This window comes from Urtica dioica, chromosome 11 (assembly GCF_054948205.1).
Source record: "Urtica dioica subsp. dioica isolate 48M chromosome 11, U.dioica_male_clone48M_v1_H2, whole genome shotgun sequence".
Classification (NCBI taxonomy): Eukaryota; Viridiplantae; Streptophyta; class Magnoliopsida; order Rosales; family Urticaceae; genus Urtica; species Urtica dioica.
In genome coordinates, this window is record NC_142766.1 from 7829638 (window position 1) to 7887873 (window position 58236).

At 37.9% G+C, this 58236-nt stretch overlaps 4 protein-coding genes across 8 annotated transcripts; 3 read left to right on the forward strand and 1 right to left on the reverse strand.

Moving 5' to 3' along the window:
- The first annotated feature begins 16706 nt into the window (after positions 1-16706).
- LOC149380976 (putative serine/threonine-protein kinase PBL3) lies at positions 16707-19963 on the forward strand. Its single transcript, XM_089630060.1, has 6 exons — positions 16707-16988; positions 17708-18006; positions 18079-18214; positions 18307-18443; positions 18557-18680; positions 19310-19963. Exons 1-6 carry the CDS (start codon positions 16928-16930, stop codon positions 19630-19632), a joined length of 1080 nt encoding a protein of 359 aa, XP_089486186.1. The 5' UTR covers positions 16707-16927; the 3' UTR covers positions 19633-19963.
- Positions 19964-22709: 2746 nt separating this feature from the next.
- Positions 22710-27983, forward strand: LOC149380977 (beta-glucosidase 11-like). 3 transcript variants are annotated; one of them, XM_089630058.1, is made up of 13 exons: positions 22710-22987; positions 23166-23229; positions 24892-24947; positions 25060-25135; positions 25243-25314; positions 25439-25496; positions 25606-25864; positions 25945-26060; positions 26163-26383; positions 26542-26570; positions 26661-26748; positions 27022-27112; positions 27272-27983. In XM_089630058.1, the coding sequence occupies exons 1-13, from the start codon at positions 22838-22840 to the stop codon at positions 27504-27506; spliced, it is 1515 nt and encodes a 504-aa protein (XP_089486184.1). In that variant the 5' UTR covers positions 22710-22837; the 3' UTR covers positions 27507-27983. The 3 variants fall into 3 exon arrangements, with proteins under 3 accessions (XP_089486184.1, XP_089486183.1, XP_089486185.1); XM_089630057.1 differs by having other exon boundaries at positions 22711-22987; positions 25439-25526; positions 27272-27982; XM_089630059.1 differs by lacking the exons at positions 22710-22987; positions 23166-23229 and having other exon boundaries at positions 24898-24940; positions 25439-25526; positions 27272-27982.
- A 676-nt stretch (positions 27984-28659) lies between these two features.
- Positions 28660-31653, reverse strand: LOC149380978 (ABSCISIC ACID-INSENSITIVE 5-like protein 2). 2 transcript variants are annotated; one of them, XM_089630061.1, is made up of 4 exons: positions 31338-31653; positions 30069-30742; positions 29888-29959; positions 28660-29162 (listed from the first exon to the last, which is right to left on the reverse strand). In XM_089630061.1, exons 2-4 carry the CDS (start codon positions 30726-30728, stop codon positions 29082-29084), a joined length of 813 nt encoding a protein of 270 aa, XP_089486187.1. In that variant the 5' UTR covers positions 30729-30742; positions 31338-31653; the 3' UTR covers positions 28660-29081. The 2 variants fall into 2 exon arrangements, with proteins under 2 accessions (XP_089486187.1, XP_089486188.1); XM_089630062.1 differs by lacking the exon at positions 31338-31653 and having other exon boundaries at positions 30069-31327.
- Positions 31654-42299: 10646 nt separating this feature from the next.
- Positions 42300-44754, forward strand: UBA2A (UBP1-associated protein 2A). 2 transcript variants are annotated; one of them, XM_089630096.1, is made up of 2 exons: positions 42300-43994; positions 44300-44754. In XM_089630096.1, exon 1 carries the CDS (start codon positions 42390-42392, stop codon positions 43992-43994), a length of 1605 nt encoding a protein of 534 aa, XP_089486222.1. In that variant the 5' UTR covers positions 42300-42389; the 3' UTR covers positions 44300-44754. The 2 variants fall into 2 exon arrangements, with proteins under 2 accessions (XP_089486222.1, XP_089486220.1); XM_089630094.1 differs by having other exon boundaries at positions 44417-44754.
- Positions 44755-58236: the final 13482 nt, after the last annotated feature.

Sequence of the window (58236 nt, forward strand, 5' to 3'; positions counted from 1 at the left end):
TTGGTGAAGTACTAAGTTATGAAGATGTCATGAGTAACTTTGTGAAGTTCTCATAGATATGGAATTCATGTACAAGATTGATGAAATGCAATGTGTATCACCTCATGCTTTGTTCCTTAGAATGTGAATAAATGAACTGGCCAGTGTCCAAATTGAGTCTTGACTCTTTTGGATGAAACAATGTGACTTGTGGCTCCTCGTCAATACATTGTTTCTAACTTATTCACAAGCGACAAAGGAGTTGAGGAAATAACAGCTAGAAGGGTAAAATGGTAATTTTGTAAATCCCGACTAGCTGATGATATTCATGAAGGGTAAACATAGATAATATTTAGTGGATCCACTCATCATAATTAGGTTGAATTCTTTAGTAGAAAATAAATTCATTTGAACCGAGAGATTTTCAGTGTCAACTCTTTAGTGGAGTCAGTTGACATTAAGCTAAACTTGGAAAAAGTTTGTGAAATTTTGAGTCCAAGTATTTAGCTCAAGCTTTGTTCATTTGGATCCATGAGGTCACTGTCACAAATCATATCGAGTAGGAATAGTTAAATTAGAAGCCAAGTCAAAACAAGAACGAGACAAGGTTTACGAAAATTGTCTAAAGGGTATTTTTTTCTTTTCGGACATAGGACGAAATGAATGTCAATAAATTTTTTGACATTGTCATATGATGACAAATGAAATAAATTTTACTCGGCCATATTAGTGTAATTGGGCATTGAGGATTAATTTCATTTCATAGAATTTTACTTGAAAATTCTTAATGGGCTTTTTTTATATTGTCATGAATAAATAAAGAAACATCTAGAAGAATGTTCTAGAAGGCCAATTTCGTGCATACCATAGAGAGAAAGATGGATTTATTTTGTGCATTGATGTATTAAGATACTTGCCAAAAGAAAAAGAGGAAACAAATTTCCTCCATGAGGAAAGGGAATTTCGGCCACCAAGCAAGAGAGAACAAATGAGGAAACAAATCCATGTGGCAAGAGGAATATGTTACACGCCCAAAATGAAAAAGGGAAACAAGGGATTTGCTCATGAATATGTGATATTCAATAGAGAAGAGGAAACTACCTTTTGAAGGTAAAACATCTCCTATAAATAGAGCCTTCACTCCTTTCATTTTATTCATTCCACATAAGTTAGAGATTGAGAGCTTCTCTCTCTAGAACTTGTGGTTGCCGCCCCCTTCCTCTCTCTCTAGTTTTCTTTTCATTTTTGCTTTGGCACCTAGGTCCACACTTGACCTAGCGTTTTAGCTCTTCAACTTTGAGACTTGTTCTCGAGTCGTCGTGTTTAAAAGTGCCCACTCACTAATTCATTTTCTCTCGAGTGATTCTTGTGATAGAAACTATCGTGGTTGCTCGTGTTGCCGAGGAAAGAAGAGAGACGTGCTGTGAGGGGACACGAACGTTGCAACTTTCCAAAAGCTTCTCAACGTTCAAGCTTCTAAAAAGGTTAGTAAATTTATTATGCTCATAATAGTTTTTTATTTACGTGTACTTGCTCTTTGTCTAGGTTAGTAAAATTGTTTTACTTGTCAAAAGAAAATTTTTGAAATTCCGCCGCTTACCCGAAGCGTTAAACTTTTTCTTAAACCCTAGATCAATTCCAACAAATGGTATCAGAGCTATGGTCAAAGATATGCATGTACATGTAATTGAATTTATGAGCTTGAAAATCGTTTTCGAAAGTTTACTAATTTTGTGACAAGTTAGAATTGTTTTCTTAGATTTTTTTTTTAATTTATTGCTCTTGCCTTTAAATTAAAAATCATGTTGTTTTTCTATGAATTTGGGATGTTATTAAAACACATTAGAATCAGTTCTAAAAGTTTTTAATTTTTTATATTAAAAAACGTGTTTTTAAGTTTGAGAAATTTCAAGTAAATTTTATGACTAGTTATATTGTCTTGCTAATTTCTTTTATTTACTTGTATCGTTTTATACGTGTTGTTATTTTTTTTATACCATGTTAATAAAACACAAATAAAAGCTTTAACAACTTCCTACAACGTTCCGTTACACTCGATTCTTTTTACGCACTCAAAGACCGAACTATAATTATTTATGTTTTCTTCGAGCTCGAGTAAAACCCACACTCAGAATTCACAATTTAATGATTCTTGAATCAAATTAAAGGTCTATCTGTCCTCTTTACAATGCCACCGGTTTTGGGTCAAAAGGACATCGGAGCCGCCAGTTATGGCGATTTTACTCCGAGGTGCACGGCTGTTCCGAAAGTCCAGTTTTTTAAATCCGGATTTTCAGCCCCACTACCATGAGTTATAGAACTCTAATGAGAAAATTTTCTTGAGAAAAAATGTTTTTTTATAAGATTATAAACATAATGTGAAAGATTAAAATGTTTTGATTTTTGAAAGTTTAATTGAAATTGAATTTTTACAAAACTAGTTTGAATTTTGAAAAACCGTTTTCGTTTTCAAACTTGAAAATATTTTGTCATCCAAATCAAATAAGTTTTCGAAATGTTTTCAAAACTATATCCATATCACATATGTTCAAAATCTATATGCTCTTGAAAATTTGAGTGAGAGGTCTCCTTGTAGACAAGCCGAAAAATAAAAAGATGTGTAATCTCAAACTTTCAAGTGTTCGAGTGAGTTGAAGTTCACACTTCCCTCATGCACTTTCCCCGAATAGAAAATAGAAAAAGATCCGGATATGTACCTTGTGCCTTTATGCACTAACACTGCTCTGAACATGAACCTCTAGGATTCTTTTCTAGTTGTCCGCTCTATCGCTCTATAACTAGGAAATCCGTTTCCGAACTTATAAGAGTCGATGTACCAACTCCAAAAACTAAGTGGGAGGGTTATATTCGTTGTTTCTAACCCACGATCCCCAACACTAATGAAAGAAGTAATTAACGTGAGGCTAAGAGTCACTCTTGTGGCCCTCTCTTAAATGGGAGTACTCTAAGACGTTTTTGCTTCGATCATTGCTCAATGAGCTACGTCCGAGAGTGAGACGATGAAGGCAAGGCCTCCCCTTGGGGGATTGTTTTTCAAAGTTGACCTTTTGGACTAAGTGGTTGGTTGCACATTTAGGCTCAATCCCTAGTAATCCTCCCTCGAGGCTCTGCGAAAGGATGTGAGTGATCAAACCAATTTAAAAGGTGGCTAGTCAAAATTGGTGTATTGACATCTTGGCTACGCATTAATGATGTGTCATTTACTTATAAATGGAGATTATTTGCGGCCTTCTCTTGAGGGAGTAAATTATCGTTTGGTTTATAACACCTTTGGATTTTATCAAGTCTTAAAGAAACTTAAACCCTAAACCAAAGACTAAATCATAAACTTGTTTCAACTTAATTAAGCAACATGTCTCTCAACCATCTTTCAATCATCCTTTCCTCGAACAAACTCGAAAACGAAAACTACGTAGATTCGAAACGTAACCTCAATATCATCCTTACCATTAACAAGCACAAATGGGTACTCACCACCCCATGTCCTCCTGACACGAATGATGATTCGACTCAAGAGGACAAAGACGCCATGGAGGCCTGGCTCCGATCCGATGAGATTGTGAGGTGCCATATCTTAGCATCAATGAACAATGTGTTGCAACAACAACATCGTGACATCGAGACTGCCGCCAACATGCTCTACAATCTCCTTGAGATGTTTGGAGGGCAAAGACGTCAAGCAAGGCAAAAAGCAGTCCGACACTTTATGAACTATCGCATGAAGGCTGAGACTCTTGTCAGGGACCATATGATGCTGATCATTAGTTACCTGAATAAGATGGAAATCCTAGGATCTAAGATTAACGAGGAGACCAAAATAGATATGATCTTGGAAACTCTCCCCGAATCTTTTGATACCTTCGAGTGGAACTACTCCATGAACAAGCTAGAGTACATTGTTACCGAGCTTATGAAGGAGCTTCACACTGCTGAAGGTCTCACTAAGAGAAAGAGGAATAAAAAAGAGGCTCATGCTACTGAGCATAAAGCCCCGCCTCTAGATCTAAGAAGAGACCTCACACGGCCGATAAGAAGAACTGTCCTGCCTATCTCAAAGCAGATGAACATAGTATTGTACTAATTACTGAAGCATGCTTAGTAGCTGATAATGTATCAACGTGGATTCTTGACTTCGCTGCTACTAACCATATTTGTTGTTCCTTGATTGGTTTCAAGAAAACCAAAAGCTTAAAGGAAGGCGAGTTCTGTTTCAAATGGAGTGATGGGAGCCTAGTGTCTGCGAAGGCTGTGGGATCCGTGACGCAGTCTTTTGAAGACCGCACTTTAAACTTGAATAATTTTTATTTTGTTCCTACCTTTGGGAAGAACTTAATATCCGTTGCTCGACTTCTTGAGCAAGATTATTGTTTAAAGTTCATTAAGAATTGAATTCGTATTTCGTTTCCTGATAATTCTTTTGTCATTGATGCATGTATGAAGAATGCTCTTTTCTACATTTATCTCACTCAACCTTCCCTTTAAGACACTGAAATAGATAATGATCTAGTTAGGAAGCCAAAGAGGATCAAATTATATGAATCCTCCGATCTAATCAAATCAACATATCTCTGGCACTTAAGACTTGGTCATATCAGTCTAGACATGATTAAGAGACTTGTGAGGGACGGTCCACTCCAAGCCTCTGCAATAGGTTCAGTACCTATTTGTGAATCCTGCATAGAAGGAAAAATGACAAAGCGACCTTTCTCCGATAAGGGTCGAAGAGCCACTGAGTTGCTGGAACTAGTACATTCTGATGTATGTGGTCCGCTCAGCCAACATGCACGTGGAGGATACGAATACTTCGTTACCTTCACCGATGATTACTCGCGATATGGTTTTGTCTTTTTGCTCAAACACAAATCCGAGACCTTTAACGTATTTAAGGTCTTTAGGGCTTTAGTGGAAAAGCAAACTGGCAAAGTGATCAAAACCCTTCGATCTGATCGAGGTGGTGAGTATATGTTTGGAGAGTTCGATGACTTTCTTAAAGAAGAAGGCATCGCTTCTCAGCTTACCGTACCTGGCACACCTCAAACAAAACGGAGTGTCAGAGAGAAGAAACCGAACTCTTATGGAGATGGTTAGATCAATGATGAGTTACTCATCACTCCCTCTTTCCTTTTGGGGACATGCCCTCGAAACAGCCGCTTACATTCTGAACCAAATTCCATCCAAAACGGTTCCTAGTACTCCTTATGAACGATGGACTGGCCGTAAAGTAAATCTTGGCCGCATCAAAATTTGGTGTTGCCCTGCACATGTGCTGAGGCAAAAGACCAGTAAGTTGGCTAGTAGGTCAGAATTGTGTCTGTTTTTTGGATATCCAAAGAAACCAAAGGTTTCACATTCTATAGTCCCGAGGATGATAAGACTTTCGTTAGCACGAATGCTCGTTTCCTTGAGGAGGACTTTATGAAGGATGCAAAACCTAGAAGCAAAATTGTGCTTGAAGAAAAGTTGGGTGAGGAAGCTTCTACCTCATCTGTAAGAATTGTTCTTACCCCAACTGAAACACAACCTAACTCTTCAGAATCTCGTCAAGCAGTACTTCGACGCAGTGGGAGGGCTACTCAAAAGCCTGACAGGTACATGTCCTATTTAGACTATCTCGTAGCCGTCTCCGACATGGATGACCCTGTTTCCTATAGCCAAGAGATGGCTTGTTCTGAATCAAACCTTTGGCTTGACACCATGAAATTTGAAATGCACTCGATGTATGTCAATAAAGTCTAGAAACTTGTAGACCTACCTGAAGGGATTAAACCCGTGGGGTGTAAGTGGATATACAAGAAGAAAAGGGGTCCGGATGGGAACGTCGAGACGTTCAAAGCATGGCTTGTGGCTAAGGGTTATACCCAACAAGAAGGGATTGACTATGAAGAAACCTTCTCGCCAATCACAATGCTTAAATCCATCCGCATACTTCTATCCATAGCTGCAGCTCTCGACTATGAGATCTGGCAAATAGATGTCAAGACTGCCTTCCTGAATGGCAATCTTGACGAGCGCATTTATATGGCTTAACCAGACGGTTTCGTGGATAAAGGTCAAGAGACCAAGGTTTGTGAGTTACTCCACTTATGGACTAAAGCAAGCATCTAGGTCATGGAATATTAGATTCGATGAAACTGTGAAAAGCTTCGGCTTTGAACAGTCAATAGATGAGCCTTGTATTTACAAGTTAATACACGAAGGCAAAGTTGTGTTTCTGGTATTATATGTCGATGATATATTACTAACAGGTAATGATGTGGGTAGATTATCTGAGGTTAAGGTATGGTTGGCAAAGCAATTCGATATGAAGGATCTAGGAGAAGCCGCGTACATTCTGGGGATCCAAATCTTTCGAGATAGGAAGAACCGGACTCTGTCGCTCTCTCAAGCATCTTATATTGATAAGGTGTTAGATCGATTCTCGATACAAGACTCCAAGAAGGGCCAAACACCCTTTAGGCATGGAGTCTCACTCTCTAAGGACCAGTCTCCCAAGACTGCACAAGAGATTGAGGACATGAGAAAAATTCCTTACGCCTCAGCCGTAGGAAGTCTCATGTATGCTATGCTTTGCACTAAACCTGACATCTGTTTCGCAGTTGGCGTAGTTAGCCGTTTCCAATCCAACCCTGGACCCGAGCACTTGATTGCTGTTAAGCATGTTCTCAAGTATCTTCGAAGAACTAGTAACTTGATGCTTACATACTCAGGTACTGACCTGACTATGACGGGATATACCGACTCCGATTTTCAAGCGGATAAGGATTCCAGGAAATCCACGTCGGGATCTGTGTTCATCCTTAATGGTGGAGCTGTTGTGTGGATGAGTATTAAGCTATCTTGCATTGCTGACTCCACAATGGAAGCAGAATATGTGGTTGCTTGTGAAGCATCCAAAGAGGCTGTATGGCTTAGAAAATTCCTTAAGTATTTGGAAGTTGTTCCAAACGTCGACGAGCCCATGACCCTTTATTGTGAATATACCCCCGCTGTCGCTAACTCAAAGGAACCTCGAAGCCATAAGCGCTCTAAACATATTGAGAGGAAATACCATTTGATTCGAGAGATCGTGCAGCGCGGAGACGTGGAAGTGAAGAAGATCTCTAACGGTGGACAACCAAGCAGATCCATTCACGAAGGCCCTAGCGAACAAGGTCTTCGACCAACATCGAGAGGGATTAGGCATGAAGGACTACACACATGTTCTCTCTATGGTATGGACGAAATTCAGCCTTTTAGAACAAGCTTCTAAATATTTCTTTATTTGTTCATGGCAACATAAGAAAGGCCCATTAAGATTCAAGTAAAATTCCATGAAATGAAATTAATCCACAAGGCCCAATAAATTTGTTATGACCGAGTGATTATATGTCATCATATGACAATGTCAAAAAATTTATTGACATTCATTTCATCCTTTGTCCAAAAGGACAAAAATAACATTTTGACAATTTTCGTAAAACGGTGCAGCGGTATTTCCTTTGAGTCATATTGAGAGGAAATACCATTTGATTCGAGAGATCGTGCAGCGCGGAGACGTGGAAGTGAAGAAGATCTCTAACGGTGGACAACCAAGCAGATCCATTCACGAAGGCCCTAGCGAACAAGGTCTTCGACCAACATCGAGAGGGATTAGGCATGAAGGACTACACACCGCTGAGATCTTCTTCACCACTACGTCTCCGCGCTGTACGATCTCTCGAATCAAATGGTATTTCCTCTCAATATGTTTAGAGCGCTTATGGCTTCGAGGTTCCTTTGAGTTAGCGACAGCGGGGGTATATTCACAATAAAGGGTCATGGGCTCATCGACGTTTGAAACGATTTCCAAATACTTAAGGAATTTTCTAAGCAATACAGCCTCTTTTGATGCTTCACAAGCAGCCACATATTTTGCTTCCATTGTGGAGTCAGCAATGCAAGATTTCTTAATACTCCTCCACACAACAGCTCCACCATTAAGGATGAACACAGATCCCGAAGTGGATTTCCTGGAATCCTTATCCGCTTGAAAATCGGAGTCGGTATATCCTGTCATAGTCAGGTCAGTACTTGAATATGTAAGCATCAAGTTCCTAGCTCTTCGAAGATACTTAAGAACATGCTTGACAGAAATCCAGTGCTCGGGTCCAGGGTTGGATTGAAAACGGCTAACTACGCCAACTATGAAGCAGATATTAGGTCTAGTGCAAAGCATAGCATACGTGAGGTTTCCTATGGCTGAGGCGTAAGGAATTTTTCTCATATCCTCAATCTCTTATGCAGTCTTGGGAGATTAGTCCTTAGAGGGTGAGACTTCATGCCTAAAGGGTGTTTGGCCCTTCTTTGAGTCTTGCATCGAGAAACGATCAATCACCTTATCAATATAAAATCCTTGAGAGAGTGACAAAGTCCGGTTTTTCCGATCTCAAAAGATTTGAATCCCCAGAATGTACGCGGCTTCTATTAGATCCTTCATATTGAATTGCTTTGCTAGCCAGACCTTAACCTCAGATAACTTACCCACATCATTACCTATGAGTAATATATCATCGACATATAGCACCAGAAACATAACTTTACCTTCGTGTATTAACTTGTAAACACACGGCTCATCTATTGACTGCTCTAAGCCGAAGCTCTTCACAGTTTCATCGAATCTGATATTCCATGACCTAGATGCTTGCTATATAAATGCGCTCGTCAAGATTACCATTCAGGAAGGCATTCTTGACATCAATTTGCCAAATCTCATAGTCGAGAGCTGCAGCTATGGATAGAAGTATGCATATGGATTTAAGCATCGTGACTGGCAAGAAGGTTTCTTCATAGTCAATCCCTTCTTGTAGGGTATAACCCTTAGTCACAAGTCGTGCTTTGAACGTCTCGACGTTCCCATCCGGACCCATTTTCTTCTTGTATATCCACTTACACCCCACAGGTTTAATCCCTTCAGGAAGGTCTACAAGTTTCCAGACTTTGTTGACATACATCGAGTGCATTTCAACTTTCATGGCGTCAAGCCAAAGGTTTGATTCAGAACAAGTCATCGCTTGGCTATAGGAAACAGGGTCATTCATGTCAGAGACGGCTACGAGAGTGTCTCCATAAGACATGTACCTGTCAGGCTTTTGAGTAGCCCTCCCACTACGTCGAAGTACTAATTGACGAGATTCTGATGAGTTGGTTTCAATTGGGGTAAGAACAGTTCTTACAGATGAGGTAGAAGCTTCCTCACCCAACTTTTCTTCAAGCACAATTTTGCTTCTAGGTTTTACATCTTTCATAAAGTCCTCCTCAAGGAAACGAGCATTCGTGCTAACGAAAGTCTTATCATCCTTGGGACTATAGAATGTGAAACCTTTGGTTTCCTTTGGATATCCAACGAACATACATAATTCTGACCTACTAGCCAACTTGCGAGTCTTTTGCCTCAGCACGTGTGCAGGGCAACCCCAAATCTTGATGTGGCCTAGATTTACTTTACGACCAGTCAATCGTTCATAAAGAGTACCAAGAACCGTTTTGGACGGAACTTGGTTCAGAATGTAAGCGGCTGTTTCGAGGGCATATCCCCAAAAGGAAAGAGAGAGTGATGAGTAACTCATCATTGATCTAACCATCTCCATAAGAGTTCGGTTTCTTCTCTCTGACACTCCATTTTGTTGAGGTGTGCCAGGTGCGGTAAGCTGAGAAGCGATACCTTCTTCTTTAAGAAAGTTATCGAACTCTCCAAACATATACTCACCTCCTCGATCAGATCGAAGGGTTTTGATCACTTTGCCAGTTTGCTTTTCCACTAAAGCCCTAAAGACCTTAAATACGTTAAAGGTCTTGGATTTGTGTTTGAGCAAGTAGACAAAACCGTATCTTGAGTAATTATCAGTGAAGGTAACGAAGTAATTGTATCCTCCACATGCCTGTTAACTGAGCGGACCACATACATCAGAATGTACTAGTTCTAACAACTCAGTAGCTCTTCGACCCTTATCGGAGAAAGGCCGCTTAGTCATTTTTCCTTCTATGCAAGATTCACAAGTAGGTAGTGAACCTATTGCAGAGGCTTGGAGTGGACCGTCCCTCACAAGTCTCTTAATCATGTCTAGACTGATATGACCAAGTCTTAAGTGCCAGAGATATGTTGAGTTTGTTAGATCGGAGGAATCAGAAAGTTTGATCCTCTTTGGCTCCCTAACTAGATCTATATATAATTCAGTGTCTAAAAGAGAAGGTTGAGTGGGATAAATGTAGAAAAGAGCATTCTTCATACATGCATCAGTGACAAAAGAATTATCAGGAAACGAAATACGAATTTCATTCTTAATAAACTTTAAACAATAATCTTGCTCACGAAGACGAGCAATATATATTAAGTTCTTCCCAAGGGAAGGAACAAAATAAACATTATTCAAGATAAAAGTGCGGTCTTCGAAAGACAGCGTCACGGATCCCATAGCCTTCACAGACACCAGGCTCCCATCACCCCATTTGAAACAGAAGTCGTCTTCTTCTAAACTTTTGGTTTTCTTGAACACTACTACAAATTCGGTTTTCTGATGCGCATGACTATCAGGTGCGACTAGTCGCACCTAAAAGTCGCATCTAAATGACTTTCGGGTGCGACTAGTCGCACCAGATTGTCAACCCGAAGTATAAAAAATTTCGCTAATTTTTTTTTTGCTTTTGAGTATCAGGTGCGACTAGTCGCACCTGATAGTTTAAAATTTGTCGCCTGATTGTTTAATCGGGCCAATTCTCCCCCTCATTTTTTTCATTCAGTTTTAAAAACAACAACGAGAGAACCGAGAGGGAGGGAAAGAGAGATCGAGCGAGAGAGAGATGATAAGAGAGCGAGAGAGTGAGACTGAGAAGGGGAGAGAGAGAGAGAGAGAGAACTCGGGGGAGAGAGAGAGAGAGAGAGAGAGAGAGCGAGAGAGTGAGAGACGAAGATCGCGTGAGGACGGGAGTGACGCGTGGCCGAGAGAAGAAGAAGAGGAAGGAGTGGCGGCGAGGAATTTTGGCGGCGGCGGAGTTGAGATCTCGTGGAGGCGCAAGGCAACCGTGGGGAAGAAGAGGGCGACAAGTATCTCCGACCGAGACTCAAAATGAACAAAGGTACAACCACGAACCCAATTTCTAGGGTTTCAGATTTAAAGATTTGGGGCTTTTGTGAAATCCGGTTTAAATCTCTCGTTTATGTCTGAATTTTGCTCGTTGGGTTGTTTGAGTTTTGGATTTGATGATGATTCTTAGTTATGGATTAAATTGGTTGTTGGAATTTTCTCTCATTGCCTCTGTGTTGACCGATTAGGTGACTTGGTTGAGCTTGTTTGGCAGAAAGTTGGATATGGAATCGGAATTGTTGTAAATGTTGAGCTTGCTGAGTCTATGTTGATGGTGTTGGGTCACGTTGCTGGTTTTGTGTTTTTGGTCTCTGTTGGTTTGGTTTTGGCCGAGAGTGCGGGTTGTGTATTTTGGCTGAAAATGATTAAGCATTTTGTTGTGTGTTTTGGGCTGAAATGATATGAGTTTATTGTTTTGGCCGTGAATTGAAACCTAGAATCTGAGAAGTCATGTGATGAGTTAGGAAATTGACATTTTTTTTAATATGAGAGGTTATATATTCTTTTACTTTTTTTAATCTGTTTTCTTCTTTTTCTCAAGCTCTCTTAGATCACAATACGATAAATAAACTGTAGTTCATAGTAGTTTCAGTGTGTGATGTTGAAAAAAGTCATTTGGCTCATCGTTTGTTGGAAAGAAAATCGTCTCAACACATAAATGCCTGATCATGAGAGAGTTAGTTCATGGTTTGTTCTTGACTAACACTATTTATAAGCTCTATCTGTGCACATAATGTTTTATCAGCAAATAAAGTTCTTACTGTGTCCGATCAGTAAAACTGGTTTGAATTTGGCCGAATTTTTGAAAAAGAAAAACTGTTTGAACAGCCTTTGTAAATCGACGTGGACAGACCTGTATGACCTGAGTTCTTATTTTTGGATATTTTTCATGGATAGTAGACTGTATGAGCTTTCTAAAATGACCAAGAACATGTAAATCCATTGAGTATTGAATGAGTTATGAATTTCCAAAGTTTGTGTTTCGCAGCAGTAAAACGGGATTTCCAGAATTGTAACAGCGAATTACGGGCTGTTTTTGAGATAGCTATTCTTGTCGTATATATGCTTGTAATATCTCGTTAGAAAGCTACATGAGTCTACTTTCATTTGCCGCTAGAATCAATCAATTTCAAGTTATGATGGCTTAAGCGCTAGTGGGTCAGGCTGTCGGGAATTCTTTTGACTTGGCTGAAATGAGTTTGTGATTTTGCTGTGATTCATTGGCCGTGACACTTGTTTTGGCTATGTTATTCATTTTGACTGTTTGTGATGTTGAAATTATAGGAGTGGCCTTGTTCGATTTGAATCGGTTTTGGGACGTGAATATGAGAAGGTTTTGGCCTCGATTCGGACCTCGCCGTGCGCTCAGCCCCGGCCCCGCTGCCTCCGAGTCCCAGCCACCGAGCCGCTGTCCCCGAGTCCCCGGCCGGCCGTCCTAGGTTAGTGTATATATTAGTTTTTTTTTATATAATCATATATTAGTTAGTTAGCTAGGTTAGTTAGGTTGATAAATATATATTAGTGTATTAATGTGAAATATGTAAGTTAATAATTGTAAATGTTAATTAGATAGTTAGTAATTTAATTTTGATTAGTTTTTTTAATTTAATTTTGATTAGTTTATGTTAATTGTAATTGTAATTAATTTGATAACATGTTAAAGTTTTGTAATATGTTTAGGTTAGTGTTTCTATTAAATTATTTATATAATTATTAGTTTAGGTTAAAATTAAGTTTAGGTTAAAATTAGTTTAGGTTAAAATTAGTTTAGGTTAAAATTAAGTTTAGGTTATAATAATGTGATTAGTTTAGGTTAAAATTAAGTTTAGGTTATTTGTATGATTAGTTTAAGTTTAAATTTCCCTGAAAAATGAATGAATATTTTTTTTCCTTTTTTTTCGTAAGTAATTTATTGGATAATTTAATAGTTAAAATTTTTAAATCTAATAAATATGAACATTTGTATTATTCATATTTATGTTAATAGACTTGGATATAACTTTTAAATTTTAGTTTTTAAATCATAGAATAACTCCCTATATGGAACCCGATATGGTTCTTCAAATTTTAGTTTTAATATGCTGATTATATATTGTAATATATAATCAGCATATTAATTTTTTTTTTTAAAGATAAAGAGCATCAGGTGCGACTAGTCGCACCTGATAGTCAAGACTTTCAGGTGCGACTAGTCGCACCTGATAGTATAAGACTTTCAGGTGCGACTTGTCGCACCTGATAATCAAGAGGATTATCAGGTGCGGACTTTCGGGTGCGACTTTGTCGCATCTAAAGTCGCACCTGAAAGTACTTTCAGGTGCGACTTTTGCACTTTCAGGTGCGAAAAAAGTCGCACCTGATGCTATATTTTGTACTAGTGGAAACCAGTCAAGGAACAACAAATATGGTTAGTAGCAGCGGAGTCAAGAATCCACGTTGATACATTATCAGCTACTAAGCATGCTTCGGTAATTAGTATAATACTATGTTCTTTTGCTTTGAGATAGGTAGGACAGTTCTTCTTCTCGGCCTTGTGAGGTCTCTTCTTAGATCCAGAGGAGGAGGCTTTGTGCTTAGTAGCATGTGCCTCTCCTTGATTCCTCTTTTTCTTAGTAAGACCCTCAGCAGTGTGAAGCTCCTTTATTAGCTCGATAACAGTGTACTCTAGCTTATTCATGGAGTAGTTCAGCTTGAAGGTATTAAATGATTCGGGGAGATTTTCCAAGATCATATCTATTTTGGTCTCTCCATCAATTTCGGATCCTAGGATTTCCATCTCATTGACAACATATATAGCCAATGTTCGATAATAACGACAAGCATGATGTGCCATTCCCGATTTGCCCTTTCATTAAAATAAAAAAAACTGAGTATTTACGTCAATTAAAACGTGTAAATACGTGAATGTGAGTATTTACTAAATATTTACCAAACGCTGACCAAATAGCAATTCAAAGTGTAAACATGTCTATATACCTAATGGACCCTAAAAAATAAAAGTAAAAAGAAGTTTTCTCTCTCCACCATAACTAGATACTTGGGAGCAAGAAAGTATTTATTTGTCTCTATCTTTCTCTAACGAATTCTTTGCTCGATCAGATTAAAACAATTAATAATAAGAATTAAAAATAATTGATGATAAAGAAGAATCCATTGGATCGGTGATGGTCATCGGACTCGGTCTCAGTCGACATGAGCGGAGGACTGTCATCCGGAGCTAACTCGTCATCGGTGGAGGAAGAGCTCGTTGAAGTCACTTTCGATTTCCAAGACAACGACACAGTCATCCTCCGTAGCGTCGGTCCAGCGGTGAGTACAACAATTTCGCCGTGACGGCATCGTCGATGACAGATCTTCTGTTTCCTCTTTGACGGTGATCAAAACTCCCTTTGCGTCAAATTACATATCGCCGTCTTTGATCCGACGGAGCTCTTAGAATCGCCTCCGCCAATTCAGCTCTTCAACTGCCTACACCAATTCCATAGTCTCCGTCTATATTGTTGCTCACCAAACCCTTCCCCTCTGTTTTCAATTTTACTTTTCTTTTGTCTATTTTAATTATTAAACATTTCATTTAAAACATGTGGACTTCCGTCAAATATAACGGTCAAAATAGTAACGGTGATACCAAAAACATAATATTAGGTATTTTAGTCGCCGAAAAAAAAAGAATGAGTAATTAAGCGTATCCAACTTAAAATTTTAGATATTTTTTCCGTCACTTTCTCTTACAATAATATCCTACTCTCCAAGGATTAAAATGCCGAGAAATTGCAGCGAAATTACGCCGAAATTCTCAATTTAGGAGCTTTCCGACACAAAAATGACATGTTGTTCGTTTCGCCTTTTTTTTGTCGAAATGTCATCATTTTCTTGGCATAATTTCCATGACGTTTTGCCAAAGTGTGTCATTTGTTCCATGTATAAAAACAGCAAGAAATCATGTCATTTCGCCACGCCCTCCAGAAGTCGATCAATTCTTTGAAGAATCAACATTATTTGGGAAAATATCTAGAGTACCCCTCGTGTTCAATCGAAATACGAGATTTATCCCCTCTATTTCTAGAAATATCAGACATATCCCTTCAGTTTAATATAAATGCCATATATATCCCCTGAAAAAATGTTATATTACAAATATCACCATTTTCGTTTATTTTTTACAAAAAAAAAAAAAAAAATTGAACTCCTCAAAATACCCTTAATAGAATAAATATTTATTTACTATTTTATTAAAAAAAATCAAAATCTCTCTTTATAAAAAAAAACCTTAACTTTTTATAAAGAAATTTTTTAATTTAATTTTTTGTATATAGAATAGAAGATAAAAAATTATTTCATTAAGGGTATTTAGGGGATTTCAAATTATTTTTTTGTAAAAAATAAACGAAAAAGGGTGTTATTTGTAATATAACATTTTTTTAGGGGATGTATTTGTCATTTATATTAAACTGGAGGGATATGTCTGATATTTCTAGAAATAGAGGGGATAAATCTCGCATTTCGATTAAACACAGGGGATACTCTTGATATTTTCCCACATTATTTCTGCCTCTCGGCGCAACTTTGGCATAGTTCTCGTGTTTTTTCCACGTTTTTGTTTCGACCAGTGTTTCTAAACCCTAGAAATCTTTGGGTGAAATCGAAGAAGAGAAGAAGAAGGAAAAAGATAGAGACGGTGAACCTACCTTACATGCGAGCCTCCTCCTTCATCTTCGCCGGCGTTCTCTCTCTCTCTCTCTCTCTCTCTCTCTCTCTCTCTCTCTCTCTCTCTCTCTCTCTCTCTCTCTCTCGTCTGCATTTTCTTTTTCTTCGACCCTCTGTGTTTTGAGCACTTCTAATTTTTTTCTTCTCAAGTTCTATAATATGACTGAATTGAGGAGAATGACTTTAAGCGGTTGTGAGGAATGATAAGCCCAAGAATTTTTTTAGAGTCTTTGTACTTTTTTATTTATTTTTAAATTGAAGTCTTCATGTTGTAGCAAATTTAGTCCTTCTTTATTAAACTTGACATTTCTTTTTTCCAAATAAATGGAACAGTCTTAAAAATATATTGTATATAAATACTATTTTGCAGCATTATTTTCGTCGACATTTTCATATTTTATCGCAATTTTCGTCGGCAACCACAATTTTCATGAAATTTTTTTCCCAAATTTCCACATTATTTTCGTCGCAATTCTCGTCGATCACCACAATTTTTTATTTTGGAGACCATCGCCGCATTATCGACAACATTTTAAACCTTGCTTCTCTCAAACAATCTCACCGATTGTCGAGCAAACTCATTATAATTGAGTATTTAGTCTATGCTTTTAGCTCATTCTAACTGTTCGGAAACCCCACTCTACCCTTCAGAGCACAGTCGTTTACTCCCTATTTAGTATAGGACCCTAGTAATTGCACAACAGCTTGCACTATAATGTGAACAAGCAACGTAATAAGATTGGCATGCAATTGGAGCGTTGAATGCATATCGTTGTCTGGGCCAAAAGTATTTTTTTCAAACCCTTATTCAACGCTGAGTATTTGACTGAATTATGCGAGAGCACAAACAAAACTCATCATGTATTTATTTCCCTCTTCGTTTCTCAAAGCCCTGTCCTTTCCTCCTTCCTTGTGTCCCATCACGAAGACCATTTCAAGCTTGACGTTTCTTTCTTTCATAAATTTTGTATTTCAACGAAATGGGTTACGCTCTTATTCTCAAACTTACAACCTTTTCTCGAAATTATTGTCCTTCACTCTCTTCACAAGATCTCACCCAACACAAACTTCATTTCTAGATTTTCAAGTCTTTTTTTTTTCTTTTTTTTTTCCCTGTAACGATGGGAAATTTGTGTGGAAAACCCGCTAAGTGTGCTCATGCTTCTTCTGTCAACCTTTCCGGTAATAATAGCGAATTTCTTTCCAATATTTTTTTTTTTTTGGTATCTCTGATTATCATCCTGTTGCTTGATCGAGTGTATGTGATCTATATGAAAAAACACATGCTTCTGTATCCATTCGTAGCTTGTGTTTGCTCTGCTAGTTTCGGTAGAATCACGACTTTAAGTGGCGCAAATGGTGGAGAGATCTTGTGCATGACGTAGCTAATTTGAAGTAACAAAATGAAAAACAAAATACCAAACAAGAAAGTTTATAGGGCATCACTATTAATGCGATCTTCTTGGTGAGAAGTTCTCCACCGCTGGAAAAAAAAAATGTGTAGTATCCAACGACAACATGATTGAATTTGAATCTATCGAAAACTCGTTTTCGCTCTGACTATTGGTGGAACAATTTTACTTGAATGACTCGCAGTCGCAACGGACTTCATTTTGCTGACAGATTATTATGTAGAAAAATAAGTCTTTGTTACCCTGAAAATAGCACAGAAAACCGTATGGTATCGTAAGTGAGAAGTCAATCCGAATAATAGCAAGTTTTTCTTTAAATTAAGCTCAGAGATCACGGAAGTTGTAAAAAAGTTTTTTTTTTTTTTTTTTTTTGTGATTATGAATTCATGGCAGCAATGACAAGCTTTGCCTCTCTTTTTTGAACATGAATGATCAGCTTGTTTTAGATGAGTAAACCTTTGATGATTGAATGCAATGACAACCACGCAGATTGTTCGAAAAGCAAAAGCAACACGATGCCCGATCCGAGTGTATCAAGTGCTTTTGCGGAGAAAGGGAGCGACGTGATAACGAGTCAGAACACCCTGCACTCGTTTTTGTTTGCGGATCTGAAGAACGCGACGAGGAACTTCAAGTCGGACAGCCTGGTGGGAGAGGGCGGGTTCGGGATGGTCTTCAAAGGTTGGCTCAGCGAGACCACCTTGGCTCCGTGTAAGCCCGGGACCGGCAAAGTCATGGCCATCAAGATGCTCAAACGAGAGAGCTTTCAGGGTCACAAGGAATGGCTTGTATGTCTCTGACCCCTAATACCATTGTTTTTGTTTGCCTCTAGCTCTTACTTTTCGACATCGAATTTGCAGGCGGAAGTGAATTATTTAGGGCAGCTTCACCACCAGAACCTTGTTAAACTCATCGGTTACTGCTCAGAATCCGATAATAGACTTCTCGTTTATGAATTTTTGCCCAGAGGAAGTTTGGAGAACCATTTGTTTAGACGTGAGTACAAAGAGAAAAAAATGTCCCTTTTGATTCCGAGTCAAAAGTATAAATAGTAATTGTGGATGTTTTTTTTTTCTTTTCTCTTGCAGAAGGTGTTCAACCGATGTCTTGGTCTCTGCGTATGAGCATTGCGGTTGGGGTCGCGCGTGGATTGACATTCCTGCACAGTTTGGACGCTAATGTCATCTATCGGGACCTAAAAGCTTCTAACATCCTGCTCGATTCGGTACACACGTAACGCAAAACAAAAACATTTTGTGTAACTGATTTAATTCCTTCCTTCCTTTGCGTATCACAGTCGATTTAATATGTAGTTTTGTTTAACCGGATGAATTGTAGGATTTCTGTGCAAAGCTCTCTGATTTTGGCTTGGCGAGAGATGGTCCCACGGGCGACAATACTCATGTTTCAACCAGAGTTGTCGGAACTCGAGGATATGCTGCTCCAGAGTATGTTGCCACCGGTATGTTCTGCATTTCGAATCCTTGAAATCTTAATAAGTAAGAAAGTTCAAAGTCCGAACCAGGAGTACAAAAGAGAAACCACTTAAAAAGCTATACAGAAGAACAATCACCTTCCAAGCCAATGTGGCACTTTCTTTCAGGTAATTTTTCAGAGCTGAAAGATGCAAGGAAAATTTGAGGGAAAAATAGTATGGGAAATAAAAAAACCAAGCGAAACCACATGAATGCAAGATATGAAAAACGTCTAAAATGGATTCTTGATTTTGACTCGACTTTTCCTGACCATTTTCGAAACGAAATCCAAGCGAATTCACGTGTGCAAGATATCTTATCCCATAGATAGCACACATTTTTAGTTTGTTTCTGTTAGGAATCCCACATCGAAAGTGAATGGGAACTAACACAAACATAGGTCATGAGTTACTCCTCTCATTGCCAATTGATTTTGAGATGAAACCTCATGATACTTCACAATTTCCATCAAATTTTCTAAGCGCGCGCGCACACACACAAAAAAAAAAGGGAAAAATAATAAGGAATCCAAATATTCCTCAAAAACAAGTAAAATGGATTTATGATTTTTCACACAAATAGGTAAACTATATTTAAAAATGTTGATTTTGTGCAGGGCATTTGAGTCCGAAGAGTGACGTGTACAGCTTCGGGGTGGTGCTGTTGGAGCTGCTGACGGGGAGGCCAGCGATGGACGAAGAGAAAGCGGGATGCGTTGAGGAGACTCTGGTGGATTGGGCAAAGCCGTTCCTGAAGGACCCGAGACGAGTCCTTAGGATCATGGACACCCGCCTCGCCGGCCAGTACTCCAGAAAAGGTGCCAACGTCGCCGCCTCGCTGGCCCTCCAATGCCTTCACACCGACCCCAAACACAGGCCTCCCATGCTCCACATTTTCGACACCTTACAACACATTTCCCCTTCCACAAACGCTATCTAATCTCTCCGTGTACACGCACACACACACACACGAATATAGACGGTTTCTCGGATGGGGAACTCTATGTGGATTGATACACAGAATCTCTCATTTAGCTCTCGCTTATGAATCATGGAGACTTCAAAAGATTACGGTTTTTGATTGGCTATGATATGTTACAAATTGTAATCTATTTTTTTTTTTTTTTGTTTATAATCTTTTGGCCTGTTTCTTAACAAGTTTTTTTTTTTTTTTTTTTTTTTTTTGGCACCAACTTTATGTCTTTTGATAATTTCCACTTTGAAATCAGTTGGGTTACGTCAAGGGAATCGATGCTATCACCGTTCTGCAAGACTTGTTCTGGGTTGACCAGATGGCTCTTGGACTTGTGTTTTCTGTTTTTTTTTTCCACATGGCATTTTGACCGTTTCTTTATGATCCTGGTCAAGTCTACATTTTCTTTATGAGATTAAATTCAATAACACGAGAAAAGAAAAATTAATGACTATTAACCTGTGTGTCTACTAAAAGAAGTGTATGTTTTCAATGGGGAAAGACTTCTTACCTATACTGTACTTATATTGGCATAATCACCATATCATGGACTCATGATCTCAATTTTAGCTATCTTACTAACCATTTCATATGAGTTGTTCCATATTAAATTGGCCGTTAAGACTGACCATTCGAACTTTTGTTAGAAAAGCAACGTAAAATAGATGAATCAGTGTTGGATAACCGTCATCTAAACTGCAACTAATATGTAAGATATTGTACCTAGTCTTTTTAAAATATTGAAATTATATTTCAGTCAACGTTTAACTAATAATTAATGTCGAGACATTTTAGCCACTGTATATAGAACTGTATTTCTAGCAAGTTTTCTATTTCGCCATGATTTGCGGAAGACTTTCTACATATATCTCCGCATGAATGGATAAGGAAACCCTAATTAGACTTTCAGAGTGTTGACTATAATAACATAAAGGGGTTCTACCCTTAGTAGTTTTGACGCATTTATTCACACTTTTAGGGTTCTTAGACGTGCACGATCGGTGGACTGAGAAACTAGGCTGCTTTGGGCAATTCTCGTGCTCTCAATGCCCTCTACAATGGTGTTGACAATAACATCTCTAGGCTCATCAATACTTGTAAGAGCGCCCCGGAAGCATGGAAGATTCTTGATGTTGCTCATGAAGGCACATCCAAAGTGCGTAGCCAGAGACTCCAGCTCCTCACTCCTAAATTTGAAGCCATAAACATGCTTGAAGAAGAGACCTTCTCTGAATTCAATGTCCGCATCCGAGATGTCGCTAATGATCTTTTGCCCTTAGAGTCACTATGAATGATGAGAAACTTATTCGGAAGATTCTAAGATCTCTCCGTGAAAGATTTGCAATAAAGATTACTGCCATTGAAGAAGTTCATGACCTCTCCCAAATGAAATCCAATCCGACGGTGATAGTTGAGATAAGGAAATCGAATCCAAAGAACGAGAATCATATGTCCAGTTCATATTTATCAGTCTTTGATTCGTACTGTAGCCGTCAGAAAATAAGTCATGGATAGGATACGGAAATCCAATATGATGGTAATAGTTTAGATAAGAAAATCGAATCCAAAGAACGAGAATCATTTGTCCAATTCATATTTATCATATTTTGGTTCGTATTGTAGCCCGCCAGAAAATAATTCATAGATAAGATAAGGAAATCCAATATGACAGTGATAGTTGAGATAAGGAAATCCAATATGTCATGATATTTTTATTTTTGTTGTTTATATAATACTCTGACTTAAGTTTTTTAATTATGTAATTTTTAAGTTTATTGATGTTTTTTCTTTTAATTGTCTATGTAAAATATTGTGATTTCTATTGTAGTAGTTTTAATTAAAAAAAATTCAAGTATGAGTTGTATTTGAATTATTTTTTTTTATAATGCACTAATTTATAAATAAATACATAATACATATAAAATATCAAATTATTGATATAAATTAAATTTTGGGCTAATTTTATCATTTTTAAAAACTTTGGGTATTAAAAAGAAGTTATAGAGATTAAATAGTGCATCTTCAAATATAAAGATACATTATTCAAATCTGATTTAAATATAGAGAATAAAAATTATTTTAAAGAGAGACTACACCTCCATCTCCATCTCGATTTTGGAGATAGTACTTGCTTAAGATAAATTTGTAAGTAGGGGTGTAATCGGGTTGGGTTAGTCGGTTTTTTCATGTTCTACCAACCCGAACCGCTACAACTAATTTTTTAATTTTAAAACCCAAACCAACCCGATTGAAAGGTAAAACCAAACCAAACCTACCCGAAAATAATCGGGTTGGTTTGGGTTGATTTTTTCGGATTATAATCTCGACAAATGATTTTATAACTCGAATGAAAATCATATAAATATATTATATCTAGAACGTTTTGTCAAATAAAATTAAAATATTACTTATCTTTAAAAAAATTACGTATTAAAATAAAAATCACGCAAATTTTTAATTACCAAGTTTTCATGTAGTCGTAAATAATAAAGTATAATACTATGTATTTTTTATTTTATTATAATATTATTAAAAAATATATTTTTTTAACAATAGTACACATAAAATATTTGCAATCTTACAAAAATTAAATAATTAACATTATCGGGTTGGTTTGGTTCAACCCAATCTCACGACGGTTTGGGTTGGTTACAACCCAAACTTCATCGGGTTTTAATGGGGCGGTTTAAAAAAAAGTGCGGTTTGGTTTGGATGATCGGGTTGTTCGGTTTGGCGGTTTTGATTAACACCCCTATTTGTAAGTATGTTTCTTTAAAAAAAAAAGAGTTTGCACTATTATTTCTATCGTAATTTTCGCGGATAATTTTTTCAAATTTCTACATTATTTTCATCGCAAATTTCATTGTCCACCGTAATTTTCGATTTTTAGAGCCACCAACACAAAACTACCACAAACATTCCAATCCTGGGGAAAAACTCACTTTGTTATTGCGTTCCTATCCTATTTTTTGTTTTTTAATGCATAATAGGAATATCTCAGCCTTTCAAAACCTCATGTTTCATTGCTCAAAAAAAAAAAAAAAAAAAAAAAAAAACACCTCATCTTTCCATTGCTTTTTTTGCTTTTAGTTTTTTTTAAAGAACTCACATTAATATCCATTTAACCCATTTTATTATTGGACATTGTTGAGCGTTGAAAGAGTAATTGATTATGTTGAGGAGCAACTCTTTCTTGTTATTTCTTATTCTCGCGAGCTTAGGATTTGACGTGACCTCAGCTTTTGGAGCAAATGGAAATGTAATAAGCAGATATGATTTCCCACCGGAGTTTGTTTTTGGAGCCGCTTCTTCTGCTTACCAGGTATATATACATATATATATATATATATATGTATATATATATATACAAAAGGAAGGTTTACATGGGTTACCTGAATTCTTGAAAGACCTTGTCAGCAAAAAAAAAAAAAATTAAGAATGTTGATATAGGTTTATAATTGTGAAACTGGGGTCATTGTTGTGACGACATTGATGTGCAGAGTGAAGGAGCAGCAGACCAAGATGGAAGGACTCCAAGCATATGGGATACTTTTGCTCATTCTGGTTACTTAATTACTCCTTAAACTTATTTATTTTAAGACTAATTACAAAAAGCCTTGTCCAAAATTACATTTCTTTCATACTAATTTGATTAGAGAAAATATCTTGTTGACATTTGTCCAAAAATTGAGTATATAAGTGTATAAACGTAGAAACATTAAATATTTATGCAGCCGTATTTCCTGATTCTTCTTTTCATTTTGAAGTGTTTATACAACCAGAGCTAGGGATGGCAATTTGACCCGTTACCCGCGTTCCGGCCCGTTACCCGCGTTCCGGCCCGTTACCCGATTTATTAGGGTCGGGTAATACCCGTTCTTTTTGGGTAAACGGGTAATACCCGTTACGGTTTTAACGGGTCCGGGTACGGGTAACGGAATAGTCATCCCGTACCCGCTTACCCGGGACCCGACCCGTTAACTTTTAAATATTTAAGAAGATAATAAATTTTTATATGTTGCAATGAAGGTGACCAAATTTACAATGAAGATGATCAATTTGCAATGAAGACTTCTTTTTTATTTATTTATTTTGAATTTTAATGTTTTTTATATTGTAGTAGCACTTTGATATTTTTCACCTAAATTTTATTATTTTTAAACTTTATATTGTTGATGGATTTTTATTTTATAAACGGGTAAGCGGGTCTACCCGACCCGCTACCCTTTTTTTAAACCGGGTAAATGGGTAACGGGTCTAATATTTTTAACCCGCTTACCCGGCGGGTATCCCCGTTACCCGATCCGTCTCAAAATCCGGGTAAACGGATCCGGGTAACGGGTAAAAAATTATAGCGGGTACGGGTAACGGAATAAGTGTACCCGGCTTTATCCGTACCCGTTGCCATCCCTAACCAGAGCCAATAACATATATTTTCTTTCACCCATTGAAATAAAAAAAAAGTCTTAACGCCATGTTCAGTAAAATGGTATGTAATAAGTGGTTCATGGTAGAAGGTCTCTAAAGTTCGGATCCCCAGTTTTTTTTACTTATTAACAGTTTTTTTTTTTTTTTTTTGGTGTGAATATTTCATTCTTTTATAGGGAAAATAACACATATATACATTGTGTTTTAGTGAAATATCGAGTTTAACCTTTGGTTTTCAAAAATGTCGAGTTCATACCTTCTGTTTAACTAATCTGAAATGGATACATTGTGTTTAAACAGAGAGTATGAACTCGATATTTTTGAAAACCAAAGGTTAAACTCGACATTTCACTAAAACACAAAGTATATCTTTGCCATTTTCCCTTCTTTATATCAGCTCATTTAATAGTAAAGCGTTAGTTACTAGTGTGGTGGTGATATACCAAAGTCTCAATTACCTTCTTGTTTTTTTTTCCTGGCCGGTTTGAATGGTTGACAACTGACCAAAACAGGTGACAAATAAAATTATTATACAGGACCCTGGAAAAGTAAATTTGAGGTCAAGGGGTTTATACCATTCAAACCATTTCATCATTTTGATAGCTCTAAAATATATCAAAATTGGTATAAGAGCTGACAAACTAGTGAAAACTCTTCTCAACATTCATACATTGTCATAGCCTCTTTACTTGGATTCCAAGCCCAGAAAAGACTTTTACCAAGTACTCATGCTCAAATGTGCTGTTAAACTATGAAAAAATTGAATGGAAATTCGGATACTCTGTTGTGGTTCTTCAGGGTACTTGAACGGTGCCACCGGAGACATAGCATGTGACGGGTATCACAAGTACAAGGTTTTCTCCCATTTGCAATGCCGAACTCATGATTATAACTAAAATGTCATCTTTGCGGTTTTATTGATTTATCGGTAAAACGAAAAAATTTCAGCTTGTTTAAATCTTGCAGGAAGATGTCCAGCTCATGGTGGAGATGGGTTTGGAAGCATATCGATTCTCCATCTCATGGTCAAGGCTTATTCCAAGTACAATATGTTCACCACTGACCACCTTTAATTTCTTTTAGAGTATTCATTTCTCTATGCTCTACTGTACATTTAAACATTTTTCGCCTATTTTTTCTAATTTCCAGAAGGAAGAGGACCTATAAACCCAAAGGGTTTACGATACTACAACAACTTGATCAACGCTTTGACCAGCCAAGGTTACAACATTGCTGATGGACAAATCTATGTATTTATAACTAAAAAAATTTAAAGCACAAGAATCACTAGTCACTGCATTTATTTTTTGGGACAATTGTATTTTTTTATTTATTTTTGCATCAGGAATCGAACCGCACGTTACACTGCACCATTCCGATATCCCACAAGTGCTCGAAGACGAGTACGGAGGCTGGCTCAGTAGAAGGATTGTGTGAGCAATCTAGATTCGGAGCTGAGTTTTCTCAAAACTCGATCCTCGATGCTGACTGATTTATATTCGGATGATGCAGTGAAGATTTCAGTGATTACGCAGATGTGTGCTTCAGAGAGTTTGGTGACAGAGTCAAACACTGGACCAGCGTGAACGAGGCTAACGTGTTTACGCTCGGAGGATATGACGCCGGTTTTACTCCACCGGGCCGGTGTTCGGCCCCGTTTGGACAACACGAATGCCTCGCCGGAAACTCCTCAGTCGAGCCATACATCGTAGCTCATCATATCTTGCTGGCACACGCATCGGCCGCTAGACTCTACGAAAACAAGTACAAGGTACAAACTCGTCCAACCCGAAGCGGGGACTTTTTTGTCACGAAATTTAAAACTTCAAATATATTCGCGATAAAACTCAGGAGAAGCAGAATGGAATGATAGGAATCAATATCTTTTCTTACTGGCTAGTCCCCGCAACAGACAGCCCGGAGGATTTAGTCGCTACTCAGAGAGGAAATGAGTTTTACATTGGTTGGTTAGTAACTCCAAAAAAAAAAAAAAGATAAAGTTCAACCAACTCTATGTATTTTCGACTCGTTGCAAGGAAATAATAGTCTCTTGTCCCTCGGCTGTACAGGTTTCTGAGTCCCCTGGTGTTTGGAGACTACCCGGAGGTGATGAAAAAGAATGCAGGGTCGAGGATTCCGACGATCACAGCTCAAGAGTCTGTAATGATTAAGGGCTCGTTTGACTTTATCGGCTTGAATTATTACAATGAGCTTTACGTCAAGGACGATTCCGCTATCCTAAACTCCGTAAATAGGGACATCACTGCAGACATGGGAATACAGCTTTTGCGTACGCGTTTCTTTTCTTCTTCTTTTTGTTTTTTGTTATCGCTTGAATGACATGATGTTCATACTCTTACCTTGCAGTAGGTAAAAAAGAGTCAATTTTTATGATTTGTTGAACTTACATCTTCAGTATAACTGATTTGAGCTGTTTGGTTGTGACAGCTTACAGCAATGACACGTCAGTATTTGAGGTAAAACGTTAATAGCAAGTTTTTGTGCTTTTTTTTTTAATTATTGTTTATTTTCTTAAGTCTAGTCTTTTATTGGTTTGTTCGATGCAGTTTCCAATCACACCTTTGGGCCTGGTGGGAGTTTTAGAACATATAAAGCAACATTACAACAATCCCCCAATCTATATCCATGAAAATGGTAAAACATTGTGTTCTTGTTTTCTACAACTATAGATAGTTTCAATTGTGAAATGAGCTAGAGTTTGAAAATTTAAGATGGTGAAGCGAGAAAGGAATGATATTTAAGTAAAGAGAGAAAGGACTGACATTATTTCATAATTCAATGAAATTGCAGACCAGAAATGCATGTACTTGACTGTCACGTTAATTTTCTGAGGAAGAGAATTTTAAAGCGTGACAGGTACAGAACTTCAAAAATACTTAATTTTCTGTGTGGTATCATTCACAACAGGTCAAAGAAATCGGCGGAATTCGACATTAGAAGATTGGCCAAGGGTTAAATCCTTGCAAGCTCATATTGGGTGTCTTATTGATGTTGTAAGGTAAAACATTTTATTATATCTTTGCACTGACATACTTAACTTACCATCAAAACTAAATAATCAATGATAAAAAAAAAATGCTTGATATTTGTATAAATTATGAAATATCACATTTAACTGTAGTTCTATGCTCTTGAAAAAAATTATAAAATTCTTTAGGAGCGGGTTAGATGTGAGAGGGTACTTCACGTGGTCGTTGCTCGATGTATTTGAGATGTTGGACGGCTATGAATCCGGGTTCGGCTTGTTCTACGTTGACTTGGACGATCCCGATTTGAGAAGACAACCTAAGCTCTCCCGTCATTGGTACTCAAATTTTTTGAAGGGAAGAGAAAATATCACTTTATTTGATGTACTTGTCAATCCTCATCCCCATCATGTCTCCTCTCAATAGTTCTTAGTGTTGATTTTCTTGCGTTGGAATGTAAAAGAATCAACATTTCGGCATCCATAAATTCCTATGTCCTTGTAAGAGAATATGGTGTTAGAAGTTCTACATCGGTCATTTATTCAATGTAAGAATCCCAATAAGTTTTTTTTAGGAGAATGGATGCAAGATTCTTCAGAGATCATAAGCTTTTTCGCAAAATTTTTGAAAAATTGTTGAATAGACTCGGGTTGTACTATTAGAAAATGCAATCGGTGAACTGGACTATGCTTAGCTATTTGAGTAGAGTAGAGTTGAGTTTTTTCTACTAAATATTTTGGCGAGACACAGAGCACAGCAACTGAAATGTGGCTTCGCCTATCTCTGCTAAATTGCACCACCATTATGAGGCGGTTCTCTCTACAACAAAGGGGTTATTCTCGGATAGCGATGGCTCTAGTGCTTCAATTCAGTCAAGAATGGGTTTCACAGTTGATTTTTGTGTAAAAGAAAAAGCATTACGAGAACAAGTATTGTGTTTGCTTCTAAATCTCTTGTGATCAATCGGCTGGTTTTCCACTCTTGGTATGATGATCATTGGTAGTTTCCCCACCTTACTCCCTAGGATTAGTATTGTATGTGCGTTTAGCTTCTAATCGGTCGTGTCTTCTATTTTGTTATGTGCGTGTTTTCAATTAGATCCCGTTTGATCTCGGGCTGTTGAAAATCTCAACTTTAAGAATTTCCCGAGCCAGAGCTAGATTTGAGGAGGTGATCCTTCGTTTGGAGATAAAAAGCCGTACTCTTGTTGATTGTTGCTTGTGTGATGAAACTCATGTTCATCTTCATTTTTTTTTTTTTTTGCTAGTTTTAATTTGTTTAATAACTACAAAAAAAAAAAAAAAAAAAAAAAAAAAAAAAAAAAATCCAGGACTTCAGTTTGATCATAAAGGATAATTTGTTTCTAATAATTCAATCTTTTGAATAGAATTGAAAACTTTATCAGGGTCTCAGACCATCTCCATCGAATCTGCAGCATGGAGTTACTTTTATAAAAATTTCAACCTAGCATATTCTGATTTACTTATTCAGTTACTTACCCATTAATTATGAGCAGCATTTCAACACAAAGTATAAACCAATATATTAACTCCTCTGCAAAGAGAGATCATCTGAGTAATAGACATAAAACTCAAGATTTGTGCACCAAAGAGCAATAATACAATGAACAAGTGTAAGTTAAGTCTAGTTTTAATAACTCTAGGTATATTTTGTCACTTTGGGAAGCCAGTAATATCACATTGACACAGAGTAAAAGATCAATCCATCATGGCTAACCCTTCTTAAAATATTAACAATGGGCAACAACCCATCATATATACCTACCATTCACTAATTAAATTGTTCCCTAAGATTGTTCTCCAACATAAAAACCTATCTATCAACATGCCATGTTTTTCGCTGCATAATTCATTCCAAGCTAACCATAAAAACCCAAACTTGTCGGCAGCAGAGTGAATGAACAATCTGATGGTAACCTATCTCCAAAAGCCCAAGATTGAAGATCACGATACTTTGGCTCAAAAAAAAAAAAAAAAAAGCTCAAAAGGAGGCCGAACTTGTTCTTCGAAGCTGGTATTTCAATTCAGAAGAAGATATGCTGGGAAACTTAACATCAAATTCCTGAAGAAAACAAAGGACCCCAGTTGCATACAGAAGTTAAGCAAAAGGACAAAAAGCTTTCCTGTTTGTCAGTGAATTTCCCTAAAGATCGGTAGTAACTGCAAAACTTGAGCTATCAAGATGTGAAAAGCAAATTCCATTACTAGAATAAGCATGGATGTTGCAGACTAACTTGAAGTGTAATCTGATTGAATTGAAAAAAGGATGCTACCTAAAAAATTACAGATAAATCACAAGATTTGCATTAACAAATGACAATGGTCTAGTGTTTTTAAATCTTTCATCAAGGAAAATGTTGAGAATGCGAGAAAAATATCATCAAAAGAGTTTATGTTGTATAACTTAAAACTCAGTTTTTCAAATTTAAGTGTTCAGAATGGCCTTTATCCCAATCTTTTTAGTTCAGAAAAAAAAAAAAAAAAAAAAAAAAAAAAAAAAAAAAACCCTTAACTGGGTCTTAAAGTGCCAAGAACTATAAGACCAGCTGCAAATGCGATCTACTCGTCTATATACACTTCAACATCTTATTTAAGTAATCATTTGCTTCTAATTTCAAGTGTAACACAGTTTAGTAATCTATTTTACCATGCTTGACCAAGAAATATAATACTCTGGTTGAAAGACAAATGCAGCCGACATGTAATTCGCAACAAAACCAGTCATGAGAATGAAGCACAAAGATGCCGTAAAAAAAACTAAAAATAATAATAATAATGATCCCTCACCTTTTCTTTCTTGAGCTTCAAGTTCCCCTCCTCAAGACTTGAAACCTTGCTCACCAGTTCATTATGATAAGCCTTAAAAGTGAAAGAAAGGTTATTTAGTTAACAGTTGATTAAACAAAACAAAAATCAAGTCCATATATCATCAAAAAGGTATTGACGGAACATAAAGGAGAACAAACACCTGTTTCCTAGCTCGTGACCGTGCAGCCGATTCCCTGTTCTTGATTTTCCTTCTGAGCCTTCTATCGATGGTCTTCTCGTACAGATCCTGGTCATCTCTTTTCCGCCCCGGTGTTGATCTGTCGAACAATGCACCGATCGAAGGAGGCGGAGAAACAACGCCAAACTTGTGAGGATGGCACATAGGGGTCCTCGTGTCAATGGGATTAGATCCTTCCGCTAGAGGTTTCGGAGAAGCTTGTGCGAAAAGCCCCGCTTGTACCAGAAAATCTTCCAAGGTCGTCTCGCCCAACGTGGGCTCTCTCTCCGGAACTTTCACATCCTCAACGACACACCTCTTCTTCTGCCCTTGCTGAATCTCTCTCCACACGTCGTCGACTGATTTCCCGACGAAAGCCTTGGCCAGTGTCAGACTGGCCTGCCGTTGGAGAGACGGCGAAGAAGAAGAAGAAGAAGAAGCGGTGGTCTCCTCGGAAGTGTAGATGTTTTGGAGAAGCTCGTGGAGGTCCATGCTCCCGAGGGTTTTCCCCAAATCCCCGAGCTGATTTGTGACCTCGTCCAGAGTGAGACTGTACCACGAGTTCTGCCTCGCCAATGGGGATGGTTGGAAGTGAGAGTGTTGGCCGTTACCTTGAGAAGAAGCCATTGTCTGAATCCCCATTCACCAACCATTCACTGACCGAAAGCACAAAAACACACACACACACACACCGTCATTAGGATAATCTATTTTATGGGCATGTAACATGAAATGCTTTACAATTGTTGTTATTGCTCTTCTAGAGATATTCTAAAGTTGACTACTCAAACCCTGCTTAGCCTTCAATAACACTCGATCTGCCATATTGACTCGTACACTTCAATCGCTACTAGGAAATAACGACTTGCTATGAGCTTCAACAAGAACAGAGACCAAAATTGCGATCATCTCATTCTCATGTTTTAAAATGATATATTTGAATATTGCTCTTCTCAAACTTTTCCGAAGCTTTGTTATATATATCCAAACCTATCTCAACCTTTAAATAAATACCCAATCACTTCAATTGCTACTTGGAAATGACGAATTACTGAGATTGGTTTTCCGTTCAGCCTAAACAATGTCCATTTAGAGGAGAAATTTAAGGTACCCGTCATAATCATCCAATGACAACAACAGAAACAATAGTTAAAGACTCTAATTACTCAGTAATCAAACATTGACGCGCAAACCTGTATACATTTTACAGAATCCCAAGGAAAACACAAAGTTCGAACGAAAATCAAGAACCTGTTACTGAAGATCCGATCTGAACCCAACAACCGAAAGCAGAAGAAAAAACAACCACAAAAAGCTTTTCCTTTTCTGCTCAGAAAATCAAAACAAACATATTCTTCTCTTGGGTTGAGCAAGTCCAGAAAAGAACCGAGAGAGAGAGTTTGTCGTTGTGATTCGAAACAATACAACGTTGTACTGATTCGATGCCTTGTCTTGTGATCAGAAGTTCAGAACTAGGAAACAACACTTTCGTTCTTTCACTTTAGCTTTTGGCGTTTTTGTTTGAGAAAAAGAGAGCGATGAAATTTCGATTTCTATTTTTCAATTTTCGCAGGGTTAATTAAACCAGACTAATTATAATTATTTCCGTAAGCCAAAATGTCCCATTACTGCCAAGTCGGCTGAGGATATATATCTTAAACTTTTGGCAAAGGATTAATTTCGTTTTTACCCCTAGACTCGTACCGCGATTTCATTTTACCCCTGGACTCGGGATTGTTGCAAAACTCATCTTAGAACTTAGACACGTATTATAACTTGGCACTTCCGTCAGTATTTGGACGTTAAGTTTAACTTTTTTATAACGTGACATGATTTTAAAAGGTATAATAGTATTTTTGGTTATTTTAAATACTTTTAATATTTAAATATTGTTATTAGATATATTAATTATTAAATAAACAAATATTTCATTTCTTATCTCTCTCTCTCTCTCTCTCTCTCTCTCAGTGAGAGATAAGAAATTAAACACCATTTTTTGCAGACGAGCCGGGCCGCCGCGAGGGCCGTCAGAGGAAGCCTCACGAGGCACATCTCCAACACATCGTCCGGCAAGAAAAACGAGTCCATCGTCGTCGGAGGAGGAGGAGGATTTTTTTCGACGGCTTCGCTTCGATGGTGGTTGTTGCTGACGTGCCGCTTCCAGAACCGGTGGTGGTGGTGATGGTCCTTCACGCCGTGGGTCCCGCAGATCGATTTGCATCCCGGCCCCGCTGCGGCGGCCTTGGCTTCGTGGCTTCCGGAGTCGGACCTCCTTCTGAGATCGCCGGAGAATTCCTCTCCGGTGGCGTCGGTGTCGGCGCCGACTTTACAGCCTCCTCCACCGAGGCCGTACAGACTCAGACACCTCAGAGCTTTTCACTTTTCTCCGTCGCCGTCGTCGATCTCTTCTTCCTCGAATCCTCCTCCGCGGCTATGGCTGTGGCTATGGCTCTTCTTCCTCAGCTTCTGGCTAGAACTTCTGGTCAGGCTCTCGGAGAACATTCTGTGCCCAAACCCTCACTCGAGCTCATAAAAAAAAACCTCTCCTCTATCCGATCGCCTATTGGAATCTGTGAAGCTCGTATACACAGTCTGTTTGAGAACGCGAAATTCGTCGGACCTTTTAACCTAAAGGATCGAAACAATACAGAGGCAAACGAACAAAGAGATGTAATTTCAATCGATTCGCCATTGTTGGATCTAAAAGCAAGCACAAAGGTTTTTTTTCGTTTTTCTCTCAGAAACATCTACGCGACAATCCAATCGAGAGAAACTAGGGTTTACGATTCAGGTAAGATTGAATAAGAAGAAGGAGAGAGAGAGAGAGAGAGAGATAAGAAATGAAATATTTGTTTTTTTTAATAATTAATATATCTAATAACAATATTTAAATATTAAAAGTATTTAAAATAACCAAAAATACTATTATACCCTTTAAAATCATGCCACGTCATCAAAAAGTTAAACTTAACGTCCAAATACTGACGTAAATGCCAAGTTGTAACACGTGTCTAAGTTCTGAGATGAGTTCTGCAACAATCCCGAGTCTAGGGGGTAAAATGAAATCGAGGTATGAGTCCAGAGGGTAAAAACGGAATTAATTCTTTGGCAAACGAACTTAAATAAATACTAAAGGTAAAGGTCAAGGTAAAGTGATTAGTAACTAACTAGACCACTTTAAACATGTGATTTTGGATCTAGTATATGTTTGACAATTTTTAGTGATATAGTCAAATGGCGCTTATGTGGCAATAATTAAAGTCTGATTTGCCCTTATTGATTAACAAATTCGTCACTTTATCTCTCTTTTCTTTAATAATTTTTTTTACATCAAAACTTCAAAAATTCGTATATTTCTCATACAAACTCGAAATTGAGTGATTTCAGATCCTACAAATTCGTGGCGTCGAGATCTTCAAAAATAGACACATTGTGTTTGGTGAAATATTATGTTTAATGCATCATATTTACGTTTCCATTTATTTTTTTGATAATTTCAAAAAATTTCAGTTATTTCCATATTTAAGGTAGTAACGTGATTTTTCTACATCTATGGTATTAAACATGATTTTTCATCAAACACAATGGATCTATTTTTGAAGATCTCGGCGTCACGAATCCGTAGGATTTGGAATCACTCAATTTCGAGTTCATATGAGATATATATGGTTTTTTGAAGTTTTTATGTAAAAAAGTGTACGAAAAAGTAGGAGAGATAAAATGTCGAATTTGTTAATAAATAAGGGCAAATCAGACCTTAATTATTGCCACGTAAACCTGTTGGCTATTTCCCTAAAAATTGTGAAACATAGGCTAAAAACAAATTTCATGGTTTCATTTTGGCTATTTTGCTACACTGCCCAAATGTAAAACTGTATTTTGGTCGGTAAATTTAATTTTTTGTTAGTTTCGAAAAATGACACATATATCATGTTTGAGTGAAAACTCGAGGGTAATTTTTTATTTTAAAAAATATCTAATTTGTACTATCTGTTTAATTAAAATGACAAAATTATACAGTAAAATAGATAATTGTGTCACAAATATTTTTTTATTAATTTTTCAATAATGTTGACTCAAATATTTATATATGAACCTCATTTTATACTCATTCATTTGTGTCTTATAGTCTCATATGTAGTCTATTTAAAATTTAAAAAAATTACGATATGTGAAATCTAAAACAATGTGGAGAACACAAACAGAGAAAAAGATACAAATCGACATTTGAAAGTCATCGAAAACACTGATTCGAGCGAGAAATCCAGGTATCAAAGTTGCATATTTGAGAGATATGAATTCAATTAGTATTTTGATTTAGTTCGATTTCAAAACTGGGGATTGAGGGGTTTTATATATATATATATATATATATATATATATATATATATATATATATATATATATATATATATATATATGGGGTTATAAGGCGCGAATGAATAAAGGTAGAATGAAGTTTACATATAATAGTCAACATTAATGAAAAGTAAATGTAAGGAAGATTTGTAGCATAATTATCTATGTTATGGTATAATTTCGTCATTTTAATCTAATAGAGGTTTCAAACTCGACATTTTTCTAAACCAAATGTTAAATTCAATATTTCACTTAAACAATTATATATATATATATATATATATAATGTAAGTATAATTTTGGCAAAATCAAATGAGAACCGGAATGGGCGAAGGGCGTATCGCATATGTCTGCTACACTTTTGAGAAGTTAGAAATTTTAGACATTTTCCTCAATTTATATAGAAATGCATGTGTTATCGGTAAATGACAACCACCAGTACTGTGAGACCCGCACAACCTAATTTTCTAAACGTCGTCTCCATATGACTCTCTCCCTCTCAAATAAATAAATGAGATTATATTTCTCTCTCTCATTTGAATTTATAGAGAATTTCATTCCTCTCTCGTTTCAGATAAACGAGAAGATTTTCTCTATACTCCCTCGGTTCACATTTCAAGTGAGATTTCAAGATTTCAAAGGAAATAATATCAAGGAATTTCTCGAAGGAACGAGGAAATATTCGAGGATGGGAAATTAAGAATATCAAGGTCGATAAGGTTTTGGAATATTTTCACGAATGTAAGAAGGATTGTGAAAGTGAAAATATATTTTAACGACTTAACTAATTTCAACGTGAAAGGAATCCGGAAGGAAATTAGTGAAGTAAATTCCTCGTTATATTTTTCCGTCTCTCGAGTGAATTATGGTCCAATGAGGTTACCAAGTAATTTAAATATATTAAGGTAATGAGAGATCTCGGAAGGAGTAAAGGAATTATCGAGTTTATCTCGAATAATAAATTAATTCCGAGGAAATATTCCGAAATTTAATTTAAGAAAGACATTCTCAAGAATGAGAATTAACTCCGAGAAACCTTAAATATATTTTAATTAGTCGAGAACGAACGAACGGGAAATTAAGAATATCAAGGTCGATAAGGTTTTGGAATATTTTCACGAATGTAAGAAGGATTGTGAAAGTGAAAATATATTTTAACGACTTAACTAATTTCAACGTGAAAGGAATCCGGAAGGAAATTAGTGAAGTAAATTCCTCGTTATATTTTTCCGTCTCTCGAGTGAATTATGGTCCAATGAGGTTACCAAGTAATTTAAATATATTAAGGTAATGAGAGATCTCGGAAGGAGTAAAGGAATTATCGAGTTTATCTCGAATAATAAATTAATTCCGAGGAAATATTCCGAAATTTAATTTAAGAAAGACATTCTCAAGAATGAGAATTAACTCCGAGAAACCTTAAATATATTTTAATTAGTCGAGAACGAACGAGAAAATTTCTCGGTTTGAATAATATAATTATAATCCGTTCGATTTAATTAAATAATTATGAAAAAAGGACGTGGTTGTAACAATTTTTAAGGGACCCATTTGAAAGAAAACAAGGAAAAGAGGTTGGATTATAAAAGATATGATAAGGTTGAGCTTGCCACATCATCTATTACTAGAATCCTCTTCAAAGTGATTTGTATCACTTGGCCGAGTGAGAGAATCGGCAACCAGGAAAAAAAAAGAAAAAAGAAGAAGAAGAAGAAGAGAACCGAGCGGGAGTGAGAGAGAGAGAGAGAGCCGAAAGAGAGACTGAGAAAGAGTGCGAGACGGAGTTGAGCTCGCGAAGAGAAAGCTCGGCCGACAGCCACCGAGACCCGAAGCCACCTCGCGCGCGCGTCTCAGCTGAGAAGACGAGGACGCCGTGAGCCGCCGAGGACACCGGCCGAGAAGAGATCGCCGGGACATGAGGAAGAGAAGGCCGGAGAAGACTCGAACCCCACCAATTTCACCTGAGGTAAGAGAGATTTTATCTCAAGGGTTCGAAATTTTAGGGTTGGATTTTGGGGTTTTTAGTTTTGAGCGAATTTGATGATATTCACATGTTTGGAGATGGATTCAATGAGGATTTTGAGTGATTGAGGTATTTGTTCTTGGTTTTGGACGAGTTTGGTTTTGAATTGGGTCTTGGCCGTGTGATTTTGGTGCTGGCCGTGTGTTGAGTTGATATGGAATTGAGTTTGATTTTGTGACGTGATTCTGAAATTGTTTTGCTGGATTGATTCTGAATTTATGTTGAGGGTGATGATTCACGTTTGCCATTTTGTGTTTGTAAGCCTCTGTTGATTTGAATTTGGCTGAAACCTGTAACTGTATTTTTTGTTGAAATAATATGAAATGTTGAGCTGGCCGTGTATTTTCAGAGATCTGAGAACCGGGTCTCGATCAATTTTGGTGTTGTCGGTATAGTTGAGTTAGGGGTATTATGGTCTTCCGGGTGTCGAATATTATTAACACCTCTATTGTTTTACGAGCGGTTGAGTTCGGTTGGCATGGGCCTCTGTTCTCGAGTCTCAGTGGTGTCACAGGTCAATGCCGACGAGTGGGCATTAATCATAAGAGGAGCGTCGGGTTTTGTCTTAATTAAGTACAGGAGTCAACGTTTTTGTTCGCGGCTCGGAAGTCGCGGAGGCTCGAAGATATTTAATTATTATGTCGTATTTTAATTGTTTGTAATCGGAAATGTATTCTCAAAAGAAAAGTCTTTCGCTTATTAGTGGTTATATAATAATTTCAGGGGGAAATTATTATATCGAGTAGTATGAAAGTCAAGTCGACTTTCTATTTGTGACGTTTTGAGTTCGTTGAGGATGTCGAGCGAATTCGAGAAAAATAGTTCACTACTGTAAGTTGCTAGAGTCTCGGGAGAGTGACCAGATTTTCTAGCCTTGAGTCTTTGTCAAGATTGATGGTTCTCTGAACGTTCTCGACTTTTGTGTCGTTAATCGTCTGTACGTAGAGGTTCGACAAATACACTTGGTTAAGATTTTAACGTTAGTTCGTCTCACAGGAGTTAGTCGAACCAGCACGTACGACAACCTCAAGGATAACGTTCGGAAGGAGGCATATCGGGAAGCACGCAATCCGATGATAAGGACCTCAGCGCTCGAAGCTTAAGAACGACAATTATCCAGGTAAGTGGGATTTAGGTTTGAGGCGCCAAGGGGGAATGGTGCCTAGTAGAATAATTGTTTATGTTTGTTCGTTTAATCCTTAAAACCAAGATAAACCCTCAGTTAGACAAGACGACCGAATAAGGCTTCGGCCACTAACTTAATAAGATAATAAAATGATAGGGTTAAACGATTAGCGGGTTAAGAACCTTGAAGCCTTTAAAACTATGTTAAGCTTCTGTAATAGGTTTTACCCCTTCGTCCTGATGAAGAGGACAACAGGAGGAGGAAAGACGGTGTCCTCCGGATTCAATCCCGAGAGGAACTGTTCTAGGAGAAGGTCCAGCCTCACAGCTGTCGACAACTTCTTCTAAAATACTTAAAGAGCCATATAATGAAATTAATAATGTTAATGACGGGCTTTATCCCGATAAGATCTCCTCCTGTAATAAGATAGACAGGTAGGCTGTAGACAGCTCCTGTAAAACGTGATGAATGTTGCGATATTTTTATAACTAGCACGCAAGTGGACGTATCGAACAAGTAATAGTGTTACGTAAGTAACGGATATCGATCCCACAGAGACTAGTTACTCTAGCGACGTTAAACAATCTAAAGCAAATTGATTTCACTATATTAAGGTGGTAGGTGCAATAATTAACTATAATAAAAATAACTGAAAACAACGGAAATTTAACACGAAACTTCAAATACGAGAAACTGGGGGTCACGACTTCACCGGAAAACTAGGATTCGGGGGTTTCGGGTTCCAACAACTAGACCTACTCTACTCACGCTAATCTCATTCTCCCTAACATATTACTAGCCTCTCTCGAGTGATCTAGCAACCTACGCAATTGACGGATTATATATCCTCTCGGCCTCTAATCCTATTAAAACAATCACGAGCAATAAACATGAGAATTCAAACGATTACATTAAGCTTAAGCCGTCTAGCAACCTAAGAACAAAACGAAGCATGGATTATGAGCATGAGTTTTCGCCCTCTCTCGAGTGACAGAAACTCCTAAAAACAATCCTAAAGGTGGCCAACCCAAAGAACGCATTAAGAACACATCCACACAAGCATGAATAATTGAGTACATCAAAGCATAATTTCACCCTAACGAAACCCCCTAACCCAATTTAATCCGGCTACATCGCAACCCCGCTAAAAATCTAGCCTCTAACGGAGTCCATAGTTAACAACATGGTGATCAAAGCAATAATCAACATAATCATCAATAAGCAAAACTCTATGAAATTCATGATGGGAATAATGAAACTATCAGTTAATTCAGAAGTAAACGTAATAGAGAGTAAGGGAAACGAAGAAAAACTATTAAAAACGGGAGTTCACGGTTGCTTGTTCGTCGGATTGTTGACTCAACTTCGCTCCCAAACAAAAGCTCTCAAAAGTGCAGCCAAAAGTAGAAAAAACTAAAAACAAACTAGAATGAGTTAATTAGGTTACAAAAAGTGTTTTTAGCCCTCAGTGTGTGTTTTTCGGAGTGATCTGAGCCTTCCAATTTGATCCAAGGGTCAAGAATCCTCAAAAATCGCTAATTTCCTATTCCAGGAATCCGCGTGCGCGCGGCGCGCGGTAGTCAATGCGCGGCGCGCGGTCTCAGCTTCAGGTTATGCGCGCTCCGCGCATAAGACTCTGTGCGATTTCGTTGTTTGAGTCTCAGTATGCGCGGCGCGCGACTCGAGTCCCGCGGCGCGCGGTCTCGGATCCTGTCTTCACGCGGCGCGCGGTGGTGGGCGCGCGGCGCGCGTCTTCGCCAAATTTCTTGCCCTTCTCCATTTTGACCATTTTCACTCCGAATCTCGTCATCTTTTCAAGAAATTGTTTGTAGATGCTCTAATGCTCCTCTGAACCTGAAATTACTCAAAAATCTACTAAAAACCATTAAAATACTTGAGAACTCGTCGGTTTTCGGTTCGGGAAATAGGAGTTTTACGCGTGATAAACGCACCTATCAATGAACCTTTGTCGGCAATGTAGCGGGTGGCATTCCCAAAGGCCTTTTAATGGGAAGTCGATGGGTGGCTTCAGGTGAGTCGAAGGGTGGCTTACCTGTCCTGAGGGAAATATGAATCCTGGAGTACCAGGGATTAGTGATGGTTTGATCCACTCCACCAAACGCGCGTTAAGGCCCTCCTACATGTGATAGTGGATCCCAGACGTTAAAACTTCGGCTTTCCGAGAGCTAGGCTCGAGTTTTCGGAATAGCTTACTCATCTCTCATGAGCGGCTGCGGACTGAAGTGTCGATTGGGCCCAGTCCACTGATGTAAGGCGCCGGGATGCGTGAGATGGATGAGATTTTGAGGAAACCGGAGAATGCCGGATTCCTGAATGAATGAATGAACTTCGATATGAATTGCTCTTGTTAGCCAGTTAGATAATTTCTTTGATGCTGAATGATCGTTATTCTTCTAAGTCTGTTGCCTGCTATTGTCATCTGCATTCGTGCATCTCATGTAGCACTAGGTTAGATATCCTGCTTACTGAGTCGGTGTGACTCACCCCACAATACCCCCTCCCTGTAGATGAAGGAAGCTCAAGCGAAGCGGAAGTGCTAGTCAACGTAGATCTCATGACGACCTGCGGCAAGGACAGATACATGTAGAAAAGACATGTAAGGTTTTATTTTCTTTAAAACCAGTTCGAACCCTGTTTCTAGTCCGTTTGATATTAAGTAAGTATTTGATTAAAGTTTTGTAAAATGTAAACACGCGCTGAAGGCCTAGGCCGTGTTTACGAGTAGCGGTCATAAGTAGTTTGTAAAGCATTTTAAAAAGAAAAGAAAAATTTTACCGTATTTTTCTACAAACTACTCATGACTTCAATGCTACTCTTTTCATAAAATGTGGTTTATAAATAATGAATGAGTTGATAGTAGATGAGTATAGGTAAAGGTCGCGGTCCGAGGGCGACGAGTGTCCTGCGGGTCGTGACAAGTACTAAAAAACAATTCGAAAATATGATAGTTATAGTAGCAACAGCGTAATTATTGGTTAAACATGCTATCAGTAATAAATAATACACCTATCTACTTAAACAACTTTTAAAAAATAATTAATTGACGACAGAGCCGTTGGTAACTCAATCGTCATGATGGGAATCGTCGCAAAGGAGCTCGTGAACGGCGACGTTCATCGGTCTCACACCCATGTCATGTAGCGTGCTTAAGTGTCCTCAAGATCCACTATTGCCTATGTGTCAGTCCAACACTGATGTTGTGCAATACATCGTGGAGTGTCAATGACACTTTCTTTTTAACATAGATCTCTCAAATGCACAATTTTTTTTATCATTAAAACACTATTTTTTCTAACAATCCTTCACTTGTTCATTAGAGAAAAAAAAATATTCAAACAATAATATAAAGAGTTTTAATAGATATTTTTCAATTTGAGCATGTTATAAGCAAAAACAACACAAAATCTAATTGAAATCTCAAATAGCTAGATTTGAACATGTTATTCCTTATCATAAAACTCTCATTTGTCAAAATTAGCCTACAATGCGTTGCATATGTGATTTCTATCTACCCAACCATAAACCAATCATTTATCAGTTTAAGTGCTGCACCCTAGACTTATATTTCTCATATCAAATGTAGAGATGTAATCTTAGTTAATGCAGAGAGCTATGACTAAGTCGAATGTTGTCATTTATAAAGTCCTGCGACTAATCTTTTCTATGATCAATTATGCCTTTATATTTTATTTAATAATAATCTTTGGATTGTTATAATAATACCCCTAAAGAAAGCCAAGTTGTCCAAACTTCCTCCCACTGCTTGATGAAGGATTAGACTTTTCCAACAATCTCATATACTATTTTACTTCCAAGGGTAAAGAACACTTGACCGCCAATTTGCATAAAGCGAGACTTGATTAGCAATTTCCCATTTGTGCTATGTTAGACTTTGGTTTAACCCATTCCCTCTTTTCTAGCTGAGAACGAAAGATTTATGAAAGCAATCTTATTCCCATCATTAATGACTGTTTTTACAATTTGCAGGATCATATAATTAGTTCAACAAATTCTAATTAGTATTGATCGTCTATTGACCTATAAGTGAGATTTGACTCATTCAATGTATGAATAGTTTAGTTTAATCGATATAAGATAAGGTCTAGCTGTAATGCGTATGAACAAATTACAAATAAAAAGTCAATGATTTTCAAGGATTAAGAGTGAGTTTTAATGGCTAAAGGGAATTTAAAGTGCAACATCGATATAAATAAGACTGATATAGCTAAATAGTCAATTTAAAGTTGTGAATTTGTAAAATAATTAATGTTTGTCTTAATTTAGTAAAATAGGTAAAATGTGTAGTAATCTGATATCAATTTTTTTTTTATTAAGAGTAATTTTTTTGAAAGCGATAAATTGTTTATAATAATCGTCAAATTTTTTTATTTTAACTGTTAATTTTTTTTTAAAATATAAATTTAATTAATTTGTTGAAAAGTTGAAATTTATGATATTTTGCTAATTAATAAGTTTGATATCTCTAATAATCAAGAAAATAGACGTCCACATTTCAATCAAATATCTAGAGAAGGCTCTGTTTGGGAGTGTGAGGTCATAATTAATCTGTGTCTGCATATTTAATACTTATGGAAAATGACGTAAGAGTACAAGGACCATTTGGTAAATTTATGCGCTTTCAGATTCTACTATATAAACGAATCCCCAAATCCTAATTAGGTCTTTAGGTTTTTCTTCTTCGCCACTAGAGAAGAGCCTCCACATATATAAAAAAAAAGGAAAAAAAGAGAAACCCTAACTCAAACTTACAGCCATGGCCAAGAAGCGAAAGCTCCGATCCTCCGAGCCCGAAGTCGTCCAAGCTCCCAAGAAACCTCTTCAGCAACCGCCGCCGCAGCTCGAGGTGGAGGAGCCGGAGGAAGAGACAATCCCTATCCAAGCCGAAGAGCAGCAAACCCTAGAAATGGCGGTGGACCAAAAGGAAGACGAATCAGAGGATGAAGAAAACGACGATGGTGACGAAGAGGTAGAGGAAGTCGAAGAGGAGGAGGAGGAAGAGGAAGAGGAAGAGGAGGAAGAAGAGGAAGAGGAAGAGGAAGCACAAAAACAAGAAGGCGAAACCCTAGCGGAAGTGAAGACTGGGGCTCCGATGAACCCGGCGCTCGGGAAGGCCTTGACGGCCATGCTGACGTCGCAAGGGGCCGCCGGGCCGGGGATCGGAAACCTGCTCGGAGGGCTGGAGGCTCAGACGAAGCAGCAGGGAGAAACCCAAGCACAGAACGGCGGCGTTATCCCGGCGGAGGAAGACGACGAGCCAGTGGAGAAGCTTCTGGAGCCGTTCACGAGAGAACAGCTTCTGGCTCTGGTGAAGCAGGCGATCGACAAGCACCCGGATTTATCGTCCAACGTCCGAAACCTGGCCGACGCCGACCCCGCCCACCGCAAGATCTTCGTCCACGGCCTCGGCTGGGACACCACCGCCGAGATCCTGATCTCGGAGTTCTCGAAGTACGGCGAGATCGAGGACTGCAAGTCCGTCACGGACCGCGTCTCCGGCAAGTCCAAGGGATACGCTTTCATCCTGTTCAAGCGGAGGAGCGGAGCCCGGGCGGCCCTCAGGGAGCCGCAGAAGCGGATCGGGAGCCGGCTGACCTCGTCCCAGCTCGCCTCCGCCGGACCCGTCCCCGCCCCGCCGCCCACCGGCCCGGCCGCCTCCTCCTCCGCAGCGGCCCAGCACCCGGCGTCGGAGTACACGCAGCGCAAGATCTTCGTGAGCAACGTGTCCTCGGAGGTGGAGCCCGCGAAGCTCCTCGAGTTCTTCCAGCAGTTCGGGGAGGTGGAGGAGGGCCCGCTGGGGCTGGATCGCCACACGGGGAAGCCGAAAGGGTTCGCTCTTTTCGTGTACCGGAGTCTGGAGAGCGCGAAGAAGGCCCTCGAGGAGCCTCACAAGACGTTCGAAGGCCTGACTCTGCACTGCCAGAAGGCCATCGACGGGCCAAAGCAGAGCAAAGGGTATGGCCACCACCACCTCCACCAGCAGCAGCAGCAAGCGCCGGCGCCGCAGTTCCACCAGAGGAAGGAGAAGAGCAAGTACGGGGCGGGGCACATGATGGCGCCCTCGGGCCCGCCGCCGCCGTACAACCCGGCGGCCGTGCAGGCTCCGATGAACCCGGTGCTGGGGCAGGCCTTGACGGCGTTGCTGGCGTCGCAAGGGGCTTCTGGGCTGGGGATCGGGAACCTGCTCGGGGGGCTTGGGGCTCAGATGCACCAGCAGCCGGGTCCTCCGGCGCCGGGCGGGTATGGCCCAGGATACGTGGCTCAGCCCGGGATGCAACCCGCCTACCAGAACCCCCAAATGGGACAGGGCGCTGCCAGGCCTCACCACCCCGGCCCAGGGGCGCCCTACATGGGTCATTAGGTCAGTTTGCTATTCTCATTCATTTCCTCTTACTTGTTATGGCTATCTGGTTTGTAGGTGTTTTATCTGGGTCATTAGGTCAGTTTGCTATCATTGAAGTTTTGAGTTAAAAAGTAGGAGCCTTTTCTTTAAATTAAAATAGTGGTGCATATCTGAGTTATTGAATCCATAAGCTATTTACTTTTTGGTGAGACTTGTGCAAGCTGTTAGCGATGGTGTTGAAATCTTTTTGCTCTTAGCCTAATTATATTCGTGTATGCTATATATGCAGTTAGTTATATTAAATGATTATCTTTCCATCACAGGTACTATGGATTCTCAGCTTCTACAGTGTCATACTTTTCCGTCTCTAGTTAGCTTTCAACTAAAAATATTTGATTTTTTGAAATTGGTCTTTTTACGCCTACATATTCATTGTGCAGATTCCCAATAGATGCATCAATCATTTATTTTTGGACTCTGGTGATTCTTCTGAAGTTCAAGGCACTTGCAAACCGTCCTATTTTAATTTGTACTGAAAATTCTACTGTTTGCCTCCTCAAAAGACCAGATTCCTAAAATGTATTTTCTTTTTTCGCTCAAGAACTATTTTCCTCAAGCTATATTTTCAAAACTTTGTAGTGACCTATTAATTAAACTTTTGGTTTCGTTACTATCTTTATTGAAATAGCGTCGAGGGGCAGGAAGAATTTTAGTGTGAGAGCAAACTCTATCATAATGTTTTTAATTTTTTTTAATATTATCATAATGGGTTTTTAGACGTGCCAGTAACTGCTTTTTTTACAATTTTATTTGTGTGGATTCCCCAATTTACCTTTTTTTAATATCACCTTTTATTAATAGCATTTTGGAATGAAGTATTGCCCCCCCCTTTTTTTACAATCACATGATATAAACTTAAATAGTGTAATTTCTGATGATATATTGCTATTTTTTTAACGTTGCTGGTGATATGCTGCGTTTTGTTTTCGTTGGTGATTCCAGTTACTCTGCTAATCATTATTTCAATAGGTGTCTAATTGCAGGTTATGCATTCCTACTCTCTTTCTTTTGATTATTACACTCTTAACATATGTTTTACATATATGCATATACATATATTATATACTAAGTTTGAGCTTGTAAGCCATTATTTTTTACTATGTTTCCCTTTAAAACTGGTGCTAATATTGCCAACTGACCAATCCTGATTTAGAAGCTCCTGTCTTTCAACAAAATTAAGTTTCGACTCTTATCTCCCTGGACATTCTCGTCCTTCCCTTCTTTCCTGAAAATACTGTTTTAAAAGGGTTTTGAAGACCACGATGAAGTTTTGACCTTTTTGTCTTTTGCTGCTATTTTATTGATGTTCGTCCTGTGAGCTGCCTAGTATCCAATAAAAAGAAATTTTCAAATTTGTATTGCATCGACACACGAAGACAAATTCTCTGTGTGGAGTTTTAGAAAGTCTTTCATACGATTTCCATTTGCTAAACAAGTTTCTTGCTTATTATATCCACTCACAAACCAGTTTCTTTGAATAAAGCCTTTCCACATATTCATATTAGTGGTTCCTATGGCTTCCATGGATTCCAAATTGGCATTTTTTTTCATGATCTGACCCTGAACGAGTACTTTCCCACCAACCATTGATATGCTTTAGAACTTCATCGGCAATCTATTTTCTATCTACATCCATGTCAGACCATCCTCCGGGGGAAGGTAAGTAATGAGAAGCACTCTCTGTTGAGGCTGGAACTTGTCGACTTGACACCAATGAATACAATATCTCTTCCTGTGTTCGCACATTGAATGGGTGGATTGTTTGAAGCTAAGAACTGTGAAGCTGGCTCGGTTTCCCCGTAGTGGGCTTGAGGTTGCCTGGATTTTTTTTTAGGTGTATTGTTTGACTGAAAAAAAAAGTATTGTCACCCATGTTGATTGATCAAGTTTATATAATGGCTTGGAATTTGGTCGCTTCTCTGTGCTTTGCCGATTTTCTTTTTTATTTTGCGAAATTCCGATGCTGAAAGCTGAAGTTTCCCTCTCGCTTTCTGGTTTTGATCATTATCTCCAAGTCTTTTAATTAAATTTAAGTGCCACTGACATCTGAACTCCCCCCACAAATAATTGGGACTGATATTTTTTGCTGGTCCCTTTCTAGGAATGCTTTACCAATGTGCGTATTTCAAACATTTAATCGTTTGGCCAAGTTTCAGCCCTGGAAATCTTCAACATTTAAGACGAGAAAAAATAAAATCTGGCATGTAATTTGTTGGATACTCGTAGTGCACAATTAAAAGTCTAGGGAGTACGAGATAATGTCTTGTTTACGCACTTAAACAGCAATTAAATTTATCCTAAACATTTAAGAATTTCATTTATACACTAGCCACACAACACAACATATCTCTTGTTAAAATGAGCAGCGGATTGCAGAAAAAGCCACCCGAGGCTTGTTTGAGAGGGCATCCCAAGCTTGTATATTGCAACTCAGGCCGTAGACACTGAGTGTCACAACTCACAAGTACGGAGATTTGGTGGGCCTCTCTCGTAAGAGGAATATCGAACATGGCTGCTCTAACTCCTATGGAACGTTGGACATATGAAACACGGAAAATAGGATCCTTGATCCCGTCCAATATTTCGCATGAAATAGGATTCCCAAAACTGTCAAAAACGTTACTGAGAAATGATGGAGCCATTTTTCACGGGACCGAAATTTTTCCGGTACCATATTTTACGGTTACGGAGTTCCATACTTTATTTTATTTTAATTTTTTTTTATTAGTTATCCTACATAAGTAAAAAAAAAAAAAAATTAAAAAAACACCAAAATGTTGCTAAATGGGTCTAAGTGTCTAACTGAAGATCTTTGTTTCTTTCTTACTTCCTAGATGGTACCGGTTGAAAAGTCCTGGAACCAGTTTTTAGAATATGATTTTTATTTTATTTTTCAAATGATACTAATAATATGAGAAATAGAAATCTCGCGGGATTTCATATGACCAGCATTATTCTCATGTGTTTTTTTCTAATTGAAATATGATGTCTATCATTTTGGATAATGTTTATGACTTATATATCCCCCAAAAGTACTCATGAATCAAATTCATTTAGTAACTTTTTAAGTTTTTTAAATTTTCCATAATAATCCTTAATGATTCACTCGCTTCTCTTTGTATCTCATTAAAAAAAAAACTTTAAAAAAGAAACTTGAAAAATCCAAGTAGTTAAAGGGATACCAACTTTGAAAACTGAGAGCATTGGTAAAATATGCGGAAAAATGAATGCTCTTCTCATTAACCGATAGGAATTATTTATAGGGTACAAGGATATAACTAAATCCCATAAAAACAGTAACCTAGACTACTAATCAGGAAAGAAATAAATAACAGAATATATCCTAGAATAATCTGAACTAATTAGGTCTATAAAACAGGAAATAATATTCTACACTAATTACACAATATAATATCGGAATTTAACACTCCCCCTCAAGTTGGTGCGAAGATATCTATCATGCCCAACTTGCTTATAAAGTCTTCGAATTTCTGTCTGTAAAGTCCTTTGGTGAGAACATCGGCAAGTTGTTCTGATGTTGGAACAAAAGGCATGCAGATTTCTCCCCTTTCTATCTTCTCCTTGATGAAGTGACGATCGATTTCCACGTGCTTAGTCAGGTCATGTTGAACCGGATTATTAGCAATGCTGATGGCTGACTTATTATCACAAAAAACTTCATAGGAGCTGTGAACTTGATCTGTAGCTCATTCAAGATGCTTCTGATCCAAATGATTTCACAAATACCCTGGGCCATGGCTCGGAATTCAGCCTCTGCACTACTCCGAGACACAACAGCCTGTTTCTTACTCCTCCATGTTACAAGATTGCCCCACACAAAGGTGCAATACGCTGATGTTGATCGTCGGTCGTCTGAGCATCCAGCATAGTCAGCATCCGTGAAGACATCGATCTGCCTACTGTCGTTCTTCTGGAAAAAAACTCCTTTTCCTGGACTCCCTTTGAGATAGTGTAGAATGCGATACACTGCCTCTAGGTGGCTTTTAGACGGACTGTGCATGTGTTGACTCACTAGACTCACTGCATATGCAATATCTGGCCGTGTATGTGCTAAGTAAATTAGTTTTCCAACCAATCTTTGATACCTCTCTTTATCAGCCAGATTTTCACCATTTGACTTCGTAAGCTTATGATTTGGATCAATCGGTGTAGAGGCAGGTTTGCAGCCGAGTAAACCAGTCTCCATGAGTAGGTCGAGCACGTACTTTCTTTGTGAGATAGCAATTCCCTTCGATGACCTAGAAACTTCCATTCCCAAGAAGTATTTAAGGCTCCCTAGATCTTTCACCTCGAATTGTTGAGCTAGGAAATGCTTCAACCTATTAAGTTCGGCCTCATCATCTCTTGTCATCACTATGTCATCCACATAAACAATCAATATGGCTAGTTTACCATTGAGAGAGTGTTTGTAGAACATGGTATGATCACTATGAGCTTGTGTGTACTGTTGATCCTTCATTGCCTTTGAAAACCTTCCAAACCAAGCTCGTTGAGATTGCTTGAGCCCATATAACGCCTTCTTCAAGAGACACACTTTCCCATTGGAATTTTGGTCAATCCCGGGGGAGGTTGCATAAAGACTTCTTCTTCCAATTCTCCGTTGAGGAATGCATTCTTGACATCGAATTGTCGTAGTGGCCAATCAAGATTCACTGCAAGAGAGAGTAAAACTCGAACCGTATTAAGTTTAGCGACCGGGGCAAAGATTTCCTCATAATCGAGTCCATAGGTTTGAGTAAATCCTCGAGCAACAAGCCTTGCCTTGTATCTCTCGACTATCCCTTCAGCATTGTACTTGATCGTAAAAATCCACTTGCAATCAACAGTCTGTTTTCCCTTAGGTAACTCTGTTATCTCCCAAGTCTCATTTTTCTTTAGAGCTATCATTTCCTCTAAAACAGCCTCTTTCCATTTAGGACTACTTAGAGCTTCATGTATAGAACTAGGAACATCATCAGTTATAAGGTTTGTGGTAAATGCTCTAAAGAGAGGAGAAAGACTTTGATATGAGACATAATTTGACAAGGATATAGAGGAAACTTGGTGCAATTTCTGGTACCTTTTCTTAGGGCTATAGGCTCATCTAGGTCTTCGGCTGACTCATCACTAATTTCAGTGGTTATGGGTGAGTTAGACATGATAGAAGGTGAAGATGTGTTACCTTGACCCGAGCCCGGTTCCGATGATGACAATGCCGGGGTTTCAACTTCATTCTCCGATTGCACTCTTGAGTTAACACGGAAATCAGTGCTTTGTCCCTCAATAGAATCAGATTCTTTTTCATTATATGATGAAATATCATTATGCACACAATCGAATTTAGGCAAAGAAATAGGCAGAGTATTTAATTCCCAAAAATACTCTTCACTATCATTTTTCTCTCCCTGAAGTGGGTTTTTATAAAAAAAAAGGTTTGTTTTCAAAAAATGTGACATCCATACTTACAAAGAATTTACCCGAGCTAGGATCATATCATTTAAAACCTTTTTGTGTAGGGGAAAAACCAAGTAATATGCATTTAGTTGCTCTTGGGTCCAATTTTCCTCTATTATGATTATGAATGTGAACAAAAACAGTACACCCAAATATTTTCGGAGAAAGATGTGTGAAACATTTGTTTTCAGGAAAAAAAAATTTGAGTGTTTGAATGGGGGTATTATAGCTAAGAACTTTGTTTGGCATTCTATTAATTAGATAAGAAGCAGTTAGTAAAGCATCTCCCCAAAAACGTTTTGGAACATTCATTGAAAACATTAAGGCTCGAGTAACTTCAAGTAGGTGTCTATTTTTTCTTTCGGCAATTCCATTTTGTTGAGGTGTATCAACACAAGAACTTTGATGGATTATGCTTTTTTCAATTAAAAACTCACCAAGAATTTTATTAAAATACTCTCTACCATTATCTGTTCTTAAAATCTGTATCCGGCTATCAAATTGAGTTTCAACCATTTTATAAAACATCTTAAAAGTATTTTCAGCCTCAGATTTATCCTTCAGTAAATATATCCATGTGTTTCTAGTATGATCATCGATGAAAGTGATGAACCACCGTGTATTAGTTATATTTTATACACGTGATGGTCCCTAAATATCACTATGGATTAAAGCAAAAGGTTTAGATGGACTATATTTCAACGTAGGAAAACTAGACCTTTTATGTTTTGCCAATTGACAGATTTCACATTGTAAAAGATCAACATTCTTATTTTGAAACATAGAAGGAAACAAATGTTTTAGATAACTGAAACTTGGATGGCCTAAACGAAAGTGCCATAACATTATTTCATCAGATAATGAAAAGAAACTAGAACAATGAGGTTTCTGAATTTGTTTACTCAAGTTTGCCTCAGAGGTGAAGTAGTATAGCCCTCCATATTCTTTAGCACTGCCAATCATCTTCCCCGAGCATAGATCCTGAAAATCACAACCAGTAGGTACAAATATGAGTTTACATTGTGAATCAGTTGTCAATTTATGGACAGATAACAGATTATAGGCAAGGTTAGGAACATGAAGAACATTTGATAGGGTAATGGATGGGGATAAAATGATTGAACCTTTCCCAGCGATAACAGAGAGAGATCCATCTGCAATTTTCACTTTTTCACGAGCAGAACAAGGGTAATATGTGTGAAATAGAAAGGAAGAACCAGTCATATGATTTGTGGCCCCTGAGTCTAGGATCCATGGATTGGAATTGTCTAAGGATATTTTAAGGGCTGTCATATGGATACCTTTCTGGGCTAAGGACGATGATGGAAGGGATGACTGATGAGAGGTCCGCAGCTTAAACAATTGCTCTAAGTTGTCTTTATTGAAAAAAAGACTGTTCTGGAGTCGATAGCTGAGTTTTGGGGCTGCTTGGTGTCGGCTGAGAGACTTGTAGAGCACTTTTATTGTCGTTGAAGGATCGTTGTGAATCAGCCGGCTTGCCATGAAGTTTCCAGCACTTAGCTTTAACATGTCCCACTTTATTGCAGTGCTCATAGATTGGCCGGTCAGATTTCTTTGAGAACCGGTTGCTGAAATCCGGTTTGGAAGTCACCATAGCACTCATCTCTGGCTGCGTTGGTGAGGCATCACTGGCACCGGGCCTGAGCATGACCTGACGGCGGCTCTCCTCTCTGCGGACTTCTGAAAACACCTCGCGTGTGCTTGGGAGTGGGTCTCGACCAAGGATTCTGCCCCTGACTTCATCAAGATCTGCATTTAAGCCAACCAGAAAATCAAAAACTCTTTCTTTCTCGACAGTTTTCTGATAAAAGGCACTGTCTTTCGAGCAGTTCCACTCGTAATCGCAGTAGAGATCCATCTCCTCCAAAGCATCTTGAGATCGGTGTAGTACTGCGTCACGGATTTCTCGCCCTGCCTAGCCTTCCTCAATTGAGACTTGATCTCAAAAAGTTGGCCAGCGTTGCCGAGGTCTGAGTATGTCTCCCTTGCTGCCATCCAGATTGCACTTGCCGAGGGAAGGAAGAGATATGTTCTTCCTAGACTTGTTTCCATAGAATTCACAAGCCAGGACATTATCATCGAGTTTTCAGCCTCCCAAGTGTTGTAGCCGATGAGATCTTTCTTAGCGTCCGGTCTGATCGTGGTTCCTGAAAGATAACCAAATTTACCTCTCCCTTGAACGAAGAGTTTGACAGATTGGGACCACTCCATGAAATTACTTCCATTTAGTTTATGAGAAGTAATAAAATGAGTTTGAAGGTGCTCGGTGGTGGTGATAGAATTCGATCCACCAGACCGAGAAGTATTTCCGGTAGAACCGGTGCTATTAATACTTGGATCAGCCATGAGAATTGGCTAAGATCCTATAGATGTGTTTGAGGCTCTGATACCATGAGAGCAGAGGTAAAATATGCGGAAAAATGAATGCTCTTCTCATTAACCGATAGGAATTATTTATAGGGTACAAGGATATAACTAAATCCCTTAAAAACAGTAACCTAGACTACTAATCAGGAAAGAAATAAATAACAGAATATATCCTAGAATAATCTGAACTAATTAGGTCTATAAAACAGGAAATAATATTCTACACTAATTACACAATATAATATCGGAATTTAACAAAAACCATACTAGATTCTGTACTTTTACGAAAATAAAATTATACCCTGAAGTGTTAAAAAATAATCCACAATTTTTAATCTTTCTAGTAATTTTTGGATTTTCAAACTTATTCAAGTTTTTTGAAGTTTGATTTTTTCCCCAAATTATTTGCTTTGATACAAACAATTTTTTTTTTCCAAATCTTTATGGATTTTTCGAACTATTTTATACATATTATTTTTGAAATTTTTTATTGACTATATCGAAGTTTGAATTTTTTTTATTTGTTTGAACCTTTTTTATTATTTGAAATAGAAAAAAAAAGGTACTATAATTACAGTCAGAAAATAACTATAAAAAGTTTAAATTTCCAAACCAAAATTCAAAAATGACTAAAAAAAGTTCGATCAAAATACAGAATTAAAAACCTTCGAAAATAAAAAAATAACAACTAGAATTGAAAGCCTGAGAACCCAAAATTTCAAATTTAGTTAACAAAAAATTTCAAAATTTCATATCACTATTACTAAAAAAAAATTTAGTTAACAAAAAAAACTTTAACCCATTCAAAACTTCTAATCCCTCAATTTTGAAGGTTTATATTTGATAATGTCCGTTAGTAACAATATATAAAGGTATATATCGATTGATATTGTCGAGAATAAAATCGAGACACAAATTTTGAATTCATTTGCACATCATTGAAATTGATTATTCTGTTATAATAATGAAACATTAGCTAATTTGCAATTTCAACATTTCTAAGTAGATAAATTTGCGTATTTTTTCAAATTAAAAAGCCCAAACTTTTGTGTGGGAATGCCGAAAACTAGTTGTTTTCGTTTTTGGTTGCCTAATGTTGACCTTAGATCTTTGTTTTAATGATATTAAATTCAAGAAGAATTTGTTGCAAGTAACCAATCCACTAAGTTCTTTTAAGATTCTAGCCAGAGTTTCATTATCTTAAGAAAATAGTCTATCAGACCGAAGTAAATTAAATGAACTAAAAAAGTTAATTTAATTTACTTCGGTCTGGTGAACTATTTTTTTCATTTGGTTATTTTTTAAAAGCAGAGTGGGTTATTGGTCTGACCTAATTGTCCATAAATTTATCCTATAATATAACTAAGAATAAATGTTACTTTTGCCCCCTGAATTATGGTGGCCATGAAATTTTCCCCCTCAAAATTTTAAAACTTGATGTTTCCCCGTTAATGTGTGATTCAATTTCATTTATGTCCTTCCGTCTAATATTCTGTGAAGTTTGGTAGTTAAAATAGCACATGGATCTCACGTGCTATTTGAGAAAAGGGTATTATGGGTAATTTCATTAATTTTTATTTTTATTTTTCCTTCCTCTTTAATTTTTTTTTCTTCTACTTTTCTGTACAGATCCGAGTTATCTTCTTCTCAGGGAAAGCCAGAGAAATTTCTGGATCGGGTTTGGAGAACTATTGGAGGAGCTCCAAGGTGGCTAAGACTGGTTCTGATGATGACTTCTCGTCCGCGTTTCAGCAGAGGAATAATAATAACAATATGCTCTCCGACAACCTATGCTCTCCGAGCTTGCCTTGAATCAACCTACGAATAGCTTTACTCAATTATGGAGAATATTCCAAAGGAATAATTTGTGGAATCGAATTAATATGGCGTAAAACTGAATCATGGAATTCAACCAAAAATCAAAGACCTCAGATCTAGCCAACAAAGACGGAAAAGAGAGAAAGATCAAGGGATCTGAAGGAGTTGGACCTGCATATTGCACTTGACGAGGTTTTTTAGGGTGGTAGGAGAGAAGCCACCACCACCGGAAGCTTCGCCGGACAAGATTGGAGCACCATCGATCTTGAGCTCGATCTCCAAAAGCTTTTCGCAGCCATTCTCGAGCTCGTTGCCTTCGTCATCCAGAAGATTCTCGCTGTGCTGTGAAATTTCTTCGATCTATTGATCGGAAACACGAATCAAAACCATTATCAGAACGTAAAGTAAATAACCTTCAATTCAATTCCAAAAAAAAAAAAACCAAAGAAAATCATCAATTCAATTTACTCGATCATAATCATTAAAAGGATTGAAAGTTCCAATTTAAAGTGAGAAAAAACCAGACTGGTTTTCTATTTGGGAAGCTGGGTGTTTTTTTTATCTTCTCTTTTTGAACGGGAGATAAAATAATTGGGGATAAAATAAGTAGAAAAAAAATTAAAGAGGAAGGAAAAGTAAAAATAAAAATTCATGGAATTACCCATAACACCCTTTTTGTTCTCAAATAGCACGTGAGACCCATGTGTCAACCAAACTCACAGAATATTTGACGGAAGGACATAAATGAAATTGAATCACACATTAAGGGGAAAAAATCGAGTTTTAAAATTTTGGGGGGGAAAATTTCAGGACCACCATAATTCAGGGGGCAAAAGTAACATTTATTCTATAACTAACTCGAACCACATTCTTAAAACTCAATGTATGCATGTTGTATCCGACAAGTTTTCATGGTTCACCAATGATCTCGGTGTTTCTGGACCGCACCTCCGAGATTTTTTCTGATTGCAATCATGGGACTACTGTCGATATCCAAACAGAGGTACATTATTTAGTAATGGGCATGGCTGATAGCAATCGCGTCATTTTCTTGAAGGAAAAAATTTATTTTGTAAAGTTTGTGGATTCCGCACGAGTACCCTTATGGAGCCTATTAATTTCATCGTAATGAGAGTGAAGACTGTAATCTCTATGGCTAATATATTCAACTTCTTTTATAATCTCTATGTCTGGCCAATTTTTTTAAAAATGTTTTGAAGATGGTAATACATTTGAGTATGATATGATCATATTAGGTTGATGAAGCTAGTATATGTGGATAAAGATTAAAAAATTAGAGTGCAATTTATAAACGATTTTCTGAATTACATTTTTTTTTACGCGTCCATGCATATGTATAAGATTTTTACATTTATGTGAAGATTAAGAAAACGTCGTCCATGCTTTATATAGCCATTACAAGTGGTTTATCAACCAAATCTGCTAGGGTTCGTATCCCTAGGATTCTGGGTCGGACAAATTCCTTAGCTCCTGACTTCGATGGTTGGAAGACAAAACTCTAAGAAACTCCAATGGTAATTTTCATTATAGTTTTATTTTTAAGTTTCTTTTACTGTTACGTTATTCATTGTTTTTAATTTATTTTGTAGTTGGCATCTCATTGTTTTTAATAGATATGTAGTCGTTTATGAAATGTAATCTTTATTGTAGAACCATTCTAGGCTCTTCGCAGGTCCGGCCCTATTGATAAGCCACATAAGCGAATGCATAAGGTCTCCACGTTTAAAAAAAATAATAGGCAAAAAAAGAAGGCCCCTTTTTATTGATTTATCTTCAACTTCATGTTTCCCTTATTCTTATTTTGTTTTTGAGGAAATGGCGGCAAAAGTCCCTTAAGTTTAAGGAAACATCTAACAAAATCCCCATTCTTTATTTTGAACGGTAAAAATCTTTAATGTTGAAAATTGTAATTCCCGTTGGTCCCTACCGCTATGTTACGTTAAATATGTAACGGTATCAACATTTTAACATTTCTTTTGTAAAATAAATAAAAAAGAAATGACTTAAACATTTAAAACAATTCAAAATAAAAACAAAACATATATACACGACGGGAAATATGAAAATCCCAAATCGACAGAGCCAAAAATCCCTAAATCCCAAAATCCCAATTTGAAATCCCAAATCGACAAACCCTAGACCAAAATTCCATCTTCTTTTGGTTCAATGGGTGATGAACAATCTTCGTCGTCGTTCTATGGCCATTCACAGCGCACGTCGAGGTGAGGAACCAGTCCCAGTCAAAACCCGGTAGCTCATGGTCATATTGTGAATGGACTGTGCATGTGTGGGGTCGCGGTTGTGCAAAGGACGTCGTGGACTGATTTAAACCCAGGTAGAAGGTTCCTTAATTGTTACAAGAAAAGAGTAAGAATCTGTGAATAGTTTTAGGTATGTGAATTTCGTGGTGATAGTTTAAGGTAAAGTTAGGTCTGATTGTTTGTGGTTATGGTTTTAGGATGCTGGTGGATGCTCAAGCTTTCTGTGGATTGACCCAGAAGGCGTGGATAGGTCAACACAAGAAACACTGCTGAGAAGAATTAAGCAGCTTGAGTTCGAGAATCGGCAATTAAGAGATCAAGTTTCAAGTTTGATGGAGTTTAGCAGCTCTGTTCAAGTTGTGGCTACAAAAACAGGAAATAAAATGTTGTACATAAAGCTATTAGTGTTTGTGATACTCTGTGTACTGATCAGTTGTATTTGTGCTTGATGATTTGTGTATCATTTAGGGTATTTTGCTAAATATGCCTCAATTGTAACTGAGAACTGATTTGGCCAAATTGAGGCATCAATTGTATCTGTTTTGAGATGTTGTATCATTAACTGAGTTGAGGTTTGGCAAATTTGTGTATCTGTTTTGAGATGTTTATCTGTTTTTGAGATGTTGTATCTGTTTTGAGGCATCAAAATGACAATTCATTTGAATCAGTACAAAACTATACACAGAGCCAAAGATTTGGATCAGTACAAAATGGACTAATAATTTGCAGCATTACAAAATGGACTAATAATTTGCCTCAGTACAAAAGGGACTAATAATTTGCAGCATTACAAAATGGACCATTAATTTGCATCAAAATGTCAAACTAGTGTCTAATTGTTAGCTATATCAAACTCTACACAAAATGAGTTGCAGCTATATCAAACTCTACACAGAATGAGCTGCAGCTATATCAAACTTGAGACCGAGCTATATCAAACTTGAGACCGAGCTTTTTGCTTCTCTCTTCTTGCTCTTCTCTTGATTGTCTCTGGTAAAGGACTATCAGCAACATGTCCGCCTTTCTTTTTTGGTATCTTAACCTGTCAAAAGTCATTGTTAATTAAATGGTGCAACAATTAAACAACCTATGAAGATATATTTATACCTGACTTGATGCTGGATTAGAACATGTTCTCTTGGAATGCCCTTCTTGACCACAATTGCTGCAGTGATTCTTCTGTCCTTTCCTAGTGTGCTTTGTTGCAGTTGAATATTCAGGAAATGGCCCAAACCCAGGAGCTGGCTCGTCATTGCTCTTCTTCCTTTGTTTCTTAGGTCTTTCAGGCAAGGTAATTTCAGGTGGTGGCAGAATAATGTTCAAACCAGGTTCTGGCCACTTGTCAGGACTTGTCATGGGCTTAATTACTTAACTGTAACACTCATTGTGAGCCTCACGTCTATACCTGGTATCAACATAGTCATATTCCTTGTGTTTGGATGCCCAAATACATGCCAAGGCATGTGGACATGGTATGCCAGACATTTGAAAAACTCTACAGGTACATACCTTAAGCCTCAAGTCAACTACAAATGACTGTGAGCTTTGGAAAGTTACCTGGAATTTGATTGACAACATGAGATCATTTACAACATTAGTTGATTTAATACAACAAACTGAGTTGAGGTTTGGAAAGTTACATGGAATTTGGAATTGCCAGCATGAGTTGATTGACAGAACCTTGCCACATTCTTGTACTTCCCAATAATGTCCACAATCCTAGGTCCAACAGGAGCCTTCCATTTCAGAGCTGCATCCCTCTTTGTGGCAAACCTACACATTAGCCAAAATCTGATCTTCTCTAACAAAGTGACAATTGGTTTGTCCCTGGCCATTAGGATTGCACTGTTGAAGCTCTCACATAAATTGTTCAAGAGCATGTCACTCTTAACATTCAGTCTGAACTGCGACCTGCTCCACTCCTTGGGATTCACTTGCCTAAGCCACTCATATGCCTCCACCTTCTCAGCTTTGAGCTCATCCATTCTCAGCTTGAACTCATCTTCTGTACTTGCTCTAGCACAATTCCACAGCATTTGCTTGAGCAGCAAGCCATTGTGTTGCTTCTTGAAGTTGGCATGTAAATGCCTAACACAATGTCTAACCTCTGCACCAGGAAACACCTCACTGACAGCCCTCTCCAAACCCTTTTGCCTATCACTCATAACACAAAATCCAGTAGTGTTTTGTATGTCCAAATCCTCTCTGAGAAGCTGCATGAACCATAATCACGTCTCTGTATTCTCCTTCTCGGTCAC

Excerpts from the sequence above, each read along its gene's own strand:
- UBA2A (XM_089630096.1), top strand. The coding sequence starts at position 42,390 with ATGGCCAAGAAGCGAAAGCTCCGATCCTCCGAGCCCGAAGTCGTCCAA.
- LOC149380978 (XM_089630061.1), bottom strand. The coding sequence starts at position 30,728 with ATGGGGATTCAGACAATGGCTTCTTCTCAAGGTAACGGCCAACACTCT. Across the intron at positions 29,960-30,068 it reads GGTCACGAGCTAGGAAACAG|GCTTATCATAATGAACTGGT; the intron begins GTGTTTGTTCTC and ends TTCACTTTTAAG. Across the intron at positions 29,163-29,887 it reads TGAAGCTCAAGAAAGAAAAG|GAATTTGATGTTAAGTTTCC; the intron begins GTGAGGGATCAT and ends TGTTTTCTTCAG.
- LOC149380976 (XM_089630060.1), top strand. The coding sequence starts at position 16,928 with ATGGGAAATTTGTGTGGAAAACCCGCTAAGTGTGCTCATGCTTCTTCT. Across the intron at positions 16,989-17,707 it reads TTCTTCTGTCAACCTTTCCG|ATTGTTCGAAAAGCAAAAGC; the intron begins GTAATAATAGCG and ends ACAACCACGCAG. Across the intron at positions 18,444-18,556 it reads CTAACATCCTGCTCGATTCG|GATTTCTGTGCAAAGCTCTC; the intron begins GTACACACGTAA and ends GATGAATTGTAG.
- LOC149380977 (XM_089630057.1), top strand. The coding sequence starts at position 22,838 with ATGTTGAGGAGCAACTCTTTCTTGTTATTTCTTATTCTCGCGAGCTTA. Across the intron at positions 22,988-23,165 it reads CCGCTTCTTCTGCTTACCAG|AGTGAAGGAGCAGCAGACCA; the intron begins GTATATATACAT and ends ATTGATGTGCAG. Across the intron at positions 25,315-25,438 it reads CAACGCTTTGACCAGCCAAG|GAATCGAACCGCACGTTACA; the intron begins GTTACAACATTG and ends TTTTTGCATCAG.